Raw genomic sequence first — 70,379 nt, forward strand, 5'->3', positions numbered from 1 at the left:
GAGTCTTGCAAACTCCTGATTCAGCACAAGAAAGACCACACAAATGTCCGGTCCACCTGTAATGGTTGTAGGAAGTCACCTTATACCAGGGCAGACTGTTTCTCTACCCAGCTGCATATTGTTTACTCTGACTGGCAGCAGAGTTGCCCGATATTTGACTGTAGTCAGGTATTCCATGAATCCAAGGATAGCTTTTCAGTGCCCCTTTAATGCCATCATGGCTTTATTCAAGTTGAAAGATAGGACAGAGTACTCTCAGCAACTCCTTCCTACCTTCAGGAATCTAGATTCACAAACACACACAACTAATTAAAAAATAAACCTGCTTCTCATTATACGTGCATTTTGTCTGTAACAGTCAGACCTTCCCTGGCACTCCAAGTAAAAACCAGGAATAACAGTTTGTTCCCTTGAATATTGTTGGCATACACTGATATTTCTATAATATTATAACCTGTAAATAATACATTGATCAGAATAGTTTAGGATTTAATCTCATTGCTACTAGGGCTCCTGCGATCAATATAAGCCAATTAGGCTCACCATCTGTGGTTTATTTCAGGGAACCGTTTTCTATCCAGAATTAAAATTTCATATTGCTAAATAAGCAACCATCCCTTGCATTAAGAAAGAGGTGGAAAGCTTAGTTAGAATGCCTGTAAGTAGTGGTACTGTATATTTATAATATTACTTGCCTGGTCAATTAGTCAGATTCTCTTGCATTCCACCCCTGTCAAATGACAATCTCTCTCTCTCACACACACAAACACATATATACTCACTCACTCACTCACTCACTCACTCACTCACTCACACCAGACACTTCTAGAGCAACAGCCAGTGGTTTTCTAGCAGGCAACAAAACCTTGAGACAAAAAGTGCATGGCATGCTTCAGCAGAAATGGCATCTACTGAATGGAGTTTTTTAAAAGGCATTTTAGCTATGAGCACAACAATTGCTTATGTTGGATCGTCTTGAGGGTCCATCAAGTACAGTCCCGTCTCCCAACAGCAATCAATAAAATGTTCCTTGTAACCTCCCAAGATGGAGGCAGCTACTTTTGCCTAAGCCACAGGGGGATCGTGACATCAAACACTGGCTCTCTCTCAAGCATCGAACTGCTGTGACTGTCCCACTCTGCTGTCTGGTCCTCCGTCTCCTTTAAGGCTGTTGCTGGTACTGGCTTTCGGTGGCAGTGAAGAAGTCCTCCAGGATGCTCTGATTGTACTCGAACGTCGGGCGGTCCTCAGGCTTGCGTTTCCAGCACTGCATCATCACTTCATAGAGCTCCTCTGGGCATCCCTCCGTGCGCGGCATCCGATAGCCGCGCTCTAGGGCACGGATCACTTCCTGGTGCGACATCCCTGAATTCAAACGGAAGGGAGAGAAACCATAGCTCAGTGGTTGTGTACCTGCATTGCACACAGAGGGTCCTAGGTTCAGTTCCCAGCAACTCCAGGTTGGGCTGAGAGAGATCCCATCCCTGAAATATTGGAGAGAAGCTGCCATTCATTGTAGGCAATGCTAAGCTAGCTAGACCAGTGCTCTGACTCAGTAGAAGGCAGCTTCCTAGGTTCCTATGGGCTTGTAGAAGCTAAGGGTGGCATCCAAAGTAGAGCTATGTGACTCATTCCATCAGAACAATGAATTCTCCTTGTGCACTTGAACCTTTCTCCTCTCCTTCCCCTGTAGGTAAAGGTAAAGGGACCCCTGACCATTAGGTCCAGTCGTGGCCAACTCTGGGGTTGTGGCGCTCATCTCGCTTTACTGGCCGAGGGAGCCGGCGTACACCTTCCGGGTCATGTGGCCAGCATGACTGAGCCACTTCTGGCGAACCAGAGCAGCGCATGGAAACACTGTTTATCTTCCTGCCGGAGTGGTACCTATTTATCTACTTGCACTTTGATGTGCTTTCGAACTGCTAGGTTGGCAGGAGCAGGGACCGAGCAACAGGAGCTCACCCCGTCATTGCGGGGATTCAAACCACTGACCTTCTGATCGGCAAGCCCTAGGCTCAGTGGTTTAACCCACAGTACCACCCGCGTCCCTTCTCCTTCCCCTGAGTGCCTCCTAAATCTGTTCTAGGAGTTGCCCCCAACCCTTTGGAGCAGATTTGAGGAGGGCACAGCCCACATTCGGGGGGGGGAGGGGGGAGAATTTTGGGTGTGCTAGTGCAGTCCTTCTGCTAATGGAAACAAGTGCATTGGATATCGCCCACTTAAAAATGAAGTAAAATTGGACCCATCTGCTCACCAAATAACATCCCTTCTGAAAGCAGAAAAGTTGGAACACTGCATGCAAATATGAACATACAAAGCTGCCAAACAGAGATTTTTGAGAGCACATGGTTGTATTTGGTAAACAATCTCCCATATTTAATCAGGCAGTTTAAAATAGGCACATCCAAGAGGTTAAATCATTTTCTTACCTAAGCAGTTTATTTCCCAGCCAATTCCTCTTGGAAGGATGACCAGGATGCTATTCTTATTAAACTAAGATCTCTTGGTGGAGCTATTTGGACGTTTGTTTCTACCAAGGGTGGATAACTAGCTGCCCTAGCCCTTAAAGTTCTCGTGGGGTTCTCTGTGACCATCACCACTCCCTGCTCCTCCTTTCCACCAAGTATCCCTACTTTTCACAGCCATGAGCCAAAAAAATCTGGAGACTTGAACATCAAAACCACAACATGTACTGTATCTAAAGAACATCTAAAGATAGCTCTTTAACAGTCACAGCTTCCCCCCAAGAATCTTGAGAACTGCAGCTTACCCCTCAAACTCACTCTTAACGAAGTACAATTCCAAGGAAAAGTTGTGTGCCTTAAAAGTTTGGTGTGGGTGCCTGCAAAGAGACTTTTCTTATTACGCACCTGGGTATGGGGTCCGCCCATAGGTAATGATCTCCATCAGGAGGATCCCGAAAGACCAGATGTCAGACTTTATTGTGAAGGAGCCGTAGTTGATGGCTTCGGGCGCAGTCCACTTGATGGGAAACTTGGCACCTGCCCAGGATGGTCAAAACAAAGAAGGGGAGGCTCAGAAAGATGGCATGGTATGCGCAGCAAGAAGTGGCTTATCAGCAGATAACAGGTTTGCTTCCCAAACTGCATTGTGGACACAGGCTGGGCCTGCACTACTAGTCTTTTACTGCAAGGAAATCTGGCTCCTAAAGGTTTGTGAAGCTGCATCCTAAAGTGGATGAAGCGATTCTCCTCCGGATGCAGTGTTTAGAGAAAAAGCAAGTGATAAGCTATGTGTGTTCTGTAGAACATCAGCTGACTACACTTCTAAGTGAGTACTGATCCTTGGCTCCTTGATGTACCTGTTGGGACCATTTATTCGCTGATGAAGAGTGACTATCGAAACAGTTCATCATCCAGAAAAACTGTTCTACGTCTGGAACGGTTACAGGACTGTGACTGTTGAAAGGCTTTGTTTGGCTCTGATACTGATTGACTACATTTTCTAATTTTGTTCATGCAACATTGATTGATTTCTATTATTTGTGACTCCATTACATATTTTCTGTTTAAGAATTGCTACGTTGGGAGCATCCATTACCGCACCGTTACAGGACTGTGACTGTTGAAAGGCTTGTTTGCCTCTTTGATACTGATTGACTACATTTTCTAATTTTGTTCATGCAACATTGATTGACTTCTATTATTTGTGACTCTTACTACATTTTTTTCTGTTTAAAAATTGTGAAATAATAAATGTTACAAATATTTTGTTAGAACATTATTAGCCGTGTGTTGCCTGTGATTGTTCGGAGTACTCCGGAGAACCGCCTTGCAAAATTCGGAGAAGTATTAATTCTGTTGCTTCAGAAAGTGCAAATTGGGTAGGTCTGCCTTTCAGTGCAAACTGGATTGAAATTTCTCTGCCCTCCATCCTTATTGTCTAAACCCTAATGCATACTGTACACAGAAAGATTGACAGGACAAAAGCAGGAGGGGATGGCATATAAAAAGCCTCTCTTTGCACCTTCCCGGGCTGTGTATTCGTTGTCGTCAATCACCCGAGCCAAGCCAAAATCGGCAATCTTGCACACCAGCATGGCTGAGACCAAGATGTTGGCAGCTCTCAAGTCCCGATGGATGTAGTTTCGCTTCTCAATGAAAGCCATGCCTTCTGCAATCTGCAGTAAAGAGAGAGAGAGATCTATTGTAAGGGGAGCAATAGTGCAGCACCTGGGGAGGTTGGGACAACATAAATGACTGGTGTGCTGAGAGTACCACTGGGGTTCACCAGACACACCCTCAGAACTGGGTTCACATCGCTTCTCAGCACCAGTAAATCTTGGCAGCAGCCTCTGGCAAGTGTGTTCTGTGAAATGAAATCTATGGTGACCTGCAAAGTCTGCAGCTTTCCTTAAACAAGTTTTCTTGCAGGTGCACGGAATTCCCCCCTTTGGGAGGAGGAATTTGCTTCCAGACGATGTTAATGGTGTCACGGCTAAAATTTGGCCGCTGTTTCTTTAATGCTAAAAAAAAGCTGTGTCAGCATGAGTCAGTGGCCTGCACTGGGTTGTATATATAGAGTGAGAAATGTTAGTTTGGTTGGGTTGGTTGGTTGGTTGGTGAAAGCTGGTAGTGTTGATGTGTGTACAGTTGGTTAGTTGCTTTTGCAGAAAGACTTTTAAGAATAAAAGCAGAAAGTACTCTCCAATACTTTGGCCACCTCATGAGAAGAGAAGACTCCCTGGAAAAGACCCTGATGTTGGGAAAGATGGAGGGCACAAGGAGAAGGGGACAGCAGAGGACGAGATGGTGGGACAGTGTTCTCAAAGCTACCAGCATGAGTTTGACTAAACTGTGGGAGGCAGTGGAAGTCAGGAGTGCCTGGCGTGCTCTGGTCCAAGGGGTCACAAAGAGGCGGACACGACTAAACGACAACAAAACTCTGCAAAGATACTTTTCTCATGGACTCTTTTATGCCAACAAGGGTTCGAGGACCAGGCTGAGGTGACAAAGGGAGGTCAGAATCTTTTTCTTCTTACAAACACTGACAAATGGAACAAGTCTCATGCCCCCTGCCCAAATGCAAACCAATGCGGCCTCCACACAGAACAGCAAATCAAGACACCGGCTGACCCTTCTAGCATGCAACAGTTGTATATACGTTGCTATATTAAATTGCTTTGGGGTGCCTCATGGGAAGCCGGTTAATAAATGAAATAAATAATAATTTACATTAATAAATAAGTGAAGGAGAGAGATTTGTGATGCTGATGAGCACTGTGACAGGTAGGATTCCTTTGCACTTATTGTTTCCTCTGAGGAGCGCAAGGAGGGGTACATGGTTTCCCCCCCTGCGCCATTTTACCCTTACCCTGTAAGGTGAGGTTGAGAAATCATGGGCTGGTTGATAAATGACACCTTCTCTTCCCACTGTGCAGTCATGTGTACTTCTAAAGCTTCAGTCAACTGCAGTTTGCTGTACCGTTCAAACCCCAAAGAACTATGTTCATTCTCAACTATGGTGAGAGTCAAATAAGGCAACTCCAAACCCAGAAGCAGCATTATAAACCCAGTTGAAAGGATAGCTACTTGTGCCCGTAGATGCCAGTAGTACACGTGAAAAGGATTTAGGGATCTTAGTAGACCACAAGCTTAGCAAGAGTCAACAGTGTGATGCAGCAGCAAAAAACACGAATGCTATTTTACTATAGTGTCCAGGTCCAATGCCACTGTATTTTGCCTTGGTCAGAGCACACCTGGAATACTGTGTCCAATTCTGGGCACCACAATTTAAGAAGGATGTTGAGAAGCTGAACGAGTGCAAAGGACAGCAACCATGATCAAGGGTTTGGAAACCAAGCCTTATAAGGAACAGTTGAGGGAGTTGGGGGTGCTTAGTCTGGAAAAGAGGAGACTAAGAGCCAATATGATAGCCATCTTCAAATATCTTAAGGGTTGTCACATGGAAGAAGGAGCAATCTTGTTTTCTCCTGCTCTGGAGGGTAGGACTCGAAACCATGGCTTCAAGTTACAAGAAAGGAGAATCTGACTCAACATCAGGAAGAACTTTCTGGCCTTAAGAGCTGATCGACAGTGGAACAGTCTCCTTCGGGAGGTTGTGGACTTTCCTTCCTTGGAGATTTTTAGGCAGAGGTTGGGTCATGACCCATCTGTCATGGGTGCTTTAGCTGAGATTCCTGCATTGCAGGGGGTGGGACTAGATGACACTTGGGGTCCCAACTCTACAATTCTATGATTCTACGCCCTGAGAGCGGCTTGTCGAAAACCATGTAATGTCATGGGTGAGGTGAGATTTTGACTCAAAACGTCCTAGTCTGGAGATTTGCGCTGAGTGATTATCGGACGACATGTCTCTGGGGCTCTGCAGAGACCTGAAGCCAAGGGGTTAACTGTCAGCCCCACTGACCTAAGCAAGATGGATGGCAGCCTGGGCACACCTGCTCTTTTGATGGACTGGTTTTGGTGGAGGGAGGGAGAGCACAGACCGTTGTGACAAAGGCCTCCTTGTTCCGTAGTAGCGGAGGGAGACCCAGAGGAAGGAAATGCCCTTGGACCCGTTCCAGGTTTCCTACTTCCTTAGGAGTCAATGCAAACAAACAAAGCACACTAGGCAGATTTGCATATTCAAATCTGCATCACTGCGGGGGAACAATGGGTTCTCACAACCGTGGCCCAACACTCTCACATCCCTAGATATTAAATGCAACAAAACCCCACCAACAAAGTGGTGCCTGGCTGTTAGGAACCCACTGGAGGGTCTCTAAGCCTAGGAACTCTCACATCTGCAGGGTTGCTCATGCAGGGACAGGGGAAGGAACATGTGGCCCTTCACATGTCACAGGACTCCAAGTCCCAGCAGCCATTGCAGCTGGCATGGCCCAATGACCCACACACACCTAAAGACCTGTTGGACAGCTTCTTTGGCCCTGAACAGGTGGGACAATCCTCGTGGAGTTGTTTTGGGCAGCGAGCGAAACATATTGCCGTCGTACGAATCTAGGGTACGACTGCATTTGGAATCCTCTGCACAGTTCTGGCCACCTGACCTCAAAAAGCAGGGCAGAAGCCCAAGAGCGCCACACCACCAGGTTGGTGCCAGTAGCAGTACCGGCTTCTGGCAAGAACTCACCAGAACTTGCCACTCCCACTTTGCGAGTGCCACAACACAAACCAGGTAAGGGAGGCTTGGGTAGAGGTGGGATGGCAGGGTGACACCTTCCTGCTTCACCTTAGGTGGCGAAACGGAGCATTGCCACTGTCCAGAAGGATATTGCAGAGTCGAAAAAGGTTCAGAAAGGGATGCCCAAAATGACTGACACCCTATAAAGAAAGGCTGCAGCACTGCAGACTTTTTAGTAGCCAGACAAGTTTAGCGCCAGCTGAATAAATTCAAGACCTGGAATAGCGCAGTTTTTAAAGCATGAGACTCTTAAGCTCAGGGTTTTTGGATTCAGCCCCATGTCAGGTGAAAGATTCCTACACTGCTGGACTAGACGACTCTCGTGGTCCAACTCTGCAATTCTATGATTCTACGCAGTTTTGCAGGAGCTCCTTGGCTGACCAGGATGGAGGGCAGGTGTGGAATTCTAGCTGGGATTGCCCTGCCCTGCAGAGAGGGAATAGAGACCCCATTGGGTTGAGTCACCTTGGGTCAGGCTTTAAAAAGTGTCTCTTGCCTATAGCTATGAGAGGACAGACTTGGGAGGAATGAAAGGAAGTCCTTTCCCACAAAGTGCATAGCTAAAACTACTGTCACGGTCCTGTTCATGGGTGATCGAAGTCCTGGCAAGGGACGTCAGGACCGGGGGCAAGATGGTGGGGTGGGAGCAGGAACGGGGGTCCAGAAGCCAGGATTCAGGAAGCCAAGAGTCTGAGGGTCAGAGAGCCGGGAGTCAATATGCCAAGGGTAAAAGTGTCAGGAATCAAGGAGTCAAGTCAGGGGTCCGAGGATCAAGAAGCAGGGAGTCACGAAATCAGGGGTCCGAGGATCAAGAAGCAAGGAGTCAAGGAGTAAGGGGTCCAAGGATCAAGGAGCAGGGAGTCATGAAGTCAGGAGTCCAAGGATCAAGAAGCAAGAGGTCACAAAGTCAAGGGTCCGAGGATCAAGAAGCCAGGAGTCACGAAGTCAGGGGTCAGAGGATCAAGAAGCCAGGAGTCACGAAGTCAGGGGTCAGAGGATCAAGAAGCCAGGAGTCACGAAGTCAGGGGTCCGAGGATCAGGAAGCCAGGAGTCACGAAGTCAGGGGTCCGAGGATCGAGAAGCAAGGAGTCACGAAGTCAGGGTCCAAGGATCGAGAAGCCAGGAGTCACAAAGTCAGGGGTCCGAGGATCAAGAAGCCAGGAGTCACAAAGTCAGGGGTCCGAGGATCAGGAAGCAGGGAGTCAAGAAGCTGAGGTTCAAGGATCAGGAAGCATGTTGCTGTGGCAAAGAAATGCTGACCTTATATCCCTTCCCGGCTCTTGCCACCAGGTGCTGTGAGTTACCAAGTGGCCTCACCTGTGCGGCCGCTCCTTGCCTCTCCAGAACAAACTTAGGAAGGCCCCAATCCTGCGAAGCCCTACTGGTCACAGAGCCTGGCTCCTGCACGCAAACCTGACAACTACAGAACTTGCTGCCACAGGAGGCAGGGATGGCCAGCACCTTTAAACGAGGATGAGACAAATTCATTGAGAAGAGGGCTATCAATGGCTACTAGGCTTCCAAATCCCAGTTCCGACCACAGGAGGGGAGAGATCCAAGTACTACCTGTGCGTTTGTCGCAAGCATTGGTTGGCCACTGTGAGAAAAGGATGCTATATTAGGCATTTTAGGTCAAGACATACCAAAATAAATGAGGGCTTTATTTATGTATGCCACTACAGCAGCAAGAATGTTGACTGCACAAAATTGGAAGACTGGAGAAATACCAACTAAAGAACAATGGCAAGAGAAGTTGATGAACTATGCAGAACCGGCAAAAATGACAGAAAGACTAAGAGAAAAAGACAACAGAGACTTTGAAAAAGAGTGGGAACCATTCATATTATATTTGCGGAACAAAGGAAGGCAATAGACTTGATGGCAGGATTTAAATAAACATCCAAATTATTAGCATCAGAAAATGTTTAGAAGATAGTGAAATAAGAAGATGTAGTTAATTTTATTTTTAGGTTTATAGGTTTGCTGTTATGCTATTAATAACCTTTTCTGTTGAGAGATAGCAAAGCGGATGAAAATAGAAACAAACGAGAAACGCAAGTTGGGGGAAGTCTTGGAGGGGAGGGAGGGAGGAATATATAGTAAACGTTAAGAATTTGAGATGTATGTAATGAATGAAAATGAAAAATGAATCATTATTTTTTTAAAAGAGAGAGAGAGAGAGAGAGAGAGAGAGAGAGAGAGAGAGAGAGAGAGAGAGAAAAGGATGCTAGACTAGATCAGCTCCCCTTGGCCTGATCCTGGTCTCTTTTTCAGGTCACACTCACCTGGGCACAGAAGTCTATCAATACAGGGAGCTGCTGTTTGTGACCCTCGTCACTCTTCAGGAAATCCAGCAAACTACCTGCGGAGAGGAAAGAAACTCATCAGGGCACAGTCCATTGTGTTCTTCAGAAGGGGCCAGATCTTCCATTAGGAAGGGACCCGTTGCTCAGTGGCGCAGCACATACTTTGTTCCCAGGCTCACATAGACATGGGCTGTCTGGATGCTCAGAGACACGGGCTTACCCTACCCTGTCTCCCAATAATCAGCCTTTCCCAGGGGCTGATGGGAGTTGTAGTCCAAAACGGCTGGAGGGCACCAGGTTGAGAAAGGCTGCCCTATATCATAATTAGCACCAAAGAGTTTTGCAGGGACATCTGGTAAGGTGGCCTCTCAGTTATGCAGCCGAGTCTTCTGCGTCTGGACTCCGGAGTAATCTCTGTTCCAGAGGGGCTTACTCCCACTTTAGAGTTAAAGGCACTTTCATAATAAAGGTAAAGGTAAAGGGACCCTTGACCATTAGGTCCAGTCATGGCCGACTCTGGGGTTACAGCGCTCATCTCGCTTTACTTGTCGAGGGAGCCGGCGTACAGCTTCTGGGTCATGTGGCCAGCATGACTAAGCCGCTTCTGGCGAACCAGAGCAGCGCACGGAAACGCCGTTTACCTTCCCACTGGAGTGGGACCTATTTATCTACTTGCACTTTGATGTGCTTTTGAACTGCTAGGTTGGCAGGAGCAGGGACCGAGCAACGGGAGCTCACCCCGTCATTGCGGGGATTCGAACGGCCGGCCTTCTGATCGGCAAATCCTAGGCCCTGTGGTTTAACCCGCAGCACCATCTGACTTCAAATATCTTAAGGACTGTTGCATGAAAGATGGAGAAACTCATTTTCTGCTGCCCTAGAGGGCAGGACCTGAACCAATGCATTCAAGTTACAAGTAAGGAGATTCTGGCTAAGTATCAGGAAGGACTTTCTGATGGCAAGAGCCGTCAGACAGCAGAAGAGACTCCCTCGGAAGGCGGCGGACTCTCCTTCCTTCAAGGTTTCTAAGCAGAGGTTGGGTGCCACCTGTCAGAGATGCTTTAGGTGAGATTCCTGCATTGCAGGGGTCGGACTAGATGACACTCGGGGTCCCTTTCAACTCTGCAATTCTATTATTATCTTCTTCCTCCTCGTTCCCATGCTGCATCTGGCCTCCCCACCCAGCTATCTCTTCCTCCCAGCTGCATGCCGCATCCTGCGCAACCTCCGTGGCATGTGGCACTCATGTGCTAGGAGCTGACGGCGCCTCTGCAGAATGCTGCTAAATTGTACCAGCCCTGTAGATGCTGGGAGACAGTGAGGAAGGCTGCCTGCTGCCAAAAACAAGGCAATAACCCCGATTCTTAAGGAACTCGGGTTTCAATAAAAGGCGAAAGATTTATACGATCTGAAGAGAAACCGGAGTATGTGGTGGGAATGTAGAGACATTAAAAATTTCTGGGAAATGATATATAATGAGTTGAAGAAAATCTTCAAATGAAAATTTGTAAAAAAAACAACCAGAAGCATTTTTGTTAGGGATCGTAGGAAAAGACCTGCCAAGGAAAATAAAGAATTTATTTATGTATGCGACAACGGCGGCAAGAGTCTTAATAGCACATGTATGGAAGAATGAGGAAACCCTGACAAAAGAACAGTGGCAAGAGAAATTGATGGATCATTCAGAACTGGCGAAATTGACATACAAACTGTGAGACAAGAACAACTGTGACTTTAAAGAAGAATGGGAACCTTTTACAAATTACTTAAAAAGACAACAAAATGAACTGGACTCCTTGGCAGGTTCTGAATAAGCATACACAAATTTAGTGAGGGTCAACATAGTAGATAGATAATATAAGGATGTACAGTGGAACCTTGGGTTAAGTACTTAATTCGTTCCAGAGGTCCGTTCTTAACCCGTATCTGTTCTTAACCTGAAGCACCACTTTAGCTAATGGGGCCTCCCGCTGTCACCGCACCAGCGGAGCACGATTTCTGTTCTCATCCTGAAGCAAAGTTCTTAACCCGAGGTACTATTTCTGGGTTAGTGGAGTCTGTAACCTGAAGCATATGTAACCTGAGGTACCAGTGTATACAATTTTATAATACGCAGAAGTTAAAATTGGTTGAGAAATCAGAGAGAGGCGCTGAGGGAAGTCCTAGGGGGGAGGGAGGTTTTGTTGGGGAGGGGGGAAAAGGGGGGAAATATTGAAAAATAATTTATTTGAATAATTTGTTATGTGAAAACTGTCAATAAAAAAAACCTTATATAAAAAAAGGAACTCGTGTTTCAAAATGTTTCCAGTTTCTAGCCTTCTTGATTGTGATGAGAAGGCTGAAAACAGATAGAGAAGGATGAGTGAAAAAGGTATTGTTGGGCACGTGCCTTTTGCAAAAACCTCCTTTTGGGGATAGAGCCTTGGGGATGGAACAAGCTTCACCAACCGGGCACCCTCCAGATGTGCCGGCTGAGTCTGTAGCCCCAAACATCTGGAGAGCACCAGGTTGACAAAGGCTGCTGCAGAACCTTCCACTCCTTGGAGGGTGGATGGCGGCTAACAGATTGAGGTTGAATCCTGGCAAGACAGAAGTACTGTTTTGGGGGGACGGGGGGCAGGCAGGTGTGGAGGACTCCCTGATCCTGAATGGGGTAGCTGTGCCCCTGAAGGACCAGGTGCGCAGCCTGGGAGTCATTCTGGACTCACAACTGTCCATGGAGACGCAGGTCAATTCTGTGTCCAGGGCAGCTGTCTAGCAGCTCCATCTGGTACGCAGGCTGAGACCCTAACTGCCCGCAGACTGTCTCACCAGAGTGGTGCATGCTCTGGGTATCTCCAGGTTGGACTACTGCAATGCTACCTTTGAAGGTGACCCGGAAACTACAACTAAGAATGCGGCAGCCAGACTGGTGACTGGGAGTGGCCGCCGAGACCACATAACACTGGTCTTGAAAGATCTACACTGGCTCCCAGTACATTTCTAAGCACAATTCAAAGTGTTGGTGCTGACCTTTAAAGCCCCAAACGGCCTCGACCCAGTAGACCTGAAGGAGCATCTCCACCCCCATCGTTCAGCCCAGACACTGGGGTGCTGAGGGCCTTCTGGTGGTTCCCTCAATGCAAAAATCGAAGTTAAAGGGAACCAGGCAGAGGGCCTTCTCGGGAGTGGCACCCACCTTGTGGAACACTCTTCAATCAGATGTCAAAGAGAACAACAACTACCAGACTTTTAGAAGACATCTGAAGGCAGCCCTGTTTAGGGAAGCTTTTAATGTTTAACAGACCACTGTATTTTAATACTTTGTTGGAAGCCTCCCAGGGTGGCTGGGGAGGCCCAGCCAGATGGGCAGGGTATAAATAATAATAATAATAATAATAATAATAATAATAATAATAATTTCTGCGTCTCACCTTTCTCCATGTATTCCGTGATGATGTAAATGGGCTCCTCCTTGGTCACGACGGCATGCAGCTTGACCAGCTTGTCGTGCTGCAGGGTCTTCATGATGTTGGCCTCTTCCAGGAAGGCTTCCACAGACATGCTCCCTGGCTTCATGGTTTTGACGGCCACTTTTGTGTGCATGTTGTAGGTGGCTGGAGAGGAGAGAAGGGGCTGTTTCAGAGTGGCAGAATCACAGAGCATCGCCCATTCCTACTCCCTGAAATGCAGAAATCCTTTTGCCCAACATGGGTCTCAAACTCATGAGCCTGAGGTCAAGGGTCCAATGCTTTACCAAGTGAGCTATCCAGCATGGGAAACGGAGCTTTCCATCATCATACCCAGGGAGACCATATGAGACCCAAAACACTATGCTAACTCATGCCCAGGGATGTTGTGCAGTCTTTGATTTCCAGGCAAGCATGGGGTGCAGTGTAAAAGCAGAGTGTGGAATGGGCTACGGAATTCTTCAGCGTTAGCTAAGAACAGTTTCTAGACTAAAACAACAGGCCCCCAAAGCCTACGGGCGTTATTTGGCAAGACCCAATGTCAGAAGCACCCTGCATCTAGAAAGCTAGCACATCAGGCAGCACGGTTCCAGACTCCTGGGGTTTCTTCATGAACATGTGAAGAAACTACAATTAATCCAGAATGTGGCAGCTAGACTGGTGATTGGGAGCGGCCGCCGAGGCCATATAACCCGAGCACAATTCAAAGTGTTGGTGATGACCTTTAAAGCCCTAAATGGCCTCGGTCCAGTATACTTGAAGGAGCGTCTCCACCCCCATCGTTCTGCCTGGACACTGAGGTCCAGCGCCGAGGGCCTTCTGGCGGTTCCCTCCCTGTGAGAAGCAAAGCTACAGGGAAGCAGGCAGAGGGCCTTCTCGGTGGTGGCACCCTCCCTGTGGAACGCCCTCCCACCAGATGTCAAAGAGAAAAACAACTACCAAACTTTTAGAAGATATCTGAAGGCAGCCCTGTTTAGGGAAGCTTTTAATGTTTAATAGGTTATTGTATTTTAGTGTTTTGTTGGAAGCCGCCCAGAGGGGCTGGGGAAACCAGCATGGACCCTCCAGGTTCAGAGGCAGTATAACTCTGCATCCCAGAAGCCCATCTGGCTGGCCATCACAGGGAACTAACACAGAGGACTAGGGGCACCCTCAGCCTCATCATCTGACAGTCCACTTCCGATATTCTTACCCATCCAGACTTCTCCGAATTGCCCAGCTCCCAGTTTCTTCTCCAGCTTCAGAGAGCTGCGGGGGATTTCCCAGGCATCTTTCTCCCAGGGCTGCTGAGGTTTCGGAGCGATACAAGGGTAAGTTAGCTTTTGGCACAGACCATCAGCTTGCCCTGGAAAAGAACACCAGGTTATTCTACCCTGCAGGATTCCAAGGCAAGGCTTCAGGCTGGCGCTTTTGGAAACAAGGCCCCGAACGGACCACAAATTTTGTTACGCTGAGAAGAGCTGCACTTGTGCCACCATGGAGAAGCCTTTGTATGAACCCACCGCAGATACGTGAGAGAGTGGCGTGGAGTAGTGGTTAGAGTTCTGGACTAGAGACCTTGGAGACAACCAGGGTTCAAATCCCCCCTTGGCTGTAAAACGCACTGGGTGACCGTGAGCCAGTCACAATGACATTGAGGTGTTCCAGGGACCACCCAGTACAGGCTCACCCTTATAATGGCTGACCAGCTCCTGCAGGCTGCTGAAGGTGTTCCGAGCAGAAATGTAGAAGCCACCGCTGTCCAGTGTCCGAATCTTGTAATGCTTCACTGTCTCCATTTTCTTCTGGTTGTCGAAATCTCGCACAGACAAGGAGTAAGAACCTGGGCCAAGAGGGAGGAATGCAAACTGAGAAAGGAGGTTCACGCGACCATTTCACCAGTTCTCCCATACCTGCTCTTTGGGTTTTGGATCTTGTCCCTTATAAACGGGAGGAAGGGAGTGTTTCTAAGGAGCCAGCTTCAACAAGAAACAAATAAAACTACTGATGGTATCTGCCATATGGACATTGCCTCAGGCTGGGCGCAATGACCTGGTTTGCATGTAACACTACACCATGGTTTGTGTAAGGCAGCCTTCCTCAACCTGGTATGCCTTCTTGAAGTTTTGGACTACAGTGGTACCTCGCAAGACAAATGCCTCGCAAGACGAAAAACGCGCAAGACGAAAGAGTTTTCCGTTTTTAGAGTCGTTCTGCAAGACGAATTTCCCTATGGGCTTGCTTCGCAAGACGAAATGTCTTGCGAGTTCTTGCGAGTATGTTTCTTTTTTCTTAAAGCCGCTAAGCCGTTAATAGCTGCTAAGCCCCTAAGCCGCTAAGCCGTTAATAGCCACTAAGCCGCTAAGCCGTTAATAGCCGCTAAGCCGCTAATAGCCGTGCTTCGCAAGACGAAGAAACCGCAAGACAAAGAGACTCGCGGAACTGACCCCTGCCCTATGATTGCCTTGACTCACCCAGGGGTCGGGGAAGATTGCAAGTGGCCGTTTGGGTTCTCCTGTGGTCCTTGCGGAAGAAGACCCTGCTCAAGCAAGAGATACAGGTGGCAGGGCAGGACCTGTCCTCCACAGGCGCCAGGCAGCAACCTGGCCATCTAACTTCCCTGCCGCTTTCAGCACCTCCTCCTCCTCCTGCAAATCACACACAGGGAAAAGCTTGCAGAAAGCAGAGGTGGGTCAACCTGTCCTGTAGCAGCAGCAGGAGGAAGAACTGGAAAGTGCCACTGGATCGCCAGCACTTCCTCCCCAATCAGCGGCGTAGCGTGGGTTGTCAGCACCCGGGGCAAGGCAAGTAATTTGCGCCCCTAACCCCTAACCTGCCGCTGCTGCCAGCTTGCTGCTGCCTGGGCTGCTGCCAGGGGGCTCTGCTACAGCCTGCGCCCGAGGCTCTTCAGAGACTCCGGAGGCGGCGAGCACGCCCCCCCCAGATGTTGCGCCCAGTGCGGCCGGCGCCCCCTGCACCCCCCACGCTACGCCACTGTCCCCAATCCAATCTCAGCCCCCTGCACTGGAGAGGCTCACACAACAAGTGGGGCCTGCCCAAGCCCTCCACTCTGGGACTGCCCCACAGGAAGAGAGAGGAAAGGAAGATGGTATATCAGGATGGTGGCAGAGGCGTTGCAAGGTACTGTATTTTTCGCTCTATAGGATTCACCGGACCATAGGAGGGGTAGAACGGGGGGGGGGGAATTCTCCCCTTCTCTGCTCAGCGAAGCGGCAGGAGAGACGGAGCCCCTTCCATTTCTCCTCCCGCTTCGCTGAAGGGGCGCTGCGCAGAGAGGGAAAACTGTGCAGCACCTCTCCAGCGAAGCCTGGAGAGCGAGAGGGATCGGTGTGCACCAACCCCTCTCGCTCTCTAGGCTTCAGGCAGCTATCCGCAAGCCTTTGGAGCTCAGTGGGAGTTCCCTGCGCTCCGGGGGCTTCAGGCGGCTTCAGCGAAAGCAACACGAAGTCTCCGGAGCACGGAGGCTTTATTATTTTTAAATAATTTTTAATTATTTTGTGCTTCAGAGGCTTCTGTGCTTCGGAGGCTTCGTGTTGCTATCGCTGAAGCCAAGGAGCCTGCATTTGCTCCATACGATGCACACACACATTTCCCCTTCATTTTTGGAGGGGAAAAAGTGTGTCCTATAGAGTGAAAAATACGGTAGGTTGTGGTCCGGCCTGAGTGCCACCTCTGGAGGGGGGGTGACAAAATGCTGTGTGGCACTCAACGTCTGTGAGAGACGCTTTGGTTTTGGCACGCAGGCTGTAGGGCAGACGGCAGACTCCTTGCTGCAAGGTGTGCGATCTCCCCCCCAAAAAAGCTCCACAACTTTGGCTTGCCCCAAAGAAAATGAAATACAGTGGTACCTCTGGTTGTGAATGGGATCCATTCCAGAGGCCCATTTGCAATCTGAAAAGAACGCAACCTGTGTCTGCGCATCTGGGCATGCGCGGGTCACGATTCGTTGCTTCTGTGCATGCGCGTGATATCATTTTGCGCATCTGCACATGCGCGAGCAATGAAACCCGGAAGTAACCCGTTATGGTACTTACGGGTCGCCGGGGGACGCAACCTGAAAATGCTCGACCTGAAGCCAACGTAACATGTGGTATGACTGTAAAGTCAAACCATTTTTGCAGGCAAAAATAAATAAATTTCAATGTGGGGGTGGGGAAATTTTCTGCCCTGGGTACCACCTGACCTTGCTACGCCACTGGACGGTGGAAGAGGAAAGCAAACTGAGCAAGGGCAACATTTGCTCTGCCCCACTTATGGGTTTCCCAGAGGCATCCAGCAGGCTCCTTCTATGCGCGAGCAGCTCCTCTCTGAACAACAGGGCATCTGTTCTCCAGCAAGTCCAGCTGTTTGTGGGGAAGAGCTGATCTGGCCCATGCACACAGGAACCAGCACAACTTACCCTTGGTTGTCTCGCTGTCTCGGATCATGAAGGAGCCTATCACGTTCCCAGGGCTCAGCAGCTGCCGCTCAGCGTCCTTCCTGCTGACGCCTCTGAAAAACCACCTGGGGGGGGGGCAAAAGTCACAAAACAGGAGGGTGAGCAAGCCAGATCTGGCTTTGCATGCGCTGTGCACCTTCCCAAGCAGGCATATCGGTCCATTTCAGTTTCTCATTTTCCCAAACTTTAGTTCGCTTCTCCACATTTCCACATCAGTTTGAAATTCTGTATTATTATTATTATTATTATTATTTAAATAATTTTTAATTATTTTCCTTATACATACCCTTGCAATACAATACATTAAATCACATAAATACCTCTAGCTCTGCCGAGCTTGCAACCCTCCCTCTCCTCAGCAGGAATCCCTTATTTTCTTATATCGCGTACAGTCATACCTCGAGTTGAATGCGTTTCGGGTTGAGCGCGTTTGAGTTGCGCTCCGCGGTAACCCGGAAGTAACGGAGTGCATTACTTCCGGGTTTCACAGCCCATGTACGTGCAGACGCTCAAAATGACGTCACGCGCATGTGCGGTAGCGGCGAAACGCTACCCGTGCACACGCAGACGCACCGTCGCGTCTTGCATTCCATTTGGGATGTAAACGGGGCTCCAGAACGGATCCCGTTCGCATCCCGAGGTACCACTGTATTCTACTTTTTAACCTTATATCTGTCATACATTGTAAGAGCTATTTCAGTCCTGCCAGTCTTTTTAAAGTTTTACAATTATATACACCATAAATTTACTCCAACTTTCTTGAAACCTCTGATCGTCCTGATCCCGAATTCTTCCCGTCAGTTTGGCTAGCTCCGCATAACTCATCAATTTTGTCTGCCACTCTGCAATAGTAGGAATTTCTTGCAGTTTCCAGTTCTGGGCAAGCATGTTTCTTGCCGCTGCTGTGGCGTACATAAAGAGACTTTAGTCCGCTTTCTTAATTTCTTATTTATTTTTTAAAGTCCTTGTGAAAATCCATCAACGCTGGGGTTGATACTAGGGGATTCTACTCTAGTGGAAGCTGGCAGGGCTAGGTGGAGAGGGTCATTTGCCCCTGTTCACTATCCCAACTCCCCAGCACAAACGGCACTTTAATTGCAGTCCTAGATAAGCGCCGTGCAGAGAAGACCCCCTTCGCCACCCCCCAGCCACAGAGCAGACTCACTCCTCCGTCTCCAGGGAGTTGACTCTGGCGACATAGTTGCTGGGGATATAACCCTCTTGGCCTGTCGAGATGGCTTTGGCTCTCCACCACTCGCCCGAGCTGCAGAGAGAAAGAAAGAGAGAGAGAGAAAGAGGGGAAAGAGGTTGAGAATATCAGTCTTCTGTCACTGAGGAGTAGCAAGCACACGCTCCAAATGGCAAGTTCAAAAACAGGTGCCCAGAAATGCATTCCCAGCAGCGACACCCCTGCAATGCAGGCCACTTGCTGCTGAGGTTTGCCAAAGGCCAAAACGTATTCAAGGCATGATATAAGATGCTGTGCTTGGGTAGATGCTAAAATGCATCTTAAAGGGTGTGTGGCAAGGGTTCAAGGGCTATGAGCCACAGACTTTCCCAGGGTCCACTAACATGTGTCTATGTAGTTGTCTGAATGGGCCTCAAAGGTCTATGGCTGCATTCAATTCAAAGTGTTGGTGCTGACCTTTAAAGCCCTAAACGGCCTCAGCCCAGTATACCCGAAGGAGCGTCTCCACCCCCATCGTTCTACCCGGACACTGAGGTCCAGCTCTGAGGGCCTTCTGGCAGTTCCCTCACTGCGAGAAGGCAGGTTACAGGGAACCAGGCAGAGGGCCTTCTCGGTGGTGGCACCTGCCCTGTGGAACGCCCTCCCACCTGATGTCAAAGAGAACAACAACTACCAGACTTTTAGAAGACATCTGAAGGCAGCCCTGTTTAGGGAAGCTTTTAATGTTAGATGCATTACTGTATTTTAATATTTTGTTGGAAGCCGCCCAGAGTGGCTGGAGAAGCCCAGCCTGATGGGCGGGGTATAAATAATAATAATAAATTATTATTATTATTATTATTATTATTATTATTATTATTATTATTATTATTTAAAGCACATGGCTCCCCCCAACAAAACCTGAGAACTGCAGTTTGTTAAGGGTGCTGGGAATTCCAGGATTCTCTGGGGGCAAGACTACCTATGCTATGGATTTAAACACGTTTTATAATCCTTCCTTGTCCCCAGGGGAAATACCTCTGCTACGTAAGCTTAGGATCTGTCAGATGGGAGCTGGAAACAGACATCTCAGTACCATAAACAAACTACAATACCCTGGAAGGAAGCATCAGCAAGTAAAGAGCTATACAACCGAAGTTGCTTCATAGTGTAGAGATATGAATGCCTCTACATGCTTTCTGCATAAAGGTAAAGGGGCCCCTGACCATTAGGTCCAGTCGTGGCCGATTCTGGGGTTGCGGCGCTCATCTCGCTTTACTGGTCGAGGGAGCCGGCGTACAGCTTCCGGGTCATGTGGCCAGCAGGACTAAGCCGCTTCTGGTGAACCAGAGCAGCGCACGGAAACGCCGTTTACCTTCCCGCTGGAGCGGTACCTATTTATCTACTTGCACTTTGTGCTTTTGAACTGCTAGGTGGGCAGGAGCAGGGACTGAGCAACGGGAGCTCACCCCGTCGCAGGGATTTGAACCGCCGATCTTCTGATTGGCAAGCCCTAGGCTCTGTGGTTTAACCCACAGCGCCACCCGCTTCCTTTCCCCTTTTCTTGCGAGGAATCCTTTTTGGAATAAGGGAATTTCCCTTAAAAAAAGGAAAACGTTGACAGCTATGGCTTTCTGTGTCTTAGACTTGTAGCATGGAAGTGATGAATGGTCTGTTTAAATTTGAAGGTTCATTATGGTTCCACAAGATGTGTATTTCTTTAAAGGCCAGAGCAAATAACGTGACCTAGTTTTACAGCCGTGAAGCAGTATAGCAGGTGCTGTTAAGTTGTAGTAATTAAGCTGTTGGGTATGGTATATAAAGAGCAGCATGTAGCTCTCTCAGTACCCTGGTGGATGGGTCGTGCTTATTGATATATTGTAATTTAGTGTAAAAGGAGTTTTCGTTTTTGTTGCTAAAAGCTAGCAAAAGTTATTTTGCGTTTCTTGAATGTGTGGTCTCCCCAGCACGCCTTCTGCGGCGCAACTAATCTGCAAATAGCCAACAGGAAGTATACTGTATTATATATGAAACCTATTTTTATGCTTTTTAGCAAGAACGTAAACGAGCCAATAGATAACACTTACCACTTACTGTGCGAGGGGCTGTGGATTTGCCCCACCAAACTGAAAGCGGGCAAAAAAACCACCCCTGCAGAGCAGCCCTAACACTTATGAGGATCCAGTGTAGACAGGATATAACAAATTGGGTCAACCAGATTCCCAAAGAAAGCAGATCAGGGCCCCCCACCACTTACTCCCAGATTAGACCCCCCCACCTTCGCTCAATAAACAGCTGCACTAGAGGGGGTCTTGTACTTACTTTTCTAGGACTTTGAGACGGTCACCCTTCTGGAAGTTCAGATCTTCCTTGTGGATGGCTTCATAGTCGTAAAGAGCCAGAACGATAAACTCCTCTGTTCCTGCGAGAAGAGCAAGGGTTGTATTCACACAAACACTGTGTTTACTCTGGACGCAGGGACAATCCTCACTTCGCCGGCAGCTAAATTATTGCCAAGTTATTGTTGCTGAATTTCCGCATTGATAATTTTATTGTTCTATATTTGTTTATTGGTTTGTTTGTTTTTTGTAAACCAATGCGCTCTACGTGGGGATACCTTTGCAGGTGACCCGGAAACTGCAATTAATCCAGAATGCGGCAGCTAGACTGGTGACTGGGAGCGGCCACCGGGACCACATAACACTGGTCCTGAGAGATCTGCGTTGGCTCCCAGTACGTTTCCGAGCACAATTCAAAGTGTTGGCATGGACCTTTAAAGCCCCAAACGGCCTCGGTCCAGTATATCTGAAGGAGCGTCTCCACCCCCATCATTCAGCCCGGACACCAGGGTCCATCTCTGGGGGCCTTCTGACAGTTCCCTCACTGGGAGAAGCCAAGGCAGAGGGCCTTCTCAGTAGTGGCGCCCGCCCTGTGGAACGCCCTCCCACCAGATGTGAAGGAAATAAGCAGCTATCTTATCTTTAAAAGACATCTAAAGGCAGCCCTGTTTAGGGAAGTTTTTAATATTTAATGCTGTATTGTTTTTAACACTCGTTTGGGAGCCGCCCGGAGTGGCCGGGGAAACTCAGCCAGATGGGCGGGGTGTAAATAAATTGTTGTTGTTGTTTTTGCAATCGGTATATAAACGTTATGAAATAAAACAAATAAAACCTGCTGGTTGACAGGCAGGTATGGATGTGGAGCAAGGGACGCGGGTGGCGCTGTGGGTTAAACCACAGAACCTAGGACTTGACGATCAGAAGGTCGGCGGTTCGAATCCCCGTGACGGGGTGAGCTCCCGTTGCTCGGTCACTGCTCCTGCCCACCTAGCAGTTCAAAAGCACGTCAAAGTGCAAGTAGATAAATAGGTACCGCTCCAGTGGCAAGGTAAACGGCATTTCTGTGCACTGCTCTGGTTCACCAGAAGCGGCTTAGTCAAGCTGGCCACATGACCCGGAAGCTGTAGGCCGGCTCCCTCGGCCAGTAAAGCGAGATGAGCGCCGCAACCCCAGAGTTGGTCACGACTAGACCTAATGGTCAGGGGTCCCTCTACCGTTTTCCTTTTTATGGATGTGGAAAGCTGAGCCCATGGCTGACAAGGGGACGGATGTCTTTGCAGCACACAGCTCTCTGATGTAGGCCGGGGCCATAGATCTATGGGTCTCTCTCCCGCCAAGACAGACCATAGAGGCAGGCATACATACCATCGGTTGCGGAAGGCTTCGGTTTGCTGGGTGCTGGGCCAGGCTGGGATGCAAGAGAACAGAAATAATTTATGAAGAGGAAAACAGAATCTCCACAATACAGCATTTCTAACCCTCAGTCTGCTCCACAGTCTCTGCAGCACGCTTTGCCAAACTGGTGCCCTCCAGCTGTTTCAGGAGACAAGTCACATCGTTGCCAGCCTTACGGAAGATGGAATTCTTGTTGTTAAATATACCAAGAGCACACCAAGAACTCAGGCCAATACAGTGGTACCTCGGGATGCGAACGGGATCCGTTCCAGAGCCCCGTTCACATCCCAAACAGAACATAAGACGCGACAGCGTGTCTGCGCATGTGTGGCATGTGCGTTTTGCCGCTTCCGCAAATGCTCGTGATGTCATTTTGACTGTCTGCGCATGCACAAGCGGCGAAACCCTGAAGTAACGCACTCCGTTACTTCTGGGTCGCTGCGGAGCGCAAACCGAAAGTGCTCAACCTGAAGCATATTTATCCCTGACTGCATAAGTTTCAATAGTGTGAGTGGTCCCTACTCACAAATCAGTAGTCAATTGAAACAAGAACGAATCCATTCAAAAGTATGTATTCTGACAAGAATTACAAACTCAAACAGAGATTACCAACTCAAACTCATAAGGATACGTATATCCAATTATGGATCAGAAACCAGTAAGTTCATGTTAGCCCAAAGTCAGATTCAACGTCAAGGTCTTAGTTTCAATCATTGAGCAGAAGTCAGAAGTCAGTTATGGATCAGAAACCAGGACAGGGCCCTGTTTCAATCAGCTGGAAGTATCTAATATTACATGAAAGTACATTTAAATTCTAAATTAACATAAATAGTAAAACAGTCATAACTCTATTTGAGTTTGTAATTCTTGTCAGAATACATACTTTTGAATGAATTAGTTCTTGTTACAATTGACTATTGATTTGCGAGTAGGGACCCCTCCCACTATTGAAACTTATATTGGCCTGAGTTCTTGGTGTGCTCTTTTCTTTTGGCCTTACGGAAGATGGCATCAGCTCTTACGGGTTAGAGATTGCTTCCTCTAATGGTGATCTCTAACCCCAAAAAAGCTTATCCCATCACAAATATACCAGCCTTTAAAGCTAATGCTTCAAGAGTTTGAAGGGACCCCCAAAGGCCATCTGTTCCAGCCCCCTGAAATGCAGGAATCACAGCTAACCAATCCATGGCAGATGGCCATCCAGCCCTCTGCTTAAAAACCTCCAAGGAAGGAAAAGTCCACCACTTTTGAGGGAATCTGTTCTGCTGTCAAACAGCTCTTACCATCAGAAAGTTCTTAACACTCCGTTAAATACCCTGAACACTTCGTAAAATACTGTATTTTTCGCTCTATAAGACGCACCAGACCACAAGACGCACCTAGTTTTTGGAGGAGGAAAACAAGAAAAAAAAAAAATTCCTAATCTCAGAAGCCAGAACATCAAGAGGTATCGCTGCACAGTGAAAGCAAGCAATCCCTCTTGCTGTTCTGGCTTCTGGGATAGCTGCGCAGCCTGCATTCGCTCCATAAGACGCACACACATTTCCCCTTACTTTTTAGGAGGGAAAAAGTGAGTCTCATAGAGCAAAAAATACGGTATCTCTCCTGACTTTTTCTTTGAGACTGGCAAGTAATTTAGACTTACAATGTCAGTGGGGTCTGGTATGTAATTATTCGGATCACCCAAGCTCTGACGAGGTCCTGAGTCTTTTTTATTGAGGTTGATTTCTTTGGATTTCATGCAGCCCATTCTGGGAGAAGGGAGGGAGAGAGAGAAGAGATTCTAAGCCCAGGCTATATATATATACGTGTTTTTCTTTATTTATCTAACAAAATTTATGTACCGCTTGATGGTAAGGAAATCTCCAAGCGGTTTACAGAGATATAAAACAAAACATTAACATTGCTGATTAAAACAAGTAAAAGCAGGTGGTTTAAAATATTCAGAAGATTGTTAAAATCAACAGCAGCTAAAAAGAAATAAAACATGTGTAACTTCTACACGTCTGTAAAGGTACAGGGACCCCTGACCGTTAGGTCCCGTTGTGGCTGACTCTGGGGTTGCGGCGCTCATCTCGCTTTATTGGCCGAGGGAGCCAGCATACAACTTCTGGGTCATGTGGCCAGCATGACTAAGCCGCTTCCGGCGAGCCAGAGCAGCGCATGGAAACGCTGTTTACCTTCCCGCCGGAGTGGTACCTATTTATCTACTTGCACTTTGATGTGCTTTCGAACTGCTAGGTTGGCAGGAGCAGGGACCGAACAACGGGAGCTCACCCCGTCGCGGGGATTTGAACCACCGACCTTCCGATCGGCAAGTCCTAGGCTCAGTGGTTTAACCCACAGCGCCACCCGTGTCCCTACATGTCTGTAGGCTTGCCTAAATAACAATGTTTTAAGGCAACTGTCAAAAAGTACAGCCAAGGTGTCAAGTGGCAGGGAGTTCCAAAGTGCAGGTGCTGCCACACTAACAGATTGGTTTCTTGCAAGTGCAGAACAAGTATGATGTTGTGCAGTCAAGAGGGCATATCCCACAAGTAAACTGGTCCTAAGCCGTTAAGGGCTTTACAAACCAATAGTAACACTGTGAGCTTTTGTGGGCAACCATAAGCTTCAGAGTTTGCATCCACAAGCGCAACACCCTCAGCGCCCGAGTTGAGCTGCATCCAATTTGCATCCCAAACAGACCCTTTCTTCTTCTGTCCTTGTAACTCAAGCCAACATAATTCTGGAAGCATCAAGCTAATCCCGTGGCCCGTCCATCATTACTGAAATAGGCAAAGCAATATTTAAAAGACTAACCCAGTGGCGGTGCTCCTGCTGCTATCAGGGACAGGAATTTTCCTCACAGAGTTGTGAGGCTGCGCAGCAGGTGAAAAATTCGAGAGTGGAAACCGAATTCCCTGCACACAGAAAGCAAGCCCTTCAGGAATAGGTCTAACAGGAAAAAGCAAGGGGTGAGAAATCACAAGACAGAGAAACCAGTAGGAGAACACTTCAATCTCCCAGGACATTCTATACAAAATCTCAAAGTAGCTGTTTTACTACAAAGGAATTTCAGAAATAGACTGGAAAGAGAAGCTGCTGAATTGCAACTTATTACCAAACTTAAAACCATGGAGAGACCTGGTCTGAATAAAGACATTGGATTCTTATCTCATTATACATGACAAAGCCATTTTTCACCTTCTCACCCCTTGCTTTTTCCTGTAAGACCTATTGCAGTCGTTAAGAGTCATCAACAGGCTCATCACAGCTATCTGCCAATCACCCATTCCCACCACCCTTCTGAGTAATACCCCTCCCCACCTTCTCACTATATAGAAGGGTCTGGTGACTTCTGTTTCAGTGTATCTGAAGAAATGTGCATGCACACGAAAGCTCATACCAAGAACTAATTTAGTTGGTCTTTAAGGTGCTACTGGAAGGAATTTTTTTGTTTTAAAAATGCTTCTGTTTTTTTTTTTACAAATGTTAATTTAAACATTTTCTTCAACTCATTATATATCATTTCCCAATTTTTTTTTATTTCTCTACATTCCCACCACATATCATGAATAGCAGACTATTCTTAATACCTTACGCTCTCAGGAAAAACACTCACCCTAGAGCATTATCTCCCTACGAACCATGGCCACCACAATAACCACAGAGCTGTGATAGGAGGCAAGTGGGAAAAGGCCATTTCCTTCGCCACTGACATGATCCCCTGTAGACTTTTAACATCCCCTCTCAGCCTCTGAAAAGCAGAAGGCGCTCTCAGCTCAGTGGATCCAGAGGCATTGCACACAGGGAACAGAATTTGGGCTACCGGCCCAAAGCGGAGCCACAAGGGTATGAGATAAGCTTTCCTCAGCACAGCGGAAGTTGGTTAGGAGGAAGAGAAAGTTTATTCTCTCTCTCCGGGGACAGGAAGAAGCACACACACAAGCTACTGGTTTCAATTGGCCTCCGCCTGCCAGCATTTTGGGTTTCGATCTTTACATATTGCATTCGTTGCAATGGCGGCCTCCAGATGTTTGCATGGCAACTTGCGCCAGCTCCGGCCATCACGGGTGCGATTTGCTCCCAAAACATTGGGGAGGCATTTCTCCTCTTGTGCCCTCGGTGCCAGTGGCAGCAATTTTAAATCTTGAGTCTCAGTCGCCAAGACTTCTCAAACTGCTTGCAATCAGATAACTCCCAGTCGCAAAATGCGCCAGGCGCCTGGCTAATTTCGAACGCTGGTCAGAAGCCAGGGAAGGGTGACATGCAACAACAGGCCCAAAGTGCCTCTGAACATACCGTATTTTTCACTCTATAAGATGCACCAGACCATAAGACGCATCTAGTTTTTGGAGGAGGAAAACAAGAAAAAAAATATTCTGAATCTCAGAAGCCAGAACAACAAGAGGGATCGCTGCGCAGTGAAAGCAGCAAGCCCTCTTGCTGTTCTGGCTTCTGGGATAGCTGCGCAGCCTGCATTTGCTCCATAAGATGCACACACATTTCCCCTTACTTTTTAGGAGGGGAAAAGTGAGTCTTATAGAGCAAAAAATACGGTATTTGCAGCAATAGACCAAGGCACTGCTGGGGTGGAACTGTGTGTTTCAGGGCAATTAAGCCCTGTTTGCAGCACTGTCATAAGCCGTTCCACAAGCAGAGCCAGAGACCATCTAGCTCAGCCTGCCACTTGACAGGGGTTTGCACTAGCAGAACTTCAAAACGGGAAGTTCTTTTGCTATAAAGTGCTGTTTCACGCCACCTCACTCTCCGAGTGGGGAAACTCCAAGGCTTTCCGGGCACTTACTCAGGGTTTAATTTCCTCAGAATGAAGGTCAGCAGAGACTGCAGTGTATTTTGGATACAGTGGTACCTTGGGTTAAGAACTTAATTCGTTCTGGAGGCACGTTTTTAACCTGAAACTACTCTTAACCTGAAGCACCACTTTAGCTAATGGGGCCTCCCACTGCCGCCGCACCGCCACCGTGTGATTTCTGTTTTCATCCTGAAGCAAAGTTCTTAACCCAAGGTACTATTTCTGGGATAGCGGAGTCTGTAACCTGAAGCATCTGTAACCTGAAGTGTCTGTAACCTGAGGTACCACTGTATAGGTAAAAGGTAAAGGACCCCTGGATGGTTAAGTCCAGTCAAAGGCAACTATGGGGTTGCGGCGCTCATCTCGCTTTCAGGCCAAGGGAGCCGGCGTTTGTCCATAGACAGCTTTCTGGGTCATGTGGCCAGCAGGACCCAACCGCCTCTGGCGCAATGGGACATCGTGATGGAAGCCAGGGCGCAAGGAAACATTGTTTACCTTCCTGCCACCTATTTATCTACTTGCACTGGTATGCTTTACAACTGCTAGGTTGGCAGAAGCTGGGACAAAGTAATGGGAGCTCACCCCGTCATGGGGATTCGAACCACCAAACTTCCGATCGGCAAGCCCAAGAGGCTCCGTGGTTGAGACCACAGCGCCACCTGTGTCCCTAGTCTTTTTCATATATGGCTTTATTTACACACACAGTGGTACCTTGGTTGTCAAACTTAATCCATTCTGGGAGTCCGTTCGACTCCCGGAATGGTTCGGAAACCGAGGCACGACTTCCGATTGGCTGCAAGAGCTTCCTGCACTCAATTGGAAGCCGTGATGGATATTTGGCTTCTAAAAAACGTTCGCAAACCGGAACACTCACTTCTGGGTTTGCGGCATTCGGGACCCAAAACGTCCGAGTACCAAGGCACTCAACAACCAAGTTATGACTGTATCTACAACCTGAGCATAAGATAAGAGGGGCCGACAGCATGAATACCCCAAAAGATCTTGCTTCTCCATGAGTCACTGCTTTGAACCCAGGACAGAGCAAGCAGGTCTCTGTGTATCCAGCTTCCTGCCTGCTTCCAGCTCAGATCACACCAGAAAACTCTGGCAGTTGTTCTCCTACCTAGCAGCTAGGAGATGAGGGGCACCTATCTGCCCAGATGGTGCCACCACTCAGTTGTAGTTCTTGCAACCTAGCTCATTTTTTGGGGTGATGACCAGGACACTTAAGTGGCACTTAAGAGGTCATTGTCCTAAGAGAATTGTCAGACTAGTTTGGAGAACTCCTCTGTTAGATTCTCTTCCACTTCTTCTTCTTCTTCCTCTTTGGCAATCACTTGTAGCCGTGTAAGATTGTTTTCCATTAACACGGTTTTAACAATGAGTCTGTAAGTGACTATGGAGGCCATTTCTGGATCCACACATCCTTCCACAATGGGGACATTGGTTTCCAGGCGGGAGTTGATCAACGTGTGGATTTGCCAAGCGTGCCTTCCTCTTAGCACGTTTCTCCCTTGCATCCTGAGTTCGAGTGTCTTCAAAGCCCATGACACCTTTGGTAAAGGCTGTTCTCCAACTGGAGCGCTTGCAGGCCAGTGTTTCCCAGTTGTCAGTGCTTATACTACATTTTTTAAGATTTGCCTTGAGACAGTCTTTAAACCTCTTTTGCTGACCACCAGCATTACGCTTTCCATTTTTAACTTCAGAATAGAGTAGTTGCTTTGGAAGACGATCACCAGGCATCCGCACAACATGACCAGTCCAAAGAAGTTGGTGTTGAAGGATCATTGTTTGAACACTGGTGATCTTTGCTTCTTCCAGTACTGTACACTGATATTAGCTCGCCTATCTTCCCAAGTGATGTGTAAAATTTTTCGGAGACACCGTTGATGGAATCTTTCCATGTTTTACAAGAATACAGTAAGGATGGTAGTACAACAGTTTTGTAAACAAGCATTTGGACCCCAAGAACTGGGGACTCATGGCATCATCCAGACTGACCCCCCAAACTGACAACGGTGCAATATTAAGCATTTTAATGTATTGCACATTTGCAAATGTAGGATCAGCAGCTTTGCATGGAGAAGAGGCCCTAGCATCTCCAGGTGGGCCTGCCTGAGCTGTCAGCGTGTAGACCAAACTAAGCTAGATCAGACCCTCCAAGTGTCCCTATTTTGCAGGGACAGCCCCAGATTTACAGAAGCCATCTCTGTTTCTGATTTGATCCCGGAATTTTCTCCTTTTCCTTAAAGGTAAAGGGACCCCTGACCATTAGGTCCAGTCGTGACCGACTCTGGGGTTGTGCCGCTCATCTTGCTTTATTGGCCAAGGGAGCCGGTGTACAGCTTCCGGGTCATGTGGCCAGCATGACTAAGCCGCTTCTGGCAAACCAGAGCAGTGCACAGAAACGCCTTTTACCTTCCCACCGGAGTGGTACCTATTTATCTACTTGCACTTTGACGTGCTTTCAAACTGCTAGGTTGGCAGGAGCAGGGACCGAGCAACAGGAGCTCACCCCGTCGCGGGGATTCGAACCGCCAACCTTCTGATAGGTAAGTCCTAGGCTCTGTGGTTTACCCCACAGCGCCACCCACGTCCTTTTCCTTAGGACATGCCTATTTTCATCAGAGAAATGTTGGAAGGTATGGAGCTATGCAACTCTCAAGCCAAGGAGACAAGTAACTGTACAACTTTAGACGACATCTGAAGGCAGCCCTGAATAGGGAAGTTTTTAATGTTTAATATTATATTGTGTTTCTATATATGTTGGAAGGTGCCAAGAGTGGCTGGGGCATCCCAGTGAGATGGTTGGGGTATAAATAAAATGATGATGATATGTCTATTTTCATTGGAGAAATGTTGGAGGGGATGCTAAATAGATAGTTTGCCTCTGTACAAGGCAGCTTCCTTTCATTCTTCTGCTATACAATGTTCCTGTCTCAAGAGAGCCAGGTCAACCTTTGGTTCCTAGGTAAAGGTAAAGGGACCCCTGACCATTAGGTGCAGTCGTGGCCGACTTTGGGGTTGCGTCGCTCATCTCGCTTTATAGGCCAAGGGAGCCGGCGTACAGCTTCCGGGTCATGTGGCCAGCATGACTAAGCCGCTTCTGGCAAACCAGAGCAGCGCACGGAAACGCCGTTTACCTTCCCGCCAGAGTGGTACCTATTTATCTACTTGCACTTTGCCGTGCTTTTGAACTGCTAGGTTGGCAGGAGCAGGGACCAAACAACGGGAGCTGACCTTCTGATCGGCAAGTCCTAGGCTCTGTGGTTTAACCCACAGCGCCACCCGCGTCCCACTGGTTCCTAGCAGTGGTTTAAAAATAATTTAAAAAGAGAACTTGTCTTTTTGCTCATCAGATCTGCAGACAAGGCAGCCCCTGTGCACTGACCATGCTTTTGCATGAGGAAGAAGAACTTTCTCAGGAAATTAAGACTTTTCCCCACAGTGCATAATTTGATTCAGGGGCCCTGCCAGCTCCTCTTTCCTATGGTGGCCACAAGTGTTCCAGTAAATATACCCTCAAAAATCTACAGTGCCCAAGACAGGGGGGGGTAGGAGCTGCTTGCTCCATTTTGGGTCCCCAATCTCTTTTTTTCCTTATCTTTTAGATGTGGCAGCTATTAGGTGTTTTGCTCCTGCCTAACGGTAGCCATTTTGTGACTGGTGCCCACGGAGCCTTCTGAAGTTTCCAAATGGGTCCGTTGGCCAAAAAAAAGGTGGGGAATTTAATTGTTTGCATTCACTGCCACACAATGAGATAAGCTTTGTGACTTTAAAAGGGGATTAGGCCAAGGCTTCTCAAACTTTCTAACTCCAGGGGGGCTGTCTGAAAAGACCAAAATTTACTGAGGTTCATTCCCCTCACAGAGCTATAATTCCCAGAACGATTTAAAAGCCACTCTCTCTTCATAGTGAACTCTGGGAATTGTAGAGCTGTGGGGGGAACGGGGGGGGGTGTCTCTTAGCAAGCTTCACAAACTACAGTTCCCAAAATTCTTTTGGGGGAAGCTAGGGCTGTCTAAAGTGGTATCACAGAACTTTAAAAGTATGGCATGAAAGTGGCCTGAAATTGTCCCAGTTGGAAAGGGCGCATGTTGCACTTTTCTAAAAGAAAGAAGGAAATCTGTTTATAATAATAATAATAATAATAATAATAATAATAATAATAATAATAATATATTATTTATACCCCGCCCATCTGGCTGGGTTTCCCCAGCCACTCTGGGCGGCTTCCAACAAAACACTAAAATACAATAACCTATTAAACATTAAAAGCTTCCCTAAACAGGGCTGCCTTCAGATGTTTTCTAAAAGTTTGGTAGTTATTTTTCTTTTTGACATCTAGTGGGAGGGCGTTCCACAGGGCAGGTGCCACCACTGAGAAGGCCCCCTGCACTTCTCACAACGAGGGAATTGCCAGAAGGCCCTCGGCGCTGGACCTCAGTGTCCGGGCTGAACGATGGAAGTGGAGACGCTCCTTCAGGTATACTGGGCTGAGGCCATTTAGGGCTTTAAAGGTCAGCACCAGCACTTTGAATTGTGCTCAGAAACGTACTGGGAGCCAGTGTAGGTCTTCCAAGACCGGTGTAAAACTTGCATCAACACATTTTTCCACTTAAGCACCATTGCACAAATATTTTTTAATTGGCAAAAATGTGTGCAAGTACAAACTATGAGATCAATTCGAATAAAATGGTGCTGATGAGACGGGGAATATTTTCAAGGTGTGCTGAAGTTGAGGAGTGACAGCAGGAGCTCACCTGTCTGAAACACCAAACCTGCCGAGTCACGCTAAAGCTGCCTGCATTTGCAGAGAGAATATGCAATCGAATCTTTTGGCTATTTAGATTGAGCAATTTCAACCACGTGTGGCTAGGGGCCGGCTGGTTGAATTCTGCAAGTTTAATGTAAGCAAAGCCGAGAGCTTGAAAGCTCTTTCCACACCATGTAAGCCAAGCAAAAACAGTGTGGTATGAGCTCTTCAGCTCTCTGCCTTGCTTGGAGGGGGGGCGGGGTGGGGGGCAAAGCCCTGTTGGTGCACCAATTCTGGAGTGCTCTTGCGAGATCTTGCTGGGCTCACATGAGCATCCCTGGCCTTCCGGAGCCCATGCGCTGAGCATCCCTCGGCCTCTAAGAGACCTCGTGCTCTGTTGGAGCAAAACCAACCACAATGGACATACTTGACCCAGCAGGAGAGTTGTTGGGGGGGTAGCTCGGTGGAGATATGTCTACGACACACACAACACACTCTGCACAATTCGCTCAGAAGGATTCATACATATGCAATAGCTAATGTAAATTTGTGCCCTAGACCTATGTGCAATGTGCCTGATACTAGGAACCATGGTTTGTTTCCTCTGTGCATTGAGGGGACAGGACAACCCACCATCAACTATGGTTTACTGTAACATGCTATCTGGGTCACAGAAGCAAACCAATATTTCATATTATTTATGAGAGAGGAAGAGAGATGATTTTCAAATATACCAAAACTAAGGAAACAACAATAAGAATATTAGGTTCACATTCCAGCCCAAACTCCTTGGAGACCCTGGGTGGAGATGTGGGCTCAGTTTTTTACCCCCAAAAGCAGCAGTGTTGGAGGAGAAAATTGTCTGGTTTCCATGTAACACTACACTGTGGTTTGACAAACTACAAGTTCACCATGAGTTGCCGCACAGACAATCAGACAAACAATGGCTTATTTATCCAAAGTTTGTTTGTTCGTTGTTGTTTTTCCAGTTGCTCCTGCAACTGAGGTGGTGTGGCCAAACAAACCTTGGTTCAGGAGGGGGTGTGGAGTTCAAGCATGACAACAAGCTGCAGTTAAAACAAACCAAGGTTCATAAACCAATTACAAACCATGGTTTGTTGGAAACCCTAGTTATACCTCTGGACAAAGTTTGTGTGTGTGATTTTAATAAACCATGGTGGCGTTGTGGGTTAAACCATAGAGCCTAGGACTTGCCAGTCAGAAGGTTGGCGGTTCAAATCCCCGTGACGGGGTGAGCTCCCGTTGCTCGGTCCCTGCTCCTGCCAACCTAGCAGTTCGAAAGCACGTCAAAGTGCAAGTAGATAAATAGGTACCGCTCCGGCGGGAAGGTAAATGGCGTTTCCGTGCGCTGCTCTGGTTCGCCAGAAGCGGCTTAGTCATGCTGGCCACATGACCCGGAAGCTGTACGCCGGCTCCCTCGGCCAGTAAAGTGAGATGAGCACCGCAACCCCAGAGTCGGTCATGACTGGACCTAATGGTCAGGGGTCCCTTTACCTTTTTAACATTCTGAGGCAGCCAGGCTAATGGTTAGCCTTTCCTCACACAACTATTGGGGAAAAAATGCAGGTACTTGTATCCCCGCCCCCACTGGGTGAGCAGTGGATTGCAGCTTTTGCAGGGGGAGGTGTGTATAAACAACCAGAAGGACAGAGCTGGACACCCCTCCCACAGAGCTGCGATACAGATTAAAACAGAATCAAGATGCTAGATTTCCTCCATTGTTCCCACCCTTAGAATATCTTCGCTGTGCCTCTACAAACTATGATGTGCTGAAAAGCCTTAGGGCACTAGAGCTTGCGCGACTTAACTCCGGTTCAATTGCAGTGTACAGCACGTTCTCAGGTGCACACTGAATAGCACGGTTGAGGGCTAAACATTTAGTTGAAAGGGTGAGTTGAGTCCTTGTGAAACTACTTTCTTTCACCACCTGGCTACGTATTCCAGCAGCCTTCTCCAACTTGGTGCCCTCCAGGCTCCAGATGTTTCAGACTGCAAGGTTCAGCTCCTGCAGAGCCACTGAAATTCAGTGGGGTGACTTATGAACTATACAATGCAAACAATAGAGGGTTTTTGGGGGGGCATGTCCCCTACAAACCCCCTTGAAAAGGGAGACGTCTGATCAAAGTACCCAGAGCCTTCGCAACAGAGAAGTACCTTGGCTCACGACTACCCAGATGAGCCGAAAGCGCAGGTGAGTGATGACTCGGGGAAAGAGGAAAACAAACTCTGCACATGCTCTAGAGCAGGCTCTCCGCTGCCTTATCATTTCACAGGCTCCAGGGCATTAAAGACACAGACAAAACTCCGGGTTAAACATTTCTTACAAACACACAGACAAGACTCCGGGGTAAGCATTCCTTACGCTTCCCTCGTACGACCCATCTCCTTCCTGCCATTCCCGAGGGAGCGGAGGGTCGCGGCTGCCCCCTGTCCCCGCCGTCTCTCCCCGCATTCACCTGCCTGCCGCCTTCCGACGTTCCCTCGACGGCGCGTTCTCAGCAGCCCGGCAGCTCCTGCGCGCTCGCTGGTGCCTCTTCGGAGGTCAGCAGCATCTCCAGAATGGCTCTCGCCTGTACGCAATCCTCGGGCGGGACGCACCCCACAAAAATGCCCGGCAAGGGGAGGGGAAAGGTCTCTGCCCCGCGCAGTTGCTGCAGCAAAGCAGGAAAACAGCAGTTGTTGCGCCTCCCCGACGGCTTCACGGTCCGCGAGCAGAAGCAGAAGCCGACGCGCCCGCGATGGGGAAGCCGCGCGCTTAAGAACCGCCCAGCCCCACGGCGGCCGCGCCTCTTTCCCGAAGGCCTCGCCCCCCAGCCTCTCCGTCCCCACCAGCCCTTCCACTTTTTAAAAAGAGGGCTCTCTCTCAGCAAATACTGTAGTTACCTTTCACTCTCGCAAGAGGCAAAGGGCGGGCACCACTTCGGATGGAGACTAGGCAAATTCATGGCTAAATTGGATAGAAGCAAAATAAAAAAAATCCTTCCAGTAGCACCTTAAAGACCAACTAAGTTAGTTCTTGGTATGAGCTTTCGTGTGCATGCACACTTCTTCAGATACACTGAAACAGAAGTCACCAGACCCTTCTATATAGTGAGAAGGTGGGGAGGGGTATTACTCAGAAGGGTGGTGGGAATGGGTGATTGGCAGATAGCTGTGATGAGCCTGTTGACGACTCTTAACGACTGCAATAGGTCTTACAGGAAAACGCAAGGGGTGAGAAGGTGAAAAATGGCTTTGTCATGTATAATGAGATAAGAATCCAATGTCTTTGTTCAGACCAGGTCTCTCCATGGTTTTAAGTTTGGTGATAAGTTGCAATTCAGCAGCTTGTTGTTGTTTTGTTGTTGTTGTTGTTTAGTCTTTTAGCCGTGTCCGCCTCTTCGTGACCCCCTGGACCAGAGCACGCCAGGCACTCCTGTCTTCCACTGCCTCCCGCAGTTTGGTCAAACTCATGCTGGTAGCTTCGAGAACACTGTCCCACCATCTCGTCCTCTGTCGTCCCCTTCTCCTTGTCCCCTCCATCTTCCCAACATCAGGGTCTTTTCCAGGGAGTCTTCTCTTCTCATGAGGTGGCCAAAGTCTTGGAGCCTCAGCTTCAGGATCTGTCCTTCCAGGGAGCACTCAGGGCTGATTTCCTTCAGAATGGAGAGGTTTGATCTTCTTGCAGTCCATGGGACTCTCCAGAGTCTCCTCCAGCACCAGAATTCAAAAGCATCCATTCTTCAGCGATCAGCCTTCTTTATGGTCCAGCTCTCACTTCCATACATCACTACCATAGCTTTAACTATATGGACCTTCTCCCAACTCTACAGTTCTAGAATTCTATGGCATCCAATGAAGCTGAAGGTTGGACGAATCCGGACAGAGAAAAGGAAGGACCTCTTCATGCAAGGCAGAATTAAATCTGTGGAACTCCCTTCCACAGAAAACAGGGCCACCAACTTAGATGGCTTTAAAGAGGGATTAGAGATATACCTTTAAGAATGAAAAAGGATTCAACATATTTGTGGGAGGAAAGGGGTATTGATGGCTATCACTCATGATGGCTTCTGAATCCCAGTTGCTGGAAATGACAGGAGGGAAGAGGGGTCTTGTGTTCAGGTCCTGCTTGTGTGTTTCCCATGGGGCCATCTGACCCAGTAAGCTCTTATTATGTTTTTACCTTGCAATATGGAAATGTGAACCCTGCATAGAGGTTCTCAAGAGGTTGTGGCAGGTGCGGGGGGGGGGGGGGGAGAGGGGAGGAGGGAACGGTGCTTTCCCTCCCTTCCCTCCTGGGCAAGCAGCTTATTTCTCTGTTTGCCCTACTCCACAACTGGACCCCTGCGGTTACTTGCAAATCATAAACTACACAAATCATAAACTACACATTCAAATAAGGGTGCAGCCTTAACCAGACTTACCAGAACATTAACTCCTGAAAAAAACCCAACAGGACTTCCTTCGGAGAAAATAAGTGCCAGATGTTTGTGTGGAATGCGCTGCTGTTCATCTCTCAGAAATGTGGGGTGGAGCTGCTATCCAAAATGCACTTTGCCCCTTCTGGTCCTGATTGGGGTCACTGTGCCCCTGAAGGACCAGGTGTGCAGCCTGGGAGTCATTTTGGACTCACAGCTGTCCATGGAGGCGCAGGTCAATTCTGTGTCCAGGGCAGCTGTTTACCAGCTCCATCTGGTACGCAGAATGAGACCCTCCCTGCCCACAGACTGTCTCACCAGAGTGGTGCATGCTCTGGTTATCTCACGCTTGGACTAATGCAATGCGCTCTACGTGGGGCTACCTTTGAAGGTGATCTGGAAACTACAACTAATCCAGAATGCGGCAGCTAGACTGGTGACTGGGAGCGGCCGCCGAGACCACATAACACCGGTCTTGAAAGACCTACATTGGCTCCCAGGACGTTTCCAAGCACATTCAAAGTGTTGGTGCTGACCTTTAAAGCCCTAAACGGCCTTGGTCCTGTATACCTGAAGGAGCGTCTCCACCTCCGTCGTTCTGCCCGGACACTGAGGTCCAGCTCTGAGTGCCTTCAGGCAGTTCCCTCGCTGCAAGAAGCCAAGTTACAGGGAAGCAGGCAGAGGGCCTTATCAGTGGTGGCACCCGCCCTGTGGAACACCCTCCCACCAGATGTCAAAGAGAAGAACAACTACCAGACTTTTAATTTTCTTGTTTTTGGAAGTTGCCCAGAGTGGCTGGGGAAGCCCAGCCAGATGGGCAGGGTATAAAAAAATTATTATTATTATTATTATTATTATTATTATTATTATTACCTCTGAACACCCTCAAATCACGTAGGATGAGGCCACCATAGGCTCCTATTTCCCTCCATTGCTCTTGCGGCCGCATTCTGCTCATGGCATTCCCTTTGGAGAATCAGGTTCGCCACTCTGGGAGCAGGATGCTGTGCTAGATAGGCCAGCTGTGGTCGGCCAATCCAGCCACCAAATACCCAGTTCAGTGTTGCAATTTTTGCTTTGTCCGTCACTTAAAACCCAAACGTCACTTTCTTTTCTCCCTCCAGAGTGTCAGCGGCTGGTGGGTGTGTTAATCACATTAGATTTCTTTTCCTTCTTTAATTGCCACAGCAACAATCTTCCAGGTTTGTTTGCAAATTCAGACTCTTTCCGTTTAGGTTATTTTAATTTCATGTAGAGTCAGAATTGTGTTTGTAGCATTTTAATAAGTCTGCATTACAACCGTGTTTCCCAGTTTCTCAGTTCATTTATTTTCATTCATAGTAAGTTCTTTTATTATCTCTTGCTTCTTGGCGTCTCTTGATTTCTTTTGGAAAGCGTTTTGTTGTACATAAAGAAGCCTCTTATTACTGCCTCACTGGAATCCTGTATCATATTTAAGTCTGTCCCTTTGCTTAAATTTATTTCAAAGTAGTCTTTTAGGACTTTCACCCCTTTCCCCTATATCTCTGGCTTCTTTAATAATCCTTCATTTAATGACCATCTATATGTTGATTTATGTTTTATTATTTATATGCCACCCACCTGACTGGATTTCCCCAGCTGCTCTGGGTGACTCACAACAAATATTTAAATCACAATAAAAACCTCAGACATTAAAAACTTCCCTGTACAGGGCTGCTTTCAGATGTCTCCTGGAAATAATAGAGTTGTTTATCTGTTTTACATTTGACAGTAGGGCATTCCACAGGGAGGGTGCGACTATGGAGAAAGCTCTCTCTGCCTAATAACAATAATAATAATAATAATAATAATAATAATAATAATAATAATAATAATAATAATTTATTATTTGTACTCCGCCCATCTGGCTGGGTTTCCCCAGCCACTCTGGGCAGCTTCCAACAAAGATTAAAAATACATTAAAATGTCACACCTTAAAAACTTCCCTGAACAGGGCTGCCTTCAGATGTCTTCTGAATGTCAGGTAATTGTTTATCTCTTTGACATCTGATGGAAGGGCGTTCCACAGGGCGGGTGCCACTACCAAGAAGGCCCTCTGCCTGGTTCCCTGTAGCTTTGCTTCTTGCAATGAGGGAACCGCCAGAAGGCCCTTGGCGCTGGACCTCAGTGTTCGGGCAGAACGATGTGGGTGGAGACGCTCATTCAGGTATACAGTGGTACCTCGGGTTACATACGCTTCAGGTTACAGACTCTGCTAACCCAGAAATAGTACCTTGTGTTAAGAACTTTGCTTCAAGATGAGAACAGAAATCGCGTGGTGGCTGCACAGCAGCAGCGGGAGGCCCCATTAGCTAAAGTGGTGCTTCAGGTTAAGAACAGTTTCAGGTTAAGAACGGACCTCCGGAACGAATTAAGCACTTAACACGAGGTACCACTGTACTGGACCGAGGCCCTTTAGGGCTTTCAAGGTCAGCACCAACACTTTGAATTGTGCTCGGAAACGTACTGGGAGCCAATGTAGGTCTTTCAAGCCCGGTGTTATGTGGTCTCGGCGGCCGCCCATGGTTCCCTGTAGCTTCACTTCCCTCAGTGAGGGAACCACCAGAAGGCCCTCGGAGCTGGACCTCAGTATCCGGGCTGAATGATGGGGGTGAAGATGCTCTTTCAGTCTATTTCTACTGCATAAATAAGTAACCTTGCACTCTCTGGGGAGAAGAAAAGAGGAAACATCCCTCTCCCCCATACTTCCCTCTCTAGCTCAAAAAAGCATGACAGCTCTGGAGCCCAACCCGCCCCCCCCCCCCGCCCACGGGGTCACCGAGAAAAGGAGCCTTGCTGGCTTGCTTCTCTGATAAAAGTTTAAAACAGGAACACGCAGAAAATAGGAGGAGGCTGCTCTTAAGGGCTGCTGCACTTTGAAGCAGAATTACTCTGGAGTAGCATTTTGAAGCTACAGCAAAGCCTGGGCTGCTTGCTTTCCTGCAGGCCACCTCCCCACCAAAATGCATTTTTAAGGGCTCATTATTTGTTCCTTATGTGCTGATTATACCAAAATAAGCCCCAGGGTACATGGTTGACAAAGCAAAAAGAAAAGACTAATCAAACGAAAAAAACCACAAGCATCTCTCCTCTAACTGTGCAACAACAACACCTTTTACAGAAAGGAAACGCACAAGCCAATCACATTGAAAATAGTGTTAAAGGTTGTGGGCTGGTCAGTCACAGATCATAACCCGTGAGTCCCTTGCGCACCTGAGAGCCTGCCATTGTGAGTCTAGATTCTACAAGAGGAAGCATGGTGAATCGGTCAGACTGGTTTATTGGTAAGACAATGGCCTTAGCTGGTCAGTTAAGCACAGACGGACGTTTACATGGCCAGAGAGTGAGCTCTGTTGCCATAGAGGCAAATGGACGGGACTTTTCACAACTCATCCTAGAATGGAGAGCAATAGGCCAAGAGGGAGCAATGTGTGAGGCTTGTGGCTGGTGCTGGAAGCTGGAGAAGTAGAGGATTGTCTTGCTCTGAGCTGAACCCTGCAAAGGATCTGCGACATAAACATTTCTTTTTTAACTGACTGAAACTCAGAATGTGGTTGAAGTATCGCACCGGTGCATAACGGCAGCTCCTGGCTGGCTGGCCGTCAACACGGCCTCTCAATGCAATTTTGCTTACATTTATGTAGCTACGAATGTTGTCATCTGTCCGTCTCAAGAGATAATGGAGTGTACCTCTGGGGGTGTTTGCAGCACCAACGTGATCTCCCCGGGTGCAAGACTGGGCAGGGTGTCTGGAGCTCCTGGGCTGCCCAGATGACAAAATCTCGCCCCCCTCAGCCTCACTGCTGTGGCCCAAATGATATATATTCATAGCTATGGGGGGCTAAGAATTCCTAGGGGGGGCAAAGAGGCAAGAGAGTTTCAAGGGCTGCTGGAGGTGTAAATGACAATCAATCTCTGAAAAGCTGGCATCCCTGGATCAAGTTCGTTAACACTGTTGAATTAATCAAACTACCGTATTTTTCACTCTATAACACGCTCCCAACCATAACACGAACATAGTTTTTAGAGAAGGAAAATAAGAAAAAAATATTCTAAACGAAACAATGGATGTATGATTTTTGTGGTTCATGCTGTGGCCACAGACATGTGATCTGATGGTGAGTTTGGGGTAGCCCCATGCAAAAATCCTGAGGATGCTGGGTTGGCAGGAGCAGGGACCGAGCAACGGGAGCTCACCCCATCGCGGGGATTTGAACCGCCAACCTTCTGATCAGCAAGTCCTAGGCTCTGTGGTTTAACCCACAGCGCCACCCGCTTCCCTCTTTTCCTTAGGGCATCCCTATTTTAATCAGAGAAATGTTGGAAGGTATGGAGTTATGTGACCCGTGAACCAAGGAGATAAGTAACCATGCAAACTTTAGAAGACATCTTAGAAGGTAGCCCTGTATAGGGAAGTTTTTAATGTTTAATGTTATGTTTTTATATATTTTGGAAGCTGCCCAGAGTGGCTGGGGCAACTCAGTCAGATGGGTGGGCTATTATTATTATTATTATTATTATTATTATTATTAGTAAATAGAATGCCCCTATTTTCACCAGAGAAATGTTGGAGGGTATGGTGTAAGTTGAATTTTGAATAAACGGGTAAGGGGCACTCTGTGAGAGATGAGTTTATGGAACCAAAGGGGCGGTAGCTAGAAAAAGTTTGGGATTCTGTTATTTCAAGTTCCCACGCTTCATAACCGGACGGTATGGGGGTCATCGTCTGAGAGCACCATGAGTCATTTTCCCCTCTTGACAAGGCACTGGCATGAAAAAGAAGGCACTTCTCCAATTTTGTTATTTTCTCAGTCCCTCCACGCCTCTGTGTGGTCACTGCCCTGATTACGACGAGCTGAAGAAGGTTCCCAACACAAACTGTGCCACTTCGCTGATGTGAAGTAACTGCCCACTGGCCACAAGTATTTTTCTTTACAATCATAGAATGGTAGAGGTGGGAGGGACCCCCAGAGAACATCCAGTCCAACTCACAACACATTATTAAAAGCACAATAAAATATCAAACATTGAAAGCTTCCCTAAGCAGGGCTGCCTTTAGCTCTTGAGTTTATGTTAAAAATTGAGAGCCAGTCTAGTTGGACCAGAGACATGCCCTCAATTCCTAGAAGGGAAGTTGCTCAAGAGGCTGTCTGCAAATCACACACAATTGTTTGTGGTTGCTTGGAGGTGAGGAAAAGGCATTTCACACATGCTCAGAGGCGCTCACTTGACAGCTGTCAAATTACTTCAGATAATGGATTATTACTTCAGATAATGGAGCTGAGGCTCCTGGCATTGCAAAAGGTTAAGAAACTGACTTGGACTTCTACGTCAATTTATAATTTATAAATTTATATTCCTCTTTTCAATTCTCCACCCTGACCCATTTTACCTTCACAAATTGCAACTGGTTCAAGATTTCTGAGTGAAAGCTCAGTCCATGTGGTGCTTCATTGAGATCTCTACCATGTTGCTACATGGGCAAACCAGACTGAAATAGGTCCAGAATACTGTAATCCTTTCCCTACAAACACATCTGAAGCTGACAAGCCTCCATGGATTCAATGAATTTGCCCCCCCCCGAAATGTTTCTTTAAATCTATAGTTCTTTGTAGAAAGGTAAAGGGACCCCTGACCATTAGGTCCAGTCGTGGCCGACTCTGAGGTTGCGGCGCTCATCTCACTTTGCTGACTAAGGGAGCCGGTGTAAAGCTTCCGGGTCATGTGGCCAGCATGACTAAGCCGCTCCTGGCGAACCAGAGCAGCGCATGGAAACGCCGTTTACCTTCCCACCAGAGTGGTACCTATTTATCTACTTGCACGTTGACGTGCTTTCGAACTGCTAGGTTGGCAGGAGCAGGGACTGAGCAACGGGAGCTCACCCTGTCATGGGGATTCGAACCGCCAACCTTCTGATCGGCAAGTCCTAGGCTCTATGGTTTAAACCACAGCACCACCTACATCCCCATAATTCTTTGTAAGTGTCTATAATTAATGTACAGTGAATGCGTCTGATAACCAACAGCTAGTCCACTTCTTTGTTGTTCTGGGGGAGGTATCCTGGCAATACGATAAGTTACTTTGACTTTACTGAATTGTACTGATTGTGCTGATGAAAGTGTTGTTGTTGTTGTCTGCTTTATATGCTATTGTGTTTCATATTGCAGTGATCGCAGTGTTCTTCCAACTCTAGGGTTCTTGTGAACTACTTGGGAAAGAGGAATGCAAATATTAAATCAACTCTACTCAATCCCATCTCAATTATGCCGTGGGGCGAATTCAAGGCCATATTTTTATTAGCAGTTTTGGAATGTTGTCCAATTCTCTTCAACCTGCAAACATTGCATAGCTCTTGTTGTTGTTTAGTCGCTTAGTCGTGTCCGCCTCTTTGTGACCCCCTGGACCAGAGTACGCCAAACACTTCTGTTTTCCACTGCCTCCCGCAGTTTGGTCAAACTCATGCTGGTAGCTTCGAGAACACTGTTCCACCATCTCGTCCTCTGTCATCCCCTTCTCCTTGTGTCCTCCATCTTTCCCAACATCAGGGTCTTTTCCAGGGAGTCTTCTCTTCTCCTGAGGTGGCCAAAGTCTTGGAGCCTCAGCTTCAGGATCTGTCCTTCCAGTGAGCACTCAGGGCTGATTTCCTTCAGAATGGAGAGGTTGGATCTTCTTGCAGTCCATGGGACTCTCAAGAGTCTCCTCCAGCACCAGAATTCAAAAGTATCAATTCTTTGGCGATCAGCCTTCTTTATGGTCCAGCTCTCACTTCCATACATCACTACTGGGAAAACCATAGCTTGAACTATACGGACCCTTATCGGCAAGGCAGAGCTCTTAAGTGGTAGTAACCTTTGTGAAACATGGACCACTTTTAAATGTCAGCTCCAATTCCCAAAAGTTTCCATCACCAGTGTCTTCAAAAATATTTACATATCACTTGGGAAGACAGGCGAACTAATGTCAGTGTACTGGAAGAAGCAAAGATCACCAGTGTTGAAGCAATGATTCTTCAACGTCAACTTCGTTGGACTGGTCATGTTGTGTGGATGCCTGATGATCGTCTTCCAAAGCAACTACTCTATTCCGAACTTAAAAATGGAAAGCGTAATGCTGGTGGGTCAACAAAAGAGGTTCAAAGACTCTTTCAGGGCAAATATTAAAAATTGTCGTATAAACACCGACGATTGGGAAACAGTGGCCTGTGAGCGCTCCAGTTGGAGAACAGCCTTTACCAAAGGTGTCCTGGGCTTTGAAGATGCTCGAACTCAGGACGCAAGGGAGAAACGTGCTAAGAGGAAGGCACTCTTGGCAATCCCTCACCATGATCAACTCCCACCTGGAAACCAATGTCCCCACTGTGGAAGGACATGTGGATCCAGAATTGGCCTCCACAGTCACTGTTAAGACAGTGTTCATGGAAGACAATCTTACTTGGCTATGAGTGACCACCAAAGAAGTAATCTTTCACATGGGGTTTGGCTTGCTGTTGTGTTCATGCCCTGGGGATGTTGCTTTGGCGCTGCTAACACGGCGGTTTGACTTCATGCCAGAAGGTGCACTCGATTGTCTCCGAAGGCAGACAGAGGTTAACTCAACTCAACGTCGTGCTGCAAAACACAGAGAAGTGTGCATTTTGAAGGGTTTGCGCTGGTTTGCATATTGTTTCAGAAAGTGTCAACGAGGTTAGTTTGTCTTTAAATGTGAAGTGAGCCAGATTTCTTCCCCATCCCTTGTGCCTGACACCTTCTTGCCTGCCATCCAACAAGAGGAGGCCATCGGTCCAGTATACCTGAAGGAGCGTCTGCACCCCCATTGTTCTGCCTGGACACTGAAGGCCTTCTGGTGGTTCCCACGCTGCCAAGTTACAGGGAACCAGGCAGAGGGCCTTCTCGGTGGTGGTGCCCGCCCTGTGGAACGCCCTCCCACCAGATGTCACAGAGAAAAACAACTACCAGACTTTTAGAAGACAGCTGAAGGCAGCCCTGATCAGGGAAGCTTTTAATGTTTGACAGACTATTGTATTTTAATATTTTGTTGGAAGCCACCCAGACTGGCTGGGGAACCAGATGGGCGGGGTATAAATAATAAATTATTATTATTATTATTATTATTATTATTATTAGTTCCCTGCAAGAACTCAGCTGAGGTTGGTGCCATGCAAACCATGTCCACTTTCCCACTGCGAGAGAATCCCTGTCAAGCCCTTCTTGCTGAAATCTGGTTATTATTTTCATGGACTACTTCTATAAATACACCCCCCACACACGTACCCACACCTTCTTCTGTTTAAAAGAAGGAACTAGCAAAGCCTCTGAATGCAAGGTTTAAACAGAAAGCCTTTGCTCTTCTGCAGAAAATGAGGTGGTGGATTTTTCTCTCTTCACTGAATGCTACACCCACCTGCACCATCGACCGAACGTGCCGTTTTGCACGGCCCACTTCTCCTGTGAAATGCTACAGGAGTGCAGCATTTACCCAGATTTTCTTTCCTTTGGGAGGAGGTCACTGGAGGCTTGCTGGTGTTTTGCCTGCAACATTGACTTTAATTTGCAAGCACACAGGAAGGATCCGGAATCGACGTGACCAGAGATTCACAGAAGACAGGAGTAAATTTACAGAATATATGCAAAATTAAAGTGATAATCAGATAACGTTTGTAAGTTTTAAAGAAGTTTTGTGATCAGACAAGTTTGAAATATTGTTTTAAAAAAATAAGATAAAAAGTAATATAATAATATAGTGCAATATTAATTTAAGAAATGTGGAACAAGTAAATAAAATGGAGGATTATCAGACAAGCTGGGGGAAGTCAAAAGGGAGAAATCAGTGATAAATAAGATGTTTTGACTATAATTTTATATTGGAAAATGAATAAAAATATTTATTAAAAAATAATAATTTGCAAGCACACAGGTTGTGTCAGGAGCTCATCCAACACTTGAATAGGACCCTGGCAGAGACAGATGCCCCACTGGCATGTTCTCTCCCTCCTGGTCCTTCGTTCGGGAGCTTCAAAAGCTTTCTTCTGCCCAAACATCACAGCGACCGATGCCAACAGACATCGGCACACTTAAGGATCCACAGAGTCTTTGCAGTTTAGCATAACAGACCCCAGCAACTCAGCATTTTGGCTAATCTACTTTATTTACATACACACACCCACACACCCACACACACGGAGCACTGCAACATGGCTCCCTCTCTCTCTAGCATCAGACAGCAAAGAGAAAAAGAACAAAGGACAATAGTCCCACTTCACGGAACACAGGAACACAAACATCCTGTCTCCGTCACTTCCCACTCTGTGGAGTCAAAACATACACCGTCATGTGAAAGACAACAGTCCCATGACTGCAATCACGGAGCAGGAATTCTAACAGGTTGAGTGTAGTTGGAGGAACACGGCCGAAGAACTCAATAGACACCTGAAGTCCACTGGTCTGACATCAGGTCTTCTAGGGCAGGGGCTGCAGAACTACAAGTCCCATCTTTCCTGACTACTGGCCATGCAAGCTGGGGTTTATGGGAGCTGGAGTCCAGCAACATCTGATGGAGGCAAGCAAGCTTCCTATCCCTGTTTGACAGGACCAGCCAGCACCTCCAAGTCTGCTTGCAGAGCTCAAGAACTCAGCTATGTCCTGGTCCTCAATTTCTGACTCAAAACTGCTGGTCTGCAATTCTTTTCCACAGACACTGGGATTTACAGATGCCTTCGTCTGGGAATCAGTGTAGATGAATGGTCTCTTAGCTACCCCAAAACACCCAAAAAGCCAGGGATCGACTCACAAAGGAGATCTGCCAGGCTAGGCTTAGCCAGACCAGTTTAATCTAGGATTTCATAGAATCACAGTGTGATTGCTCTGCAACGTAGGATCCTTTCACCTGACGTGGAGCTTGAACCCACGACTTTTAGATTAATAGCTCTACTGCCTGAGCGATTCAGGCATTTTTTAACAATATAGATTTTAAAGGGGCATTTAAGACTTTTGTCAGGGGAGTGCACAGTGGGGTGGTGATCCAATGGAATTAGAGTTGAAGACCTGGGACTTTTACTAACATTTTGTTAAGCATTTCTGCGGAGTTTCCCTGCAAGGCGTGGTATTTACCACGTTGCAAAAATGCAAAGCTTTGCCCGAAATGGTGAGAGGAAGTTGGTGCAGATTCCGGAATGATGTCACAACCGTGTCCTTCTGGTGACTCACCCTCCAGCCTGGTCAGGGGCATCTGCGGGGCCAGCAGGTACCAAACGAGAAGCAACCTTAGCCCCACCCAGCTGGCAGGAGGCCTGGGCTTCTTCTCGGAAATTGCAAGAGGGGGAACTTCCTTTTCTGAAATGCAAATTGCTCCATGTTTACACTTTGATGCAACCCACGAATCTTTCTTTTGCTGCTCAGTCAACTGAGAATTGAGGAAGAAGGAGACAGAGGGAAAGTACTTAGCCATCAGAGCTCATTGTTGCCTCCAGTATCCGTGCTGGACGAGGTGGACCCTCTTGGGCCTGATCCAGCCACAGGGCCTTTCTCCTGCCCTTCACATTTCCCAGGGACAGACCTTGATGTGGAAAACACCTTACGGAAATGATTTCCACGAGTTATAAGGGCCACTGCTGAGCCGAGAAGCACAGGTAGCACACAAGCCACTCACTGAAAGAACATGACTTGCCCAGCAAAAAAATCCTGGGAGTTGTAGTTTGCTAAGGGTGCTGGGAATTGTAGCTCCGCAAGGGGCAAACCATTCTGCCTTACGCAAACCTTAAAAGGGAAGGGCGTTACGAAGAGAGGACAGCACCCTCTCGTGGTTTCTCAAAGCACCACCAAACGGACTCATACTGACCCTTGCTCTGCTTTGCTGCAGGTCAGAGAAAACCTTTGGTCCCCAGGTTTCGCTGCGCTACTACGACTCCCACCACCCCCAACTAGCTGGTTTGGGATGATGGGAGATGTAGTCCAACAATGCCAGGAGATCCAAGATCAAAGAACTCTGGACTCTCTTGCTCAACCAAGGACTGTCCGCAGAGCTGCAAAGCAGCCATTGCAGAAACCTCAGGAATGGCGAACCCAGGGGGTTCCAGATGTTGTCGCACTCCATCTCCCATCTGCCCCTGCCAGAACGGCCTAGTGGGCAGGGACGATGGGATTTGGAGTGTAGCAATTTTTCTGGGACCCCCCAGTTTCCCCTCCCTGCGTTAGAGGTAGGGCAATGGGGAAGGATAGAATGGAGGAAGTCCCATTGCATGAGTGCTGGGTTCCGCCTAAGTTTTTAATGATTTTTATTGTGGGAGGGCCATTGCACAGGGCTGGAAACCAGCCCAGAAAAGCTTTTGTTAGTATGAAAACAAATAAATATTGCAATTCCGATTGTAAAAGCTTGAGTCTCAAAAGAGAACTTGCAAACGATGGTGCAATGTGATACCTGTCTTGGTTATCATGGTATAAGCTCACTGCATACGTTCTGCAAGAGACCAGCAGAGGGCAGTCTTGCTCTATTAAAAATTGCTTGGCGCTTGACCAACTTCACAAGACAAGACATGGGAAGCCCATCCGAAGGGGACTCTCCTGAACCTAGCAGACCAGTAGGACGAACTCGAGCTGCAGAGAGCAAGCCATGGGGTGGGACAGGTGCAAGAACATAGGCAGAATTCCTGCATTGCAGGGAGTTGGACTAGATGACCCTCGGGTCCCAACTCTACAATTCTATGATCTCTGGTGGATCAGGCCAGAAGTCCATCTAGTCCAGCATCCTGCTTCTCACATTGCGCAACCAGATCCTTCTGGGATATTCAAAGGCAGGACATGAGCTCCACAGGCTTCTCTCAACCCCACCGCTCAGCAAATGATATTGAATGGTAGACTGCCTCTGAACATGGATGTTCCAATGCAGATCAGTTTCGCAACTGGGGAGCAGGTGGGGAGAGAAAGGCGTGGCTCACCTTTGCTCGCCAGGATCCATGCCCTCCAACATTTCTCCGATGAAAATAGGGATGTCTTATTCAACAACAACAATATTTATACCCTGTCCATCACACTGGGCTGCCCCAGCCACTCTGTGAGGCTTCCAACATATATAAAAGCAGAAAACATTAAAAAACTTCCCTATACAGGGCTACCTTCAAATGTCTTCTAAAGGCTGTATAGTGACTTATCTCTTTGGTTTGGTACTTATTCTCCATTTCTCTGATGAAAATAGGGACATCCTAAGGCTAAGCAGGACATTCTGGGATCAAATCAGAAACCAGGATGGCTTCTGTAAATCCGGGACTGACCCTGGCAAATAGGGGCAATTGGAGGGTGTGCAGGATCCAGATATTAATTGAGTAAAAAGGTAAAGGGACCCCTGACCATTAGGTCCAGTCGCGGACGACTCTGGGGTTGCGGTGCTCATCTCGCTTTATTGACCGAGGGAGCCGGCGTACAACTTCCGGGTCATGTGGCCAGCATGACTAAGCCACTTCTGGCGAACCAGAGCAGCGCACAGAAACGCCGTTTACCTTCCCACCGGAGTGGTACCTATTTATCTACTTGCACTTTGATGTGCTTTCGAACTGCTAGGTTGGCAGGAGCAGGGACCGAGCAACGGGAGCTCACCCCTTCGCGGGGATTTGAACCGCCGACCTTCTGATCAGAAAGTCCTAGGCTCTTTGGTTTAAACCACAGCACCACCTGCGTCCCTCATTCATTGAGTAGAAGGCTGAAATAAGGATTGGCTGCCCCACCACTGCAGCCCAATGGTAGAGCACCTGGTTTATTTGCAGAAAGACCCAAATTCAACCCCCAGCCTCTCCAGGTATGTTGGGGAGAGACCAACCCTAAAAAGCTGGTGTCAGTCAGTATAGACCATGTTGAGCCATCTGGACCAATTGTCTGACTTCATATTCAAGCGCTTTCAATGTTTCTGGCTCTCCTCAGGCCCGAGTGGTCTCCCCTCCTCACAGGTAGTTGTCTTCATCATCATTGTCACCGCTGCCATTGTCGTCTTCGCCATCTTCCTCCTCTTCGTCCTCATCCCTCGCCAGAGCTTCGATGTCGTGGGTGATGTCCGTGATCATGCGGTTGAAGGACTCTGACTCTGAGCGCAAGGACCAGCTGTCGTAGCTGCGCACGGCGGAGGCCGAGGTGTTGCTCATGCTCTTCTTGATGCGCCCGAAGCTGTCCGTCAAGATCCCTCCTTCACGGATACCGATGTTTTCCAGGAAGCTCTCGAAGTAGCCAATGTCCTGGTCAGGGATGAAGGGGCGCATCCCTGTGGAGGCAGAACAGAGAAAGGTGCCAGGGAGATTGGGCGAAGGCTCCTTGGTCCACCAGGAGCCCTTTCCTGCAATCCCCCAGAGGGCAAAACATCACCCAATCACCTTGCCAACAAAGGCCTGTAAAGTTAAAGCCATGGTTTTCCCAGGAGTGATGTATGGAAGTGACTTGACCTCCCCCAGTGGCGATTTTCCCATCTCTTCCTTCTTCTGCCCCACCAAAAACAGAGGTTTTTCATTTACCCAGCAGCAGGAACTTCCGCTTTTCTCCATAGAGCTGGAGGAGGCCAGCACAGTATCCGTCCACTGCCAGACCCATCCGGTATTCTCTCAGCAAGAAGGCAAACTGTTGGATCTCCTGCGGCGTCAGTTTGTTCCTGAGCTATGGGGCGAGACAAAGAGGCAGGACGCTCACGCCAAACGACAAACATTTATCATTTGCAAGGAGGGAACTGTAAAAACAGACGTCTTGCACCTCTTTCGGGAAACGTATTGAATATAGGGGAAATAATTGTGTACACCTGAAAACGGTGTAAATAAGTTTTGATCGATGCAACAATGGAATACTGATTGGTATAGTTTTTGCAAAATATGCAGGGATTTATGATATGTAAAATGGACCATGGAAAGAGAATAAAGGAAGTCATTGATATCTTAAGGATGTAAAATGAGTATTGCAAATTGTAAAACAGAAAAACACACATACACTGCTTTATTTTCCCTAAAAAAATGTTTAGGGGTACTCTCATTTTCCTACCCATATTGAAATACTGCCCTTCAATGAGGCCAAACTTAGATTTACAAAATGTTTAGGGTATGTGTACCCCTGTGTCCCCCCAAAAAGCACTCTGTGTGTGTGTGTGTATCTTTCTTCTATCTACTTGCTCCATGCCTATGTAGTGCTATAAACTATCATGCTGCCTATGTTTACATCTATAGGTGAAATCGTATCTTTTGTAGTAATTTTGATTTTTGCAGTAATAATGCAAACGGACAGTTCCCAGGAGGAGGTTTTAGAAGCACCCAGTGACTGCAAGGCTCATGGATTCAGGGCACCCAAAGTGCATCTCCCCCCCCCCAGGCCACCCCCGCAAACTCCACTCACTGTGATCATGTAGTCCTGTAGTTGCTCCAGGCCAGTGTTGCTCTGGTCGCTGCCACTGCAGGCCGTGGCCAGGCTGTGATGGGACTGATGGAAGGAGGGGGACGAGGTGTCGCTGCAACAGGCCTCAAAGGTGTCGTGGGAACCATCGCTGAGGGAAGAAGGAAGCAAGCGGATCAGTAACCCTTCCCGTCTCATGTTGTCAAGTAGGTCTCCTTCCCCTCCCCACTCCCCAATTGCCAAGGAGGTGTTGGACTAGGTCAGCCTTCCCCATTGTGCCCTGGGACTACAACTCCCATCAGCCCCTGCAGCCAGCACAGCCATTGTGGACTATGACTCCCATCAGCCCCCACTGCCAGTGAAGCCATTCTGGACTACAACTCCCAGCAGTCCCCAGCTGGAGGAGACATTTTGAACTACAACTCCCAGCAGTCTCCACTGCCAGTGCAGCCATTCTGGACTACAACTCCCAGCAGTCCCCTCGGCCAACATAGCTGTCATGGACTGGTTGGATGCAGCAGAATGGTAGGAGCCTAGGACTTGCTGATCAGAAGGTCGGCGGTTCGAATCCCCGCGACGGGGTGAGCTCCTGTTGCTCAGTCCCTGCTCCTGCCAACCCAGCAGTTCGAAAGCACGTCAAAGTGCAAGTAGATAAATAGGTACCGCTCCGGCAGGAAGGTAAACAGCGTTTCTGTGTGCTGCTCTGGTTCGCCAGAAGCGGCTTAGTCATGCTGGCCACATGACCCGGAAGCTGTACGCCGGCTCCTTTGGCCAGTAAAGCGAGATGAGCGCTACAACCCTAGAGCCGGCCACGACTGGACCTAATGGTCAGGGGTCCCTTTACCTTTTTAGCAGATGAAAAGGTGCTTAGTTGGTTAACATAACCAATTAAATGACAAATCAGGTCAGCCTTCGACAACCAGGTACTGTTCCGATGTCAACTCCCAGGAGCCCCACTTGGTGCAGCCATTTTGGACTACAACTCCCATAAGCCCCAGCCAGACATCCCGCTTGCTATCAGTGGGGGGGGGGCAGGACTCACAAAGAGCTACAGCAGCTGAAATCAGCATCATAGCCATACGTCCCATCCGTCCGACAGCTCTCACCTGGAAGAAGACAGCACAAGGGGTTAAACGGGGTATTGGAAAACAGGTTTCTGCGCTGTCAGACCTCAACCCTCCATCCTTTGCAACCATCAGGTGGCCCAGGGGCAGCCCATGCAGTACTTGGCAGATTTTTTGGACTACAAATCCCATTATCCACAGTCAGCCAAGCCCAGTGGTCAGGGATGAGGCATGTCATAGCCTATAGTATATGGAAGGCACCCATAAAACTATTTCCACCAGTGTTTTTTTTATCACTAACCAAAGGGTGTTTGCATTGCTAAAAAATGTTTGCTTGCAATGAGATTCCGGAACCAATGGAACTGTTCTACTCATCTGAAGACCCATACCTACCGTATTTTTTGCTCTATAAGATGCACCAGACCACAAGGCACACCTAGTTTTTGGAGGAGGAAAACAAGGGAAAACAATATTCTGAATCTCAGAAGCCAGAACAGCAAGAGGGATCGCTGCACAGCGAAAGCAGCAATCCCTCTTGCTGTTCTGGCTTCTGGGATAGCTGCGCAGCCTGCATTCGCTCCATAAGATGCACACACATTTCCCCTTACTTTTTAGGAGGGAAAAAGTGTGTCTTATAGAGCAAAAAATACAGTAGTTTTGGGCACAACAGTTCAGTCACTGTTGGTCACAGCAGAAAATACTGGGGTAGTATTGATTCCTCAATGTCAACTTCGTTGAACTGGTCATGTTCTTCGGATGCCTGATTATCGTCTTCCAAAGCAACCATTCTATTCCAAACTTAAAAATGGAAAGCGTTGTGGTCAACAAAAGAGGTTCAAAGACTCTCTCAAGGCAAATCTTTTTAAAATGTAGTATAAACACCGGCAACTGGGAAACACTGGCCCGTGAGTGCTCCAGTTGGAGAACAGCCTTTACCAAAGGTGCCACTCGAACTCAAGACAAAAGGGAGAAACGTACTAAGAGGAAGGCATGCTTGGCAAATCCACACCGTGATCAACTCCCGCCCGGGAACCAATGTCCCCACTGTGGAAGGACGTGTGGATCCAGAACTGGCCTCCACAGTCACCTATGGACACACCGTTAAGTCCGTGTTCACGGAAGACAATCTTACTCGGCTACGAGGGATCGCCAAAGAAAGCAAAAGTATCATGCCCCCAATTTTGTGGAGCTCCTTTCCAGTTGAGGTCAGACATGACCCCTCTCGACTCAAGTTCTTCATTCCAGCAAGCATTTTTATTTCTCTGAATAGTTTCAACTGATTTTTTCACCATTGCAAGTTTGTAATTTGCTTAAGGACGCTTGCAGTTAAGCGGTATATAAACTGTTCAAATAAATAAATAAATGAGCTGACTCATTTAACCGCCTTAGACAAAGGTGGTTGCGTAATAATAATAATAATAATAATAATAATAATTTATATCCCGCCTATCTGGCTGGGCTTTCCCGGCCACTCTGGGTGGCTTCCAACAAAATATTAAAATGCAGTAATGCATCAAACATTAAATGCTTCCTTAAATGTACTCACTCCGGCTAGACAGCCAAGGACGCTTCATGGTGGATGTGTAGTGATAACCAGCCCGGTCCACACACTCAATGGTTTGGTCCCCATAGATTATCTGGAAAACCTGGCAGATGAGAGCACACGATTCTTCTGCCATGTCCTGCACCCGAGGGAGAAAGGGCAGTCAGATCCGTGTTCTAGAGTTGCTTGATCATTTGTGACCAGTTATTTAGGTGCTATATCATACCCTCCAATATTCCTCTGATGAAAATAGGTAAAAGGTAAAGGGAACCCTGACCAGTCCAGTCATGGCCGACTCTGGATTGCGGCGCTCATCTCGCTTTTTTGGCCAAGGGAGCTGGTGTACAGCTTCCGGGTCATGTGGCCAGCATGACTAAGCTTGGCGAACCAGAGCAGCGCACGGAAACGCCGTTTACCTTCCCGCCGGAGCGGTACCTATTTATCTACTTGCACTTTGACGTGCTTTCAAACTGCTAGGTGGGCAGGAGCAGGGACCGAGCAATGGGAGCTCACCCCGTCACGGAGATTGGAACCGCCAATCTTCTGATCAGCAAGTCCTAGGCTCTGTGGTTTAACCCACAGCACCATATGAGTCCCTTCCGATGAAAATAGGGATGTCCTATTCCATTATTATTATTATTATTATTATTATTATTATTATTATTATTAACCCGCCCACCTGACTGGGCTGCCCCAGCCACTATGGGTGGCTTCTAACATATATAAAAAAACAATAAAACATTAAAAAACATCCCTATCTAGGGCTGCCTTTTTCTTTTTCTTCTCCTTTTTTTTAGTTACAGATAGGTAGCCGTGTTGGTCTGCCAGAAGTATCTGAAGAAGTGTGCATGCACACGAAAGCTCATACCAAGAACTAACTTAGTTGGTCTTTAAGGTGCTACTGGAAGGAATTTTTTTTGTTTCTCCTTTTTTGTTTTCATATACCGTATTTTTTGCTCTATAAGACTCACTTTTTCCCTCCTAAAAAGTAAGGGGGAATGTGTGTGCGTCTTATGGAGCGAATGCAGGCTGCGCAGCTATCCCAGAAGCCAGAACAGCAAGAGAGATTGCTGCTTTCACTGCGCAGCGATCCCTCTTGCTGTTCTGGCTTCTGAGATTCACAATATTTTTTTCCTTGTTTTCCTCTTCCAAAAAACTAGGTGCGTCTTGTGGTCTGGTGCGTCTTATAGAGCGAAAAATACGGTACATGCTTCCCCCCTTCTTCTTTTTTGCTTTTGTTTTTATACAGATCATTTTTTTCATCTTGCTGATTCATAAAAAAAGCTTTTAAAAATATGAAAGAGAGAGAGAGAGAGAGAGAGAGGGAGGGAGAGAGAGAGAGAGATTGTCTATTTTGAAGAGTGGAGGAGACCGGGCTTCTGGCCGCTCACCCTGTTAGCCACGGCCAGGATGATGAGATTGCAATAGGCTTCGGGGCTGGGCTCTTTGGGGTCCAGGGGGTTGTTTCCGGTGTGCCACCGGCGCTCCCAGCTGCCCCAGGTCTTGCCCCTCTCCCAGCTCCCGCTGTAGGCCTGCCGCCTCCTCTCCCAGCTGCCCCCAGCTTTGCCCGTGGGGCGGCGCTCCCAGCTTCCGCTGTAGGTCTGCCTGCGCTCCCAGCTCCCGAAGGGCCTGCCGCCTGTGGGACCCTGCCTCTTCTCCCAGCTGCCCGTGCCCTGCTTCCGCTCCAGGCTGCCCCCTCCGCTGGGCCTGCCCTCCGGCCCGCCCCGGGCCATCTTCCAGTCCAGGCTGCAGATGGTGTGGCGTCGCTCCATCGTGCCCCCCAGCTGCCGGGCTTCTGCCGGTCTCTTCTCGGCTGGCCCTCCGGGAAATTTCTTCTCCTGGGTGCTTCCAGGGTAAACATCTGAGCTACCTCCTGCAGGGACCGGGTCTACTCCCAAGCCTGGAAATAATAAGAACAACAACAACAACACAAGCTTAACCTGAGCCAAAGCTGTGTTGCAGCAGCAAAAAAGGCCCGTGGGGTGGATCATAAAGAAGGCTGATCGCCGAAGAATTGATGCTTTTGAATTCTGGTGGTGGAGGAGACTCTGGAGAGTCCCATGGACTGCAAGATGATCAAACCTGAAATATCCCCGGAGTTGAGTGCGGATTTCATGCTTTTTATTCAGCTCATAGTAGTGAGGAATGAATGTTCCCCCAAAATATCTGCTTCATATACATTATTTACACAATGGGCTGCACGTGATTGGCTAATTCCGGGATTCTCCTGTAGGCCAATCAGGTTGAGGATTCACTTCCACCTGGAGCTGGATTGGGTGGCTCCTGCGGACCAATCATACTGCTGCATTGTTCTAGGACCAATCAGACGGCTGCATTTTGGATCCTATTCAACTCAGTACATAACAAAACCTATCTGTTCTGAAGGAAATCAGCCCTGAGTGCTCACTGGAAGGGCAGATCCTGAAGCTGCGACTCCAAGACTTTGCAGAGAAGTTCTGCAAGGAAGAAGACACTTGGGATTTCCCTTTGAGACCAGAGCGAGGAAAGTTTATTGAATCGCAGTAAAACTTTGAAGCACTTTACTGCAGTGGAGACCCACCATTCGTACGCAAGGTCCAGATCAGGGAACAACTCTAACACAGACTCCCTCGGAAGGTGGTGGACTCTCTTTCCTTTGGAAGTTTTTAAGCAGAGGTTTTTAAGTTTACCTGCACTGCAGGGGGGTTGATCTAGATGACCCTCTGGGTCCCTTCTGCCTCTGCAATTTTCTGATTTTATGCAGGACAAGCGGTGGTGCTTAGGGAACTCCAATGGAGAAGAGGCTGTATTTGGTTATCTCCAACCCGTCAGGATAATAGTGAATGGATTTCTCTTGGTCTAACCCCAGAACAACCTTGTGAAGCAGGTTAGGCTGGGAGATAGCAATGCTCATTTGCTTTCAAGTTGGCAACAAAATAAGGCTGCGTTTTGGCAATGGAAGACCCATGCTGCTATAAGTAACCAGGTGGGCAAATCCTGGGCGTTCACCCATTACAGCCGAGGAGAGCCGGTTATCCTGGCCGAACCCCTGAACTCAGGAGAAATTAGAGGGAAATGTTTTGACTTGTTCTTGGTAATTCTTTGTATCAATTCCATAAAAACCCAAATAAAAATGATTGCAAGAGAAAAGAAGTTTTGTAAGGTGGATTATTTGAAATATTGCAAGAAGAGGACCTCCTTTGGCAATCTGCACAGAATTTTTGCTTAATGGTTGCCATCAATTTGATTTTTATTAATTTTTATAATGAAATGTTTTTAGAGTGTTGCATTATTTGATTGTTGTTAGCCGCCCTGAGCCCGGCTTCGCCTGGGGAGGGCGGGATATAAATAAAATTTTTTATTATTATTATTATTATTATTATTATTATTATTATTATTATTTAAGGATAATTATATGTAAGAAATGCAGAATAAGTGATAAAAACGGAAACTCATCAGAGGTGTTGATGGAAGCCCAAAATACTGTATAAAATGAGAAGTTATGTTGTATGACTGTTGGAAGTGATATGTTAATTTTTTAAAATAAAAATGTATATAAGGTATTAAAAAAAATTATTGCAAGAGAAAAGGGGAAAGATATTGCAACTGAGCCAGCACATGCAGAAACACACATTCTGTCCTAAGGCCCATGGCTTGCAAGTGGCCTGATCCATTTCCAACCAGGTGGGAATTCTCTAGTCGGGAATCCTCCAGGTTACCTGAACTGAACCACACCTGTTTTGAGCACCAGGAGGTGCAGGGCATCGTCCCGCAGGTAGGAGGCGGCTGCAATTTCGTGGGTGGGGATCCTCAGGATGAGCTCCTCGTTGTCCCTCCAGGTAAGAAGCAGGCAGCGGGCCGAAAGGCTCAAGATGCTATCCTGCTCTGGGGTTGTCGTCAGAGGAAGCTCCTTCAATTGCTGCAGGAAAGGTGGAGCAAAAAGGGGGTGGGAGCCCGTTAAATGGTGCCCAGTTTCGCATCCCTGGGAAGGGCTTCCCCAAGCTGTAGTCCTCCAGGCCAGCTGCTCTGGACCACAACTCCCATCAGCCCCTGGAGGACTCCAAGTTGGGGGAAACTGGACTATGAGGCCATCCCACCAATGCAGAAAAGCACAGGGGGTTAGACTAGATGAGCCTTGGGGTTCCTCCCAACTCCACACTTCTATGAAATTGACTCGGATAACTCAGGCAAGTCAGCCAAGCCACACACCACAGGGATGGGCAGAATAGTCTCTGAGCCTAAACATACATGCTTATGTTGTGCTGCTGATGACCACCTGAGAGGTAGCTTCAGAAAGGGATTAGAAGGATTGGCCCCGGATGCTTTGTCACCTGGCGTGGAGCACCTGGGATTTATAGCATCCCAGACGGCCAAGTTATTTTGGCAGCCGAGACATGGCGACATAACTTATTCATCCTAGTGGTTCTCGCTAGTGGCGCCTGTCGCAAGTCTCTTCAGCACCTCTGCACCCCTTCATGTCCTCCCAAGCAGGCAGTTTCCGTTCCAAGCATATGACCGTTAATTGAACAACACCAAAGCGCATTGAAGTACATTGGAAGGTTACCCTTGCAGTGTCCAGTAGCTGCAACAGCTCGTCGCGGCTGGAGGGGTTCAAGGAAGTCGTTACCCAAGTCAGGTGACCTAAAAACTGGAGATAAAGAGATAAGAAGCCACGATAAAGTGGGACACGGCTAAGGCAGGAATCTCCTAAGTGATGGTTCCATGCTGAAAGCAGAGGGGTCTGTCTGGATAGATCTGTGGTGAGGAGGACAGATTGAAAGACCTACATTGGCTCCCAGTACGTTTCCGAGCACAATTCAAAGTGTTGGTGCTGACCTTGAAAGCTCTAAACGGCCTTCAATGTATCTGAAGGAGCGTCTCCAACCCCATTGTTCTGCCCGGACACTGAGGTCCAGCGCCGAGGGCCTTCTGGTGGTTCCCTCGCTGCGAGAAGCAAAGCTACAGGGAACCAGGCACAGGGTCTTCTCGGTAGTGGCACCCGCCCTGTGGGACGCCCTCCCACCAGATGTCAAAGAGAACGAAAACTACCAGACTTTCAGAAGACATCTGAAGGCAGCCCTGTTTAGGGAAGCTTTTAATGTTTGATGCGTTACTGTATTTTAATATTTTGTTGAAAGAATAATTATATTATATATATAATTATATATATAATAATATACCCGAGGACACCAAAACCTGCATATTATATATATATATATATATATATATATATATATATATATATATATATATATGCAGGTTTTGGTGTCCTCGGGTGTCTTCCCGTGTAAAAGTTGGGGTGTCTAGGCGACGTTTCGACGAGGTCTCACTCGTCATCTTCAGGCTGGTGCTTTCGGCTTCTTGTTACTGGAACAGAGCAGGATCTCAGTGTTTGAGTTCCTATAAATACTGTTGAGGGGGTGTGGTGTATAGCCTCCAATGTTCTGGGCAGAGAGGAAGTTCCCAGGCTAGTGTGCCTTTTCTTCTTTTGTTCCTTAATTACTTGAGGGATATCTTGAGTGATTTCTTGAGTGATATCCTGAGTACCACTTAGGTGGGTCATTAGGTGTGGATTAGTTGCTAAAGTCTTTGTGTCTTGACCTCTTGAACTTTGTGAAGAGTTTTTCTGAGAAGATGGCTGTACTGCACTTAGTTGTGCTCTGGCTTGGCTTCGTGTATAGGGGCGAGCTGTGGTTTTGTGGCCTGTGTCAGCCAGATCTGTGTAGGGATTGCAGGGGGGTGCAGCATCCGGAGGAGCCACCATGGTTTGGCTACTGGATGGTGTCTGTAATTTATCTGTGGAGAGGGTCTGGGTTTGGGTCTGGTGTGGTTGATTGGTGATAGCGTTCTGTGTGCCTCTGGATCTGGTGTCAGTTTTTGTGGGGAGGGCTAATTTCCAGATGTCTGGCAAGCGGGATGTGTCGTCACGCTTGTTCATGTTGTGAGGGTGTTTCTCTATCTCGATGGCTTCCATGATTATTCTCTTGTGGTGATGTTCCATGTTAAAGAGCAATTTGGAATCTGCAAAATTAATTTCGTGTCCTGTTTCTTTCATGTGTTGGAAAAGAGAGGAAGTTTTTTCTTCTTTTTTGACGGCATTCTTGTGTTCTGCGATACGTGCATTTATTCGTCTGTCTGTTTGTCCAATGTACGTGGCTGGGCAGACTTTGCAGGGTATTTCATAGACCCCTTGGTTTTCCAACTGGATTTTATCCTTGGGGTTTCTGAGGATATTGGCTATTTTTTGGTTGGTGCAAAAGGCTGTTTTGATATTGTGTTTATGGAGGATTTTGCTAATTTTATCTGCTATCACCAATCAACCACACCAGACCCAAACCCAGACCCTCTCCACAGATAAATTACAGACACCATCCAGTAGCCAAACCATGGTGGCACCTCCGGATGCTGCACCCCCCTGCAATCCCTACACAGATCTGGCTGACACAGGCCACAAAACCACAGCTCGCCCCTATACACGAAGCCAAGCCAGAGCACAACTAAGTGCAGTACAGCCATCTTCTCAGAAAAACTCTTCACAAAGTTCAAGAGGTCAAGACACAAAGACTTTAGCAACTAATCCACACCTAATGACCCACCTAAGTGGTACTCAGGATATCACTCAAGAAATCACTCAAGATATCCCTCAAGTAATTAAGGAACAAAAGAAGAAAAGGCACACTAGCCTGGGAACTTCCTCTCTGCCCAGAACATTGGAGGCTATACACCACACCCCCTCAACAGTATTTATAGGAACTCAAACACTGAGATCCTGCTCTGTTCCAGTAACAAGAAGCCGAAAGCACCAGCCTGAAGATGACGAGTGAGACCTCGTCGAAACGTCGCCTAGACACCCCAACTTTTACACGGGAAGACACCCGAGGACACCAAAACCTGCATATATATATATATATATATATACACACACATATATATATATATACCAGATCCAGAACATTTTGGGACGTTTAGGCTGTCAAATAGTTTGGAAGTTTCAATTGCATAGGAACATAAGGTATAGCACACTTAAAGCTTGAGTTCTCACAAATGCAGAACCACGGGGGAAACCCTCCGCTCAAAATCCACACCGGCAGAAAATGTATCACGTGGTCCTCAGCTGCTGCGTTGACACCAGCAAGTTCCGCACTCTGCTCCCTTGGGCGCCCTCACCTTCACTTCCTTTTCCACATAGTCGTGCAGGAGGATCTGAGGGTCAATGAGATAGTCGGGAGGGTAGAGTGGGACGGAGTGAAGAGGGCGGCGGCAGAGGCTGCTCTTGAGGGCCTGCCTTCGGGCTGCCTTTGGAAAGACGAGCCTCTTGATTGGTGACACGAAGCCCTGTTGGGGAAGCAGGCAGAAGCAGAGGCCCCGTCAGTAAAGTCACAACAGGAGGGTGATGGAGAACGGGCTCCAGATGCTGGCAGATGCCCTCGTTGCAAACATGAGCCAACAGTGCGATGCAGCAGCAAAATAAGCCGATGCAATCCCAGGCTGCATAAATAGAAGTCCAGGATTCCCCAACCTTGGGTCTCCAGCTGTTGTTGAACTACAACTCCCATCATCCCTAGCTAGCAGGACCAGTGGACCAGGGGTGATGGGAACTGTAGTCCCAAAACAGTTGGAGACCCAAATTTGGGGAACCCTGGTTTAGATCAAGCTGGAAGGTGTGCAGAGGAGGGAGATGATCAAGGGTCTGGAAAGCAAGGCTGATGAGGAACGGTTGAAGCAGCTGGGTATGGCTAGCTTGGAGAAGAGGAGACGTAGCCGTCTTCAAATATTTGAAGGGCAATCACATGGAAAATAGGGCAAGCTTGTTTTCTGTTGCTGCTGCTGCTGCAGAAGGTAAGTGTCATGGCCTGGGATTCAGACTCGGATGCTGAACCTGAGGAATCCCAGCCTGCGCAGGATTCCCCACCTCCAGATCCAGCTGAGCCGGGGCTGGGGCTTGAGCCTGAAGGGTCCTCACCTGTGCTGGGTCCTCAGGTGCAGGCATCAGCTGAGCCTGCTCTGGCTCCTGAGGTGATGGAGGACCCATTGCCTGCAGGTGCTCCACTCTCAGCCCCGTCAGAGGAAGCTGAGGTTGCCTCTGGGTCCGGTAACCCTCCAGCCTCTCCTGAGCTGCAGAGGCTCAGGGCAGAGAGTTGGAGGGAACTATGTTCTCGCAGGAGGAGTGCTCACCTCCAGGCCAGCAGAGGCGAATCACCTGAGGATTGGGGCCGCCCTATGCCTCGATGCAGATAAAAGCCAGCCAGCCCCAGTCCCAAGTTGTGGGAGCAACATTGTTGGCTGCTAGTTCCTGCCTGAACCCTGTCCTGCTCTCCTGCCATCGCTCCTGACCTCACCGGACTCCCTGCCCTGCACCCAGCTTCAGCTTTTACGGACTGCCTCCATATTGCTCCTTTGACCTTGGACTGGACTCGGACCTTGCCTCTCGGTTGACCCACGGGACCAGCACAGTAAGGCTTAAATCAATGGATTCAAATGACGAGAAAGGAGATTCCGACTATACATTAAGAATAACTTTCTGACACTAGGAGCGGTTTGACCGTGGACTGTGGAGCGGATTTCCTCAGAAGGTGGTGGAGGTTTTCAAGCAGAGGTTGGATGGCCATCTGTCAGGGATGCTTTAGCTGAAATTCCTGCACTGCAGGGGGTTGGAATAGGTGACCTTTGGGAGTCCCTCCCAACCCCACAATTCTATGATTCCATGGCCTCATCCAGACTCGGTGATGAATGCAGATGGCTCCAAGCACGCTCTCTGCCAGAAGGCCAAATTAAGTTCTGTATCAAGGAAATAAAAAGCCTGCAGCCTAATTGAATGCAATTTGCATATCATTGCTATTTTGCATTATTTATCTTTGCTCCTGCTACAGCAATCAACAGGGAGGAAGAAGAAATGACACAGGGCAAGGAAGCCTAGGCTCTGCCAGTCCGCACAGACTCTCCTCTCACATTCCCAGAAAGCAACTAGGTAGCCCCTTCCTCTCTCCAGAGGTTTTGCCTCAGTTTCCAGCTAATCTCATCCAGTTCCTCACGTTAAGGGCTCATCCACATTGACCTTTTGCCCCATGCTTTCCAGGCAACAATTAAACATTAATAGAATTTATCTATATCTATAATCTATAGAATGGGGACGTGGGTGCTGCTGTGGTCTAAACCACAGAGCCTAGGGCTTGCCGATCAGAAGGTCGCCGGTTCGAATCCCCGCGACGGGGTGAGCTCCTGTTGTTCGGTCCCTGCTCCTGCCAGTTCGAAAGCATGACAAAGTGAAATAGATAACTAGGTACCACTTTGGCGGGAAGGTAAATGGCGTTTCCGTGCGCTGCTCTGGTTCACCAGAAGCAGCTTAGTCATGCTGGCCACATGACCCGGAAGCTGTACGCCGGCTCCCTCGGCCAATAAAGCGAGATGAGCGCCACAACCCCAGAGTCGTCCATGACTGGACCTGATGGTCAGGGGTCCCTTTACCCTTTTTATAATCTACTGAAACATACAGATCATCATAAAAGCGTCACAGCACCAGCCCTTTCCTTAAAAAGAGCCTGTGGTTTCCTCAGGTGGGTAGTAGCGACTCCTGGGGGGGGCAGTAGGAGACACTAAGAGGCAGGGGGCATAAGAGGTCAATGACCATCAGACTTCAAAATCATCAGTTTTAATTTAATTGAATTGTTTTAATTGGATTTTGTGCAATTAATTGTTACTGCTCTGAATTTTACTGTGTTATTATCTTCTTTAGTGGGGCTACCTTTGAAGGTGACCTGGAAACAACAACTAATCCAGAATTCGGCAGCTAGACTGGTGACTGGGAGCGGCCACCGGGACCACATAACACCGGTCCTGAGAGATCTACAATGGCTCCCAGTACGTTTCCAAGCACAATTCAAAGTGTTGGTGCTGACCTTTAAAGCCCTAGTTACAGATAGGTAGCCGTGTTGGTCTGCCATAGTCAAAACAAAAAAAATTCCTTCCAGTAGCACCTTAAAGACCAACTAAGTCAGTTCTTGGTATGAGCTTTCGTGTGCATGCACACTTGGTGTATCTGAAGAAGTGTGCATGCACATGAAAGCTCATACCAAGAACTGACTTAGTTGGTCTTTAAGGTGCTACTGGAAGGAATTTTTTTTGTTTTAAAGCCCTAAATGGCCTTGGTCCAGTATACCCGAAGGAGCGTCTCCACCCCCATCGTTCTGCCTGGACGCTGAGGTCCAGCTCCAAGGGCCTTCTGGTGGTTCCCTCACTGCGAGAAGCCAAGTTACAGGGAACCAGGCAGAGAGCCTTCTCGGTAGTGGCACCCACCCTGTGGAATGCCCTCCCATCAGGTGTGAAAGAGAACAGCTACTACTAGACTTTTAGAAGACATCTGAAGGCAGCCCTGTTTAGGCAAGCTTTTAATGTTTGACAGACAACTGTATTTTAATACTTTGTTGGAAGCCACCCAGAGTGGCTGGGGAAACCCAGCCAGATGGGCGGGGTATAAATAATAAATTATTATTATTATAGCATGCAAACCACTATTCTGGATGGTGCTTTCTGTAGGGTAGAGGGCACCGGGGTCCACGGCATTTATGGAACCAAGGGGGAGGCAGCTCAGAAAAGTTTGGGAACCACCGTATTAAGATAGTCGTCACAAACAAATTGCAATGCACGTTCATTAAACAGCCGGTGTTACCCAAACTCCCTGCAAACAAATCAGGATGAATTCTCCATCAACAGGTCACCTGGCCACAAAGTGAGGTGGATGGATCCTTAAGGTGCAGGGGTTTGCAGATATGACACACACCCCTGGGGAAATTTCCCTGTGCAAAAATCTCACTGATGTGGGATCTTTTGCAGCTCCCGTTCACTTCTGTGGGGCTTGAACTGGGAAACTTTATGACGGATCAGGAGGCCTCTAAACCAGGGGTCAGCAAACTTACCGCGTCTCGGGCCGATGTCTCCAGCGCTGATCACACGGCGGGCCGGGGGAAGCGCATGTCCATATGTGTGCGCATACACTATTTCTGGCGTACTTCCGGGGTGGAGGAGCACCAGAAATAGCTTGTGCGCATGTGCACGGGCCTCCTCTGACCCACATGTGCACAGCAAATAATGCTTGTGCATGCACAAATAACGCTTGCACATGTGCAAATAACACGTGTGCATGCGCAAATAACGCTTGCGCATGCCGGTGCTCCTCTGACTCAGAAGTGGGCAACCGCGCAGCGCAGCATGGGTAAGAGCGGGCGGCAGAGGTCGCCGTGGGCTGGATAAACGAGTCCCTTGGGCCTTATATGGCCCATGGGCCTTAGTTTGGGCACCCCTGCACTAAACAGTTAGAGAGGAGGCGGGGGGGGGCATTGAGATCACCTGCTTCAGGCCCCCAACAACTGCCTTCTCTGTGCCCCATGGGTGATGCCCAAGCAAACCAATTTAACATGCTGGTCTCGGGATCGGCTGCTGCTGTTTTTTCGGGCAGCAGCCCAGGCTGACAGCTGGGCTTCGCCTTGGGCAGCTGGAGGGGAAATGTATCCCCAGAGGCTTCAGATGTTGCTGGATCTGTGACAGGGTGGGGAAAGGCCACCCAGGCCCATCTGCTCAGGATGTGGGCAGGGCGGGGGAGAAGACATCATTGCCCGCCCCCAATTCCCAAAGCTAAACCAAGAACGGCAAGCACATTCGCTTCTCTTGAAAAGATTGTGCAAGGCTTGAGATGAGCCTGGGCTGAGCCCTGGGACTTGCTGGGCCAGTTCAATGCCTGTTCGCCACAATTCCCTCCCTCTCCCCTTTTTATGAAGATCACCCGCTCTGGGATCCCACAGCTAATTCTCCCCTGGTCTCCTCGCTGGCCCAAAGAGGACTAATTTAGCCAGCTAGCCCTGGTGATCATCTAATGTTTATTGGATGGATTTCCCCCCTAAATTGATTTTTGAATTCTGAATTTATTGTTATTCATGTTTTATACTGTATTTTATGCTGTTTTTTGTTGCATCAATTAAGTGTTTTAGAAAAGCAATGACAAACCTAGACAGCATCTTAAAAAGCAGAGACATCACCTTGCCGACAAAGGTCCGTATAGTTAAAGCTATAGTCTTGCCAGTAGTGATGTATGGAAGTGAGGGCTGGACCATAAAGAAGGCTGATCGCCGAAGAACGGATGCTTTTGAATTCTGGTGCTGGAGGAGACTCTTGAGAGTCCCATGGACTGCAAGAAGAGCAAACCGATCTATTCTGAAGGAAATCAGCCCTGAGTGCTCACTGGAAGGACAGATCCTGAAGCTGAGGCTCCAATACTTTGGCCACCTCATGAGAAGACTCCCTGGAAAAGGCCCTGATGTTGGGAAAGATGGAGGGTACAAGGAGAAGGGGATGACAGGGGATGAGATGGTGGGACAGTGTTCTCGAAGCTACCAGCATGAGTTTGACCAAACTGCGGGAGGCAGTGGAAGACAGGAGGGCCTTGCGTGCCCTTGTCCATGGGGTCACAAAGAGTCGGACACAACTAAACGACAAAATTTGTTGTTAGCCGCCCTGAGCCCGGTTTTTTGAACCGGGAAGGGCAGGGTATAAATAAAAATTTATTAATTATTATTATTTGGGAAGCTCCTCTGAACATGTGCAGAGAGCACATCTGCCCACCCCATTCCAGCGCTCCTCTACCTTGAAGGCATCTCAATTGCGGTGAGTGACAAAGTGAGACTGTCAATGCCAGGTAAGTTAGAGGTGTGAACAGCTTTCAGGTGATTCTGAAGGAGTCTATGGCTGAATCCCGGTTCATAGAATTACCTGCACAAACACTATGCAATAAAACGTAAGAACATAACCCCCATATTTCTCTCTAGTTCTTTCCATCAGAAGGTCTTCCTCAGGTTTGGTCGGAATCTCCTTTCTTATAACTTGAAGCCATTGGTTCGGGTGCCCACCTCTAGACCAGGAGAAAGCTAGTTTGCTCCATCTTCTGTGTGACTGCCCTTCAGATACTTAAAGATGGTTATCCTGTGTCCTCTCAGTCTCCTCTTTCCCAGGCTAAACATACCCAACTCCCTCAACCGTTCCTCATCAGGCTTGGTTTCCAGACCCTGGATCATCTCGGCCGCCCTCCTCTCAACATCTTCCAGCTTGTCAATATCCCTCTTAAATTGTGGTGCCCAGAACTGGATACAGGACTCCAGGTGTGGTTCTGACTAAGGAAAATTAGAGTAGGACTATTACTTCCCAAGGCCGGGCTGGGAATATAGGCTGTCTGCAGCCCTGAAAACCTGCTGCCAGCCCGTGTGAGCAGTACTGGGAGAGATGGCCCAATGATCTGATTCAGTCCAAGGCAGCGTCCTACATTCTGATGTGTAACAGTTTGTTTCTAGAATGTGAATGTGCTGGGCACCAACGCCACCAGCAGAGACCGGCCACCTAACCCAAGACTGATTGAAGTCAGTGGCGGCGGATCCCTCTCTGGCACCTGGGGCAGGAGCGTGTCGTACGGAGTGTGCATGTGCGCAGGGCCTTGCAGAGCCAGGCAGAGGCCCGGGCCAGGTAGATAATGTACCCCCCCTTTTTTTACCCTGGGGATAACTGAAGTCCTATACACCAGGGAAGCTTTTCTCTCGCGCTGCCAGCCAAGGCCCCAGGGAATCCACCCACCGCCGCCACACCTTTGCGCCTCTGCATTCGCCCCAGTGCATCCCCTGCGATTGTGAATATGCTGACCGGAGCCCCCTTTGGAATCGGAGGCCCGGGCCAAGTGGCCTATATGACCCCTCCTCTGACTGGACCTGCATATGCGGCATCCCATCCGGACTGTGCATGTGCGGCATCCCATGCATGTGGAATACTGCATATGCACAGTCCGTATGGAATGCCGCACATGCACACTCTGTGCTGCTTGCACGGTGGCTGTACTGGCTGCTGGGCGAGCATCATCCCGTACGGACTGCGCATGTGCAGCATCCCGTATGGAGTGCACATGCACGGTGGCTCGTACGGACACCCATATGGACGGCGTGCGAGAGCGGCAGCCCGTACAGACACCGTGTGAGCGGCACCCATACGGACTGTGCGCACCCTCGGCAGCTCTACAGCTGGGAGGAGGCAGGGGCCATTTTGTCACCCCCCCGGAGTGGCACCCAGGGTTGACCGCCTCCTCCGCCCCCCTCCTCCGCCCCTGATTAACGTCACAGGTAATTACTCAGTTTGCTCTGATGCATACTGCTCCCAGTATGTTTCCGAGCACAATTCAAAGTGTTGGTGCTGACCTTTAAAGCCCTAAACGGCCTCGGTCCAGTATACCTGAAGGAGCATCTCCACCTCCACCATTCTGCCCGGACGCTGAGGTCCAGCGCCGAGGGCCTTCTGGCGGTTCCCTCATTGCGAGAAGCAAAGCTACAGGGAACCAGGCAGAGGGCCTTCTCGGTAGTGGCGCCCACCCTGTGGAACGCCCTTCCAGCAGATGTCAAAGCGATAAACAACTACCTGACATTCAGAAGACATCTTAAGGCAGCCCTGTTCAAGGAAGTTTTTAATGTGTGATATTTTACTGTATTTTTGGTTTTTATGGAAGCCGCCCAGAGTGGCTGGGGAGGCCCAGCCAGATGGGCGGGGTATAAATAATAAATTATTATTATTATTGCACTTATTTTTGCAAACCCTGCCACTCAACTTGCAGGATGGAATTCTGGGGCCAGCTCAATCAAAGCTCTGGGAGTCGCCGGATAGCACCATGGGGCTGGGGACGGGCAGAAAACAGTGATGGAAACGGCAGTTCCAAAATAGATTCTGTGGTGCATGGCTGTCTCGTTTCACGGCATGCTGACAGTGGTGGCACCATTGTTTGCTGGCTCCTCCCCCTTTCTAAGGGCCGAATCCTTTTTGTGGCTTAGGAAAAAGGCTGTGTGGCGTTTGTAAAGGGCAGTTGGGGTTCCCCGAACACCTTACATAGCCCATGCCAGCCTGGTGCCTGACAGATGTTTTGGACTACAACACATGGGAGTTTTAGTCTGAAACACCTGGACTGGGGAGCAGCAAACTTTTTCAGCAGGGTCCACTGTTCCTCAGATCTTGTGGGGGACCAGACTATATATATTTTTTGGGGAAATGACCAAATTCCTATGCCCCACAAATAACCCAGAGATGCATTTGAAATAAAAGGACACATTCTACTCATGTAAAAACATGCTGATTACCGGACTGTCCGCGGGCCGGATTGAGAAGGCGATTGGGCTGAATCCGGCCCCCCGGGCCTTAATTGCCTACCCATAACCTGGTGTATACACTTGGCTGCTGCAGGCTCCCTTAAGAGATCCAGGGATCTGTTTTGCACCCAGAAACGCAACTCAGCCTGCCTCGTCAGGTTGGAGAGGTGGAAACTGATGTGTGTCGTCCCTTCACCCCATAAAGCACCCAACACCCACAGAAAAGCACCCCCATACGCCGTCCCCCCCCCATGCACTCACCTTCTTGCCTTTCTTTGCTTCGTGCTCCATGCCTCGTCCTCGCTCTGCTCCTGCCCCAGGAAGGCGGCTTTTCCTTTACGCCAGCCATCCTTTGTTTCCTCCATCCTGTGTCGGAAACTCCACCAAGCGACCGGCCCTGATGTCAAGTCGCCAAGTTCCTGCCCCTCCTGGGATTGATAAGCAGATGGGAGCTGGTGTGGAACTGCAAGGGGCTCGGAGGGGCTCTTGGATGTCAGAGAAGGATCGAAGTGTAGAATTGAGAGGGACCCCCAAAGGTCATCCATACCAACCCTCAGCAATGCAGGAACCACAGCTAAAGAATCCCTGCTGGGTTGCCACCCAACCTCTGTTCAAAAACCTCGGGGTGGGGGGTGGGGGGCGGACTAACAAGGCAGGATCACGTTTCTGGGTTTATCCACAATTCCTCTTGCCCTGGCACTTTCCCCCAGGGTAAACCCACTGTTTACTGCTGAATCACAGCAAATGCCAACTATGTTTTATCCAGATTGACATTTGCTCTGATATAGTGCTTAAGAGGGACGCGGGTGGCACTGTGGGTTAAACCACAGAGCCTAGGACTTGCCGATCAGAAGGTCGGCGGTTCGAATCCCCACGACAGGGTGAGCTCCCGTTGCTCGGTCCCTGCTCCTGCCAAACTAGCAGTTTGAAAGAACGTCAAAGTTCAAGTAGATAAATAGGTACCACTCCAGCGGGAAGGAAAACGGCAGTTCTGTGCGCTGCTCTGGTTCACCAGAAGCGGCTTAGTCATGCTAGCCACATGAGCCGGAAGCTGTAGGCCGGCTCCCTCGGCTAATAAAGTGAGATGAGCGCCGCAACCCCAGAGTCGGCCACGACTGGACCTAATGGTCAGGGGTCCCTTTGCCTTTACCTTTTTAGTGCTAAAGAATGGGCTTTCCAGGAGAAAGCAAAATTGCTTAGACCCGTACCTTCTAGGTATGGGATGGGTGGAAGTGAGGACGAGCCTGGAAACAAGAAAGACAAGTTTTCCAGTGGGATCAGAACACCGGTCAAGTCACAGAGTCACAGAACTGTAGAGTTGGAAATGGTTCTGAGGGTCATTTAGTCCAACCTCCTACAATGCAAAAGTCAGGAAGAATGGAATCTCCTGGGTGTGGGAGGTACATGGGAATCCACTCTGCTGGCTGGGGCTGATGGGGATTGTAGTCCAAAACAGCTGGAGGGCACCAGGTTGGCGAATGCCGCACTAAGCTACGCCTATCTCCCCTTATTTCCCTTGTTATGATTTGATTCATTATAGGCTGCCTTGCACACCTTTATTTCGTGCATGTGGTGGGAAGGCAGTGATCATAGTTTAGAGGTCCCAGGCCCTAAGGAAGTCAGACTATCCTCCACCAGGGCCAGAGCCTTCTCAGTGATGGCTCCCACCTGGTGGAATGCTCCGTCCCATGAGACCAGGGCCCTGCAGGATTTAACTTCCTTCCACAGGGCCTGTAAGACAGAGCTGCCTTTCAACTTGAATTTAGCCTGATCTTTTATTCCCCTTCCTTCCCTCGCCCTCCCCTTTCTATGAAGATTACCTGCTCTGGGATCCCACAGCTAATTCTCCCCTGGTCTCCCCGCTGGCCCAAATAGGACTAATTTAGCCAGCTACCCCTGGTGATAATCTAATGTTTATTGGATGGATTTCCCCCTCTAAATTGATTTTTGAATTCTGAAATGATTGTTATTCACGTTTTATGCTGGTTTTTATTGCATCAATTTAAATTTGTTGTTAGCTGCCCTGAGCCCGGTTTTC

The 70,379-nt window shown here is 48.3% G+C and overlaps 2 protein-coding genes across 5 annotated transcripts; both read right to left on the reverse strand.

Annotated features, from left to right (window-relative positions):
- Nucleotides 1-472: 472 nt before the first annotated feature.
- On the reverse strand, nucleotides 473-34,566 carry HCK (HCK proto-oncogene, Src family tyrosine kinase). Of its 3 annotated transcripts, none has more exons than XM_081917000.1 (13): nucleotides 34,295-34,566; nucleotides 23,905-24,010; nucleotides 22,230-22,272; nucleotides 20,848-20,947; nucleotides 18,523-18,621; nucleotides 17,319-17,422; nucleotides 14,589-14,741; nucleotides 14,112-14,264; nucleotides 12,884-13,066; nucleotides 9,450-9,526; nucleotides 3,988-4,141; nucleotides 2,871-3,002; nucleotides 473-1,365 (listed from the first exon to the last, which is right to left on the reverse strand). In XM_081917000.1, the coding sequence occupies exons 2-13, from the start codon at nucleotides 24,007-24,009 to the stop codon at nucleotides 1,163-1,165; spliced, it is 1,506 nt and encodes a 501-aa protein (XP_081773126.1). In that variant the 5' UTR covers nucleotide 24,010; nucleotides 34,295-34,566; the 3' UTR covers nucleotides 473-1,162. The 3 variants fall into 3 exon arrangements, with proteins under 3 accessions (XP_081773126.1, XP_081773125.1, XP_081773124.1); XM_081916999.1 differs by having other exon boundaries at nucleotides 34,291-34,565; XM_081916998.1 differs by lacking the exon at nucleotides 34,295-34,566 and adding an exon at nucleotides 33,989-34,082.
- Nucleotides 34,567-48,994: 14,428 nt separating this feature from the next.
- CCM2L (CCM2 like scaffold protein) lies at nucleotides 48,995-68,923 on the reverse strand. Of its 2 annotated transcripts, XM_081916913.1 has the most exons (10): nucleotides 68,603-68,922; nucleotides 60,351-60,518; nucleotides 57,748-57,831; nucleotides 56,919-57,102; nucleotides 54,596-55,104; nucleotides 53,208-53,343; nucleotides 51,640-51,703; nucleotides 50,601-50,748; nucleotides 49,739-49,877; nucleotides 48,995-49,491 (listed from the first exon to the last, which is right to left on the reverse strand). In XM_081916913.1, the coding sequence occupies exons 1-10, from the start codon at nucleotides 68,630-68,632 to the stop codon at nucleotides 49,178-49,180; spliced, it is 1,776 nt and encodes a 591-aa protein (XP_081773039.1). In that variant the 5' UTR covers nucleotides 68,633-68,922; the 3' UTR covers nucleotides 48,995-49,177. The 2 variants fall into 2 exon arrangements, with proteins under 2 accessions (XP_081773039.1, XP_081773040.1); XM_081916914.1 differs by lacking the exon at nucleotides 60,351-60,518 and having other exon boundaries at nucleotides 68,603-68,923.
- Between the last annotated feature and the right edge of the window lie 1,456 nt (nucleotides 68,924-70,379).

Source organism: Podarcis melisellensis, assembly GCF_964234715.1.
Source record: "Podarcis melisellensis genome assembly, chromosome: 6".
NCBI classification, from domain to species: domain Eukaryota; kingdom Metazoa; phylum Chordata; class Lepidosauria; order Squamata; family Lacertidae; genus Podarcis; species Podarcis melisellensis.

What these genes read in the sequence shown, in the direction of transcription:
- HCK (XM_081916998.1), bottom strand. Translation starts at nt 34,068, where the DNA reads ATGTGCAGAGTTTGTTTTCCTCTTTCCCCGAGTCATCACTCACCTGCG. An exon ending in CGTCTCAAAGTCCTAGAAAA is followed by an intron (nt 18,622 to 20,847) that starts GTAAGTACAAGA and finishes TTCTCTCTGCAG; the next exon opens with CTCGGGCGAGTGGTGGAGAG. An exon ending in AACTCCCTGGAGACGGAGGA is followed by an intron (nt 17,423 to 18,522) that starts GTGAGTCTGCTC and finishes CCCCCCCCCCAG; the next exon opens with GTGGTTTTTCAGAGGCGTCA.
- CCM2L (XM_081916913.1), bottom strand. Translation starts at nt 68,632, where the DNA reads ATGGAGCACGAAGCAAAGAAAGGCAAGAAG. An exon ending in CCTCCTGGTGCTCAAAACAG is followed by an intron (nt 55,105 to 56,918) that starts GTGTGGTTCAGT and finishes TATTATTTCCAG; the next exon opens with GCTTGGGAGTAGACCCGGTC. An exon ending in TCCTGGCCGTGGCTAACAGG is followed by an intron (nt 53,344 to 54,595) that starts GTGAGCGGCCAG and finishes CCTCGGGTGCAG; the next exon opens with GACATGGCAGAAGAATCGTG.